The sequence below is a fragment of the Moschus berezovskii genome, chromosome 6, assembly GCF_049115385.1.
Source record: "Moschus berezovskii isolate FMDL1 chromosome 6, NW_MosBer_1.0, whole genome shotgun sequence".
Classification (NCBI taxonomy): Eukaryota; Metazoa; Chordata; class Mammalia; order Artiodactyla; family Moschidae; genus Moschus; species Moschus berezovskii.
This window is the reverse complement of record NC_142465.1, coordinates 92410501-92482589: the sequence shown is the minus strand read 5'-3', so window position 1 is coordinate 92482589 and position 72089 is coordinate 92410501. Positions and strand designations below refer to the sequence as shown.

At 36.5% G+C, this 72089-nt stretch overlaps 1 protein-coding gene across 1 annotated transcript; it reads left to right on the top strand.

Annotated features, from left to right (window-relative positions):
* The first annotated feature begins 16217 nt into the window (after window positions 1–16217).
* Window positions 16218–70700, top strand: ETNK1 (ethanolamine kinase 1). The gene is made up of 8 exons (XM_055394352.2): window positions 16218–16751; window positions 30193–30452; window positions 42052–42192; window positions 46825–46967; window positions 55751–55834; window positions 57968–58128; window positions 64613–64686; window positions 64998–70700. Exons 1-8 carry the CDS (start codon window positions 16596–16598, stop codon window positions 65068–65070), a joined length of 1092 nt encoding a protein of 363 aa, XP_055250327.1. The 5' UTR covers window positions 16218–16595; the 3' UTR covers window positions 65071–70700.
* The last annotated feature ends 1389 nt before the right edge of the window (window positions 70701–72089 follow it).

Here is a 72089-nt window from a genome sequence, read left to right as displayed (position 1 = left end):
AAACTCTAAGGGTTTAAAGATTTTCAAGGTCTTTTTATCCAAAAAACATGCATAACTACTTTTCAGCAGTCTCCCTTCAACATAGCATAAACATAAAGCTCAGAGTTTTCTAAATGACTTCAACTCTTCTATCAAATTCCCCTGACTCATCTCTTAAGAACAACCCAGTCAGACCCCAGAGCTTTCCAATCATATTTGGTTATTTAAAATCCAGCCTTGTTTGACCAATTTCTGTTCACCTAAGTGCCCCTCTTCCCCTACATTGTCTAGTCTGTCACCTGAGGGATTGAAATAGAAAGTAAAGCTCAATTCTTTTATTCTTTTATCAGACATCTTGCTAGACAAGTATGGGAGGATCTTTAGCACAACACTAATGAAATATAGACTGTGGACTTGACTGTTTGTTTACAGGAAGGCAATAAACCCATTAACATTTTTATTATCTACCATCATATAATATATGAACATTTCACAGTTTGAAGCATGTGGTTGCCTTTTTATAGCTTTACAACCCTGTTCTTTCAGGAAATATTTATTGATTACCCTCTTTGGGTCAAACACTATTCTACAGGTCAGACCATACCACAGACAGAGGAGCCTGGCAGGCTACAGTGCCTGGGGTCACAAGAGTCAGACATGATTTAGTGACTAAACCTATAGTTGGTTTACAATGTTGTGTTAGTTTCTACTGTAGGGATATACTATATATATTTTAAGATGTCTTCCTAGGTAGTCCAAATAGATATTTTCCTTTTTATTGATGCAAATTCTAAGTTGTTTCTAAATATTTCAAGGTCCCCATCGTGATTGATAGTTCAGGTTGGTTTAAAGTGACCAACACACACTACAACAGCACACATATATTGAGTATGTTGAGTAGGTATTATGTGCCACTGTCTTAAGTGATTCGCATGTTTTATTTAATCTAGGTACTAATCAGGTATATGACTAGTCAGTCATATTACTCTCATTCTACAATGAGAAAACTGAGTGCGAGTGGTTATTGAACTAGCCTGATTTTACTGCTAAGTAAGCCTTGCACTCTGATTGAAAAACCAGCTCAGCTTGTCCAGCTGTCTGACTGGAGCCATGATATGAATTTAGGCTCCAACCCTTGTAAGTTATTTCACCTTTCCGGGTCTGTTTTCTCATCTGTAAAATGGAAATAACCACTATATCTTTATCATAAGTTTTGTAAGATAAATTAAGATAAAGCACTTAGTATAATCTGCACAAAGTGGTGTTGTTTATCATTTAGCCACTAAGTTGTGTCTGACTCTTTTGCCACCCCATGGACTTTTGCCTGCCAAGCTCCCCTGTCCATGGGATTTCCCAGGCAAGAATACTGGAGTGGGTTGCCATTCCCTTCTCCAGGGGATCTTTCCCACCCAGGGATTGAAATTTCCTTTCCTACATTGGCAGGCAGGTTATTTACCACTGAGCCACAAAGCATACTTAAAAAAAAAAATCCTATTACAAGTCTGTAATACTTTACCAGAAATTCATGAGGTTTGATACACTTTATAATTCAGAATCATTCAGATTTTAGAAAAGTAAATGAGACCCTTTACCAAAATTTGTATAACATTTTCAGCAGAGTCTGGATACCTCCCCATAAGCAAGAAATAAATATATCTGATTTAAATTTATTACTTCACATGGAGTGGAACAAATGAGGACTTTAAGTAGGTTGATTTCATTTCAAGTCTGAATTTGTTACCCAATTAGTTTAGGGCAAATGTAAAACAATAGTTTTGGTTTTTAGAACCTTTGCGATTTGAGAATTTTGGTAAAGGGCCTATTATTAACAACGAAGTTATACTGCCTACCCCATAATAATCAGAATCATTTTTACTTCAGGCTCTAGAATTTCAAATGGGATTCAAAGGAATATTTTTCATGTAAATCCTCCCTTCCAGTTACTTGGCAGAATGTAACACTCAGTGATATTGTTTGACATAACTGATTTCATTTCATCTGCTTCACAAAAAGTCTCTTGAGTTTCCATTTCAGAATTCCCAAAAGACATTTGAAATCTTTATAAAATTTCTGCTAGCTCTCCAACACAAAGCTTCTGATTCACATTTAGATTTTATCTTATGCCATAAAGTTTCAAAACCATATAAAAGCCTCCCAAACTTTAATCATTTTGATGCTGTAATCAGAAAACTTTGTAAATCATAGCAATATTTAGGATACACTGGGTTTTATTGCAGTTAACATACAGTCTAGGTTTCCCTGGAGGCAAAATGGTAAATAATCTGCCTGCCAAAGCAGAAGACACAGGTTCTATCCCTAGGTTGGGACGATCCCCTGGAGTAGGAAATGGCAATGTACTCCCGTATTTCTGCCTGGGAAATCCCATGGAGTGAGGACCCTGGCAGGTCACAGTCCATGGGGTTGCAAAAGAACTGGACATGACTTGGTGACTAAACAACAACATACAGTTCTTCAGATCTCCATGGCTTAAACAATATAGGCAGATGAGCATGTATTTAGAAATGTAGTTTGAAAAAGACTTCTGGGAAAGCAATATGGCATCATTAATCAAATCTTAAATGTAGTTACAGACTTTGACACAGTCATCTTTATTTTTTTAATCTATAATAAAAAGTAATCAGAAATTAAAGAAAAGATACATCCCAAAAGATGTTACTCAAAATGTTCATTACAACAAAGCATCTGGAAAAAAAAAACTACTGAAATAGAATGAATCAATAAATTATGACACAATACTGAAAGAAGTTAGACATAAATAAACCAAAATATATCCTGCCTTCATGAGTTGGAAGAATGAATAGGGTTAAAATGTCCATACTACCCAAAGCAAGCTACAGATTCAGTGCAGTCCCTAAAAAACGTCAATGGCTATATCAAATCATCATGTTGTACCCTTATAAACAGCTTATACTCTTATTTTTAATTTATATTTCGATAGGAATTAATTAAAAAACTTTGCTACAGGTTTACTGGTCTGAGAAAATGACACAAAATAGCATATGCTGTAATTATATTTTGTTTCTGCCATTTCACGAAGTCGCTTCAGTCGTGTCCGACTCTGTGTGACCCCACAGACGGCAGCCCACCAGGCTCCCCCTTCCCTGGGATTCTCCAGGCAAGAACACTGGAGTGGGTTGCCATTTCCTTCTCCAATGCGTGAAAGTGAAAAGTGAAAGGGAGGTTGCTCAGTCGTCTCTGACTGAGTGAACCCATGGATTGCAGCCTACCAGGCTCCTCCATCCATGGGATTTTCTAGGCAAGAGTACTGGAGTGGCTTGCCATTGCCTTCTCCTTCTGTCATTTAGGGTGACCTAAAAAGTCCTTCCTTTCAGACTCAACAAATTCAATTTATTTAGTAAAATTGAAAAAAATCTTGAAATTCACATGGAACCATAAAGGACTCTAAATTGCCAAAAACAATCTTGATAAAGAAGAACAAAGCTGGGGACCCCACATTTCATTTCAAAACATATTATAAAGCTATTAATATTAATACAATAATCGAAATAGCATGGTATTGGCATAAACACAGGCATATAGACCAGTTGAATAGAGAACCCAGAAATAAACTCATGTATTTACATTGAAATCAACTCTGACAGAGGTGCCAAGACATGTTGTACATATTGGGGAAAAGATAGTCTATTCAAAAAATGATGAGAAAACTGGATATGGACATGTAAAAAATTGAAACTGGACCTTTACCTTACACCCACAAAGATCAATACAAAATGGGTTAAAGACTTAAACATAAGACTTGAAACTAAATAAAATTACTGGAAGAAAACTTAGGGGGGAAACTTTCTAACACTGATCTTGGCAATGATTTCTTGGATATGTTGTTAAAAGCACAGAAAACAAAAGCAAAAACAGACAAATGGGAGCACATCAAAATAGAAAGCTTTTGTGCCGCAAACAATCAACAGAGTGATAAGCAACCTGTGGACTGAGAGAAAATATTTGCAAACCACATATCTGAAACGGAAATGATATCCAAAATATAAGAAAAACTCCTCAAATAATCCAACTTAAAAATGGGTTAGTTCAGTTCAGTTCAGTCCTTCAGTCGTGTCCGACTCTTTGAGACCCCGTGGACTGTTGCCTACCAGGCTTCTCCGTCCATGGGATTCTCCAGGCAAGAATACTGGAGTGGGTTACCGTTTCCTTCTCCAGGGGATCTTCCCGACCCAGGGATCGAACTCGGGTCTCCCGCATTAGAGGTAGACGCTTTAACCTCTGAGCTTTTGTCTGACTTGCCAATACAATTTTTTTCCCTCTCAAACTAGTTATTGGATGTATCTAAGAATCCCATTTATATTTGCATATTCTATTGCAGCTAAGATAGCCTTGGCTGAGCTGAAAGAGAGGTTGATTTTATGGGGTGTGTGCCCACCCCTAACCTTCCCCTCCTTGGGGTATTTTTTAAATGAAAACTACAGTGCTTATTTTCTCTTTTTTAATTTTGATGATAAAACACAAAATCATAAGTTAACTTACAAGTCTGAGTTCTGATTTAGTGGAGGTCTGTCTTGCAACATTGTTTTCATATCAATTATTCCCCAAATATTGTTACTGTATTTTTAAGTTCCTTTTTGAATTAGTTTTCATTTGGAAGAATATTCATTTGCCTCTTAATGTTGGGCCCTTCTTTTTAATCTCAGGCTAATAATTCTGATTTTGTATGATTTGGCATGCATCCTGTTTTAACATTTATTATTTTGTAAACAACTCGAGATATAATTAATATTGAAAAATAATTTGGGACTTTCCTGGTGGTACAGTGGATAGGAATCCGCCTGCCAGTGCTAGGGACTGGGGTTCGATTCCTCGTCCCAGAAGATACACATGCCTCAGAGCAACTAAGCCCATGCACTGCAACTACTGAGACCACACTCTGCAACAAGAGAAGCCACTACAACTAGGGTGTAGCCCCCACTCGCTGCAAATAGAGAAAGCCTGAACACAACAGTGAGGACCCAGTGCAGCCAAACAATAAATTATTACATATTTTTTAAAGCTTTTTTTTTAATTTGTACCTAAATGAAAACATATTTCATATTCTCGTTATGTCCAATTAGAACACTTTACATTATTTAGACATTTTTTTAATACATTCTGCTCTTTCCTCATTTCTACCTAACCCAAATTTTTATTTCTTCGGTATGAATGTCTGTGCATTGCTGCTGCTGCTGCTAAGTCACTTCAGTCGTGTCCGACTCTGTGTGACCCCATAGACGGAAGCCCACCAGGCTCCCCTGTCCCTGGGATTCTCCAGGCAAGAACACTGGAGTGGGTTGCCATTTCCTTCTCCAATGTGTGAAAGTGAAAAGTGAAAGTGAAGTCGCTCAGTCGTGTCCGACCCTTAGCGACCCCACGGACTGCAGCCTACCAGGCTCCTCCATCCATGGGATTTTCTAGGCAATAGTACTGGAGTGGCTTGCCATTGCCTTCTCCGGTCTGTCCATTAGCCACCTCTAATATATTTGTACTTTATTGTAGTTGTTTCAGTTGTTAATTTGCTACCTCATGGACAGTAGCCCTGCAAGTCTCCTTTGCCCATGGGATTTCTCATACTGGAGTGGATTTCCATTTCCTTCTCCAGGTGATCTTCCCGACCCAGGGATTGACCTTGCATCTTCTGCATTGACAGACACATTCTTTACCACTGAGCCAGCAGGGAAGCCACATTTGTACCTTGGTTTGGCTATTATTATCACTGAGCACTAACTCAAGGGTATGGGAATGGATAGAAATTCCTACTGGATTTCTACAATACTTGTCATATGTAAGTGTATTTAAGAAAAACAAAACTCTAGAGATGATCCTCAAGTAGCCCATCTGGCACATTTCGGCATCTGTGATAGTTTTAACCACTTGGATAAGATTTTCAGTCAAATTTCTTTCTAATTTATAATACTGAATTCTAATTTAAAAGACTGGGTCTATATAATCCTAACGTGTTGATAAGAAGAAAGAACCACATCTTTCCAAAGTCCAGATACGTGAAATTCAGTGTTTCCTCATTATGGCCTGACACCATCATGAAAGTTAATTCATTAGTACAGTAAGCTATGTTCTCTTTGAGCCATCAGAATTTTGCCTTTCCTATTAAGGCTCTTCCAGATGTCTATTTTTGGATGGCTTAATAATCTGTTATTTAGTAGTTACCTAGGAATCCTGGTTTATCGCACCAGTTTACCATTAATAGGGTGACATTCTGCCCACCTTCCTTAAAAAGTCTCCTATTTCACTTAACTCTTAAGCAGTTTTCAGAATTTTCGTTACCCATCAGTTCAGTTCAGTTCAATCCCTCAGTCGTGTCCGACTCCCTGCGACCCCGTGAACCACAGCATACCAGGCCTCCCTGTCCATCACCAACTCCTGGAGTTTACCCACACTCATGTTCATCGAGTCGGTGATGCCATCTAACCATCTCATCGTCGGTCGTTACCCTTCAGTCCTGCAAAATAATGGCCCCATTGCTCCGCTCAGGTCTTAGGAGCGTGGCAGACATTATCAGTGAGCCGCCAGTCACTGCATCACGCCTCATTCCCGGCTATTGTGCTCCCTTTCCGGGTCCTGTTACTCAGAGCAGCTTTAAAATATACAAAGGGAAGAAAAGGCGAGTAACCTGAGCAGACCTAGTGGATTACAAAGGGCCGGAGAAAGTAGGTCCTTGATACTCTCCTTACCCTTCCCCCAGAATATTCTCCTCTAGTGCTTGATACACCTCTCCCAAGGAAAAAAAAGATTTCCTTAGTTTAGGCAGACCTCCAAACCATAACTTAGTTTCAGATTTTGAAATCCCTTTACTGAACTAAGGTTTAAGCATTGTGACAATGTTCCTGGACTAAGTTAAGAAGGTCATTTACCTTTCATAGTCAAATAATAATAGCACCGTCTCATGTAATAATAGCTAATTATTATGTTGTTGTATAGTCGCTAAGTCGTGTGTAACTCTGCACTCCCATGGACTGCAGCATACCAGGTTTCCCTCCGAGTTTGCTCCATCTCGTGTCCATTGAGTCTTCATTTAATCCAGATAAAAAACTTAAATAAGGGCTCAACACATATTTGAGCCCTTAATGGGACCAGGCATTATCCTGAAGATTGGATAATCACCTATTTTCACCTTTCTGGCATCTCTGTTATTGTCACTGTTTGCAGATGGGAAAACTGAGGTTAAAGGAGATTAAATACATTGGTCAAATTCTGCAGTAGGATCATCTAGCTGCAAAGCTCAAATCCTTTCAGCCCCTTCGGTATGTCTCCAGTATCTGCATAATATGCTTTAAGGGCTAGAAAGCAAAGTTTCATCCTTTGGAACAAGATAGAGTAGAATCTGAACTTGGAGAGACTGGTTCTTACTTGCTGTATTTTTCAAATGCTGTAGGCCCACAGGTAGTAGACATTAGACCTTTGTAGGGTGTTCATTGGAAGGACTGATGTTGAAGCTGAAACTCCAATACTCTGGTCACCTGATGCGAAGAGCTGACTCATTTGAAAAGACCCTGATGCTGGGAAAAATTGAGGGCACGACAGAGGATGAGATGGTTGGATGGCATCACTGACTCAATGGACATGAGTTTGAGTAAACTCTGGGAGTTGGTGATGGACAGGGAGGCCTGGTGTGCTGTGATTCATGGGGTTGCAAAGAGTTGGACACGACTGAGCGACTGAACTGAACTGAGTATGTGTGCATTCATGATTGCTCTGAAATCCTGGTTTCCAACTATTAAAATACAGTTTCAAACACTTCTTATAAGGACTGAATAAGCATGAAAATAGAGATATTAAATGTTTAATTTGGGAATTGGTATTTAAACTCTTGGGTGCATTTGGGAGAAACTTGGAATGGTACTAAAACAATATAGAATGATTCAGTGTACCAAAGGGGTCTGAAAAAATTGTTTTAAACTATAATACAGAACATATGTAGCCTGTCACCTATTTTATTATTCAAGAAATAATTAAGTGACTGTTAAATGCAATCATCAGCAAAGTCCTGGAAAAATGGATTAAGAAAAACACAGGATTTAATTAAGCTAAATATGTTTCTCCTTTTTTTTGGGTCTTATCACATGGCTTATGGGATCTTATAGTTTCCTGACTGGTCCAACAGCAGTGAAACTCTGGCCCCCCCAGGGAATTCCCTGTTTCTTCATTTCTAAAATGATGTTCTTGGCTGTGATTTATATAGAATTAAAGATGAAAGGGAAGCCTGGTGCGCTGCAGTCCATGGGGGTCACAAAGAGTTGGACATTACTTGGTGACAGAACAGCAACAACAAAAGATGAAATATTGATCAGTACTTATGAACTTTTAATTAGTATCACTTAAATAACAATAATATTGGATTCCCTGGCTGACCAGTGGTTAGGGCTCGATGTTTTCACTGTCAAGGGCCCAGGTTCAAGGCCTGGTGGGGCAGCTAAAATCCTGCCAAGTCACACTGCGTGGCTGAAAAAACCCAAAAGGAAATAACTAAATAAAAATAATAAACACTGCTAAACCAATTTTAACAAATTCTGTGAAAATATGATCTCAACATTATTTTTTAATTAATCTGCCCTCTCCCACTGATTTAAACTATTAAAGTTTATTACACCTACATACCCATTTACACATGGATTTTTCTTTTTGGGATCTGTTTATTCCAGTGCCAGCCTCACAACTTACAGCTTTATAATATGATTCAATATTTGGTAAGGTGTATTCCCTCTCATTACCCATATATCTTTAACAACATTTTCCCCCCTTACATATTTTAGATTCTTATAATTTGGAATCATTTGAAATATTTCTCTGTTCTACTAAGTCCACAATTGTAATTTACAGTATGCAAGACACTCTTGACACCATCGAGGCTATCAGAAGGAAAATGATAGAATTCTTGCTATTAAGGAATTAACCTATTATATGAAATAGTTATAATCTGATTCTAGGAACAGGAGAAAGAAGCAAGCTAGAACAAGCACCAATAGACATGTTTTATAGAGTTAAATATTTATTAGCTCTTAAAACTGAGCACACACGTGATTGTTGCAGTGGTTTTATAGATGGTCAGCTGCCTTAGGCTATCTTAAAGTTGTAAAGTGAAGAACACGGCAGCTTCATTTTTATGAAACATCTGAAAATCTAAACACCTAGAGGGTCTTGTTTTTCTTTTCTTTTTTTAGAGAGGGAGCAGGTGTGTGGAGCATGCATGTCCTTGAACATGAAGGAGGGATCACAGATGTTTTGGATCTCTGAATTTTCAGTTCAGTCTATGACAGCATTAATGAATCCTGATTCTCTGGTAGGTGTACAAGAGTGATTTCTTCTTAAACACGTGTTGAATCTGGTGGATGATCTAGCTATTAGATATGCCCACATAATCTTGTTTCACAGAATATTTTCTTCTGTGAATTCTTTGTGTTATTACTCTGGTAATTAAGGTTAACTCCACTGTAATTAAAAATTTATGACTAGAGACTCTGGATGAATAATCAGTGGTCCTTTTATTCCCTCATACAAAATGCTTATTATGTAGCAAGTCATAAATATTTTACTAGCCTTTTATGTGTGGCATAATCTTTATGACTTAAATCTACAATATGGGTGGCACAAGGCAGAATTTTTTAACTGTTCTAATAGATGCATAAAAGGGATAAAAGTAAAATTTAGATTGGGAAAATCTAGCTAAACTCTGTGAAGATGGTTGCTGGAGGCTAAGCTCTGAAGAATGAATCCGATTTCAAGAAGCAGAGATAGAAGACAGATCTTCCCAAGTATTGGAGGGCCACAACGTAATGCTAAATACTAGAAGGGGACTAAAGTTTGTTGGAATGTTATATTGCTATTATACCTTCATTTCTATTTTACAAGCAAGATGCTGAACAATTTTAATGATGCCCTGAAGCTAAGGAGCTTTTTCAAAGCCAAAGATAATTTATGGGCTGGCCTATGACCTAGGAAGAGGTCAGAGACATGATAGTTCAGCGTGATCAGTTCAGTTCGGTTCAGTTGCTCAGTTGTGTCTGACTCTTGGCGACCCCATGGATTGCAGCACACCAGACCTCCCTGTCCATCACCAACTCCTGAAGTTTAACCAAACTCATGTCCATTGAGTCAGTGATGCCATCCAATCATATCATCCTCTGTTGTCCCCTTCTCCTCTCACCTTCAATCTTTCCCAGCATCAGGATCTTTTCCAAAGCGTCAGTTCTTTGCATCAGGTGGCCAAAGTGTTGGAGTTTCAGCTTCAGCATCAGTCCTTCCAATGAATATTCAGGACCGATTTCCTTTAGGATGGACTGGTTTGATCTCCTTGCAGTCCAAGGGACTCTCAAGAGTCTTCTCCAACACCACAGTTCAAAAAAATCAGTTCTTTGGTGCTCAGCTTTCTTTATTATCCAACTCTCACATCCATACATGACTACTGGAAAAACCATAGCTCCATAGCTCAGCATGATCAGCGTACTCTGAATTCAGTTCAGTTGTTCAGTCGTGTCTGATTCTTTGCAACCCCATGAAATGCAGCACAGCCAGGCTTCCGTGTCCATCACCAGCTCCAGCTAATTCAGTCTCTGTCTAATGCTATTCTTATCTGTGACTGGCAGTTTCAGAAGCTAATGAGGTGAAGTTAAGCATTTGTTTATTAAGTACCTTTTATTTTCTAAGCACTATTCTAGGTAGTGGAAGGGGCAGTAGACAAGATAGACTGTGGCTTTGCTCTTTTAGGGCTAACACTGTGCTACAAAGGTAGCTACTAAAAAAGTTAATACATTGATTTTGAGATAACTTACATAGTGACAAGTTATATATAAAAAAATCAAACAGGTTATTGTAATAAAGGAAGCGATGGAAAGACCTTTTTGGGAACAACTTTTGAGTAAACTCTGAGTGATAGGGAACCCATGGAAAGAAACCAGTAGGGAGAAATCACAAGAAAGCAAAAACAGGCAGTTAGAAGCAGACTAGAGATAAAAACAGGGGAAGAGAGGAGACAGAGAAGTCAGCTATTTGCAAACTATCCAGAGGCACTCTTGCTGTTGGGTCCTCAAAGCTACAGCTTGACCTCTGACTTCTATGGACATTGTTGTCTCCTAATGTATGTATAAGTAGATGGATGTATTCCACTTGCTGTCATTATTCTGCTGTAGGATATTTCTACTTGTCTATTTATCCATCTATCTATCATTTATCCAATTATTTGTTGACTGAGGGACAGCTTGGTTGTTATCAGTTATAAGCTATTATGATTAATACTGCAGTGCACATTCTTTGGGTTTCAAAGGTGGCACTAGTGGTAAAGAACTGCCAGTGCAGGAGATGTGGGTTTGAGCCTTGGGTCAGAAAGCTCCCCTGGAGGAGGGGATGGCAACCCACTCCAGTATTCCTGCCTGGAGAATCTCATGGACAGAGGAGCCTGGCAGGCTACAGCCCATAGAGTCACAGAGTCAGACACAACGAAAGCAACTTAGCATACTTGCATGTACGTTCTTTACACACTTTCTCATGTACATATGTGAGATTTTTGTATATATCTGGAATTTAAGTTGGTAGATGGCAAAGAATGTTTATATTCATCTTAACTAAAAACTGCAAAATTGCTCTTCATAGGTTTTTATTTTATTTTTTAAATATTTCTCCTTCCTACCAGGAAAGTACACTTGGCACTGTAAGAATTCAAAATTCTTCCCAGTCTAATGGATAGAAATAAAATGATGTCTCGTTGTTTTAACTTTCATTGCTTATTAGTTATTATTAGAATTATTATTATTAGAATTAGTTATTATTATTATTAGAAGTATATTTTGATGTTTATTTCCTGTTTGGATTTTCTCTTCTGAAAATTAATATCCTTCATTCATTTTCTCTTGGGTGACTTGACTTTCTTATTGATTAGTGGTGTTCAGAATATTAGTCCTTTTTTGAGGATATACGTCACAACTATCTTTTATCTTTCCTATGTTTTGTCAATTAATATGTCTTTTTTATGACTAGCCAATTAATTTCATAAAGTTTTACATTTTAATATTTTCAAAATTTTCAATCCTTTTCCTTTATGGTGTGTGCTTTATGAAACTTCTTTAAGAAATCTTTCCTTAACTTGCAAAATTGATCCTATGTTTTTTTCTACAATTTTTCCATTCATTCATTTACATTGTTAAAATAACTACTGCCTTGCCAAAGACATAAATATGAACTAAAGTCCCTAGTTTACATTAGGGTTCAGTCTTTGTGTTGTACAGTTCCATGGGTTTTGAAAAGTTCAAGTCATGTAGCCACATTACAGTATCATACATACAGAATAGTTTCACTGCTTTAAAATTTCCTGTGAGCCATCTATTCATCCTTCCTTTCCTCTGGCTGAACGCTTGGTCACCATTGATCCTTTTACTGTCTCTATTGTTTTGCTTTTTCCAGAATGGCATACAGTTGGAATCATTTTATAGCCTTTTCAAATCAGCAGATTTGACTTAGCAATATGCATTAAAGTTTCTTCCATTTTTTTTTGGTGGATTTATCCCTCATTTCTTATTATTGCTGAATAATATTCCATTGGATACATGTCCTGGTGGTTTTTGTTGTTGTTGCTGTGGTTGTTTTTACATCTATTCAGTTCAGTTCAGCCGCTCAGTCGTGTCCGACTCTTTGCGACCCCATGGACTGCAGCACACCAGGCTTCCCTGTCCATTGCCAACTCCCAGAGTTTACTCAAACTCATGTCCATTGAGTCAGTGATGCCATCCAGCCATTTCATCCTCTGTCATCCCCTTCTCTTCTTGCCTTCAATCTTTCCCAGCATCAGGGTTTTTCAAATGAGTCAGCTCTTCACATCAGGTGGCCAAAGTGTTGGAGTTTCAGCTTCATCAGTCCTTCCAATGAATATTCAGGACCGATTTCCTTTAGAATGGACTGGTTGGAGCTCCTTGCAGTCCAATGAACTCTCAAGAGTCTTCTCCTACACCACAGTTCAAAAGCATCAATTCTTTGGTGCTCAACTTTCTTTATAGTCCGACTCTCAAGCCACTCCAGTACTCTTGCCTAGAAAATCCCATGGATGGAGGAGCCTGGTAGGCTGCAGTCCGTTGGGTCGCTAAGGGTCGGACAAGACTGAGCGACTTCACTTTCACTTTTCACTTTCACACATTGGAGAAGGAAATGGCAACCCGCTCCAGTGTTCTTGCCTGGAGAATCCCAGGGACGGGGGAGCCTGGTGGGCTTCCGTCTATGGGGTCACACAGAGTCGGACACGACTGAAGTGACTTAGCAGCAGCAGCAGCAGCACATCCATACATGACTACTGGAAAAACTATAGCCTTGGCGGGATGGACCTTTGTTGTCAAAGTAGCATCTCTGCTTTTTAATATGCTGTCTAGGTTGGTCATAACTTTCCTTCCAAGGAGTAAGTGCCTTTTAATTTCATAGCTGCAGTCACCATCTGCAGTGATTTTGGAGCCCCCCAAAATAAAGTCAGCCACTATTTCCATTGTTTCCCCATCTATTTGCGATGAAGTGATGGGTCCGGATGTCATCTATTCACCTATTCACTGATATCTTGGTTGTTTCCAAGTTTTGGCAATTATGAATGAAAATGCTATAAATGAATAAAAATTCTATAAATATTCATATGCAGGTTTTTTTGTGTGGATGTAAGTTTTCAGTTCATTTGGGTAAAGATCAAGGAGCATGATTACTGATTTTATGGTAAGACAATGCTTACCTTTGTAAGAACCTCCCAAACTCTCTTCCAAAGTGACTATACCATTATCACTCTGTCAGTAGTAAGAGTTACTGTTTCTGGCGTGCTGTGATTCATGGGGTCGCAAAGAGTCGGACATGACTGAGCAACTGAACTGAACTGAAACCGTTACATAATAAATCTTGGTAGGATTGCTGTAGCCACGTATTCCAGGAAACAAACTCACTCAGAAGGACAATGCAAATAGTGAAGTGCAGTTTATAACACCGGTGGGCCCAAGGCAGAGTCTCCTCTTAGCAAAGGACCCCGACCAGCATTTGTGAAAATCTTTTATACCCCATGTGTACGTGTCTGAACCCACCACTCCAAATTCCTTGAGACTTACATAAAGCAAGGAAAATACAACCCCAGTAACCCCATCATTCACATGCTATGTGCTCATGTGCTCAAACAGTCAAATAATTAGCCAATAATCAATAAACCCGAGGTTACACTCCGATACAGAAAAACTTACGGCCTGTCTGGAGGAAGGGGTGATTAGTGTATGTTTTCTCTTAGGTGATGAGTAACCTAGATACGATCTTCAAGGTTCCCCTGTCTGGAGGGGGTCTTATCCTTCTGTTGTTGTTTTCATAGGCACTAAACACAGAGTTCAGAGTTCATTAGAAAGGTGGCCGGGCATGATCAGAAGAACAGGCCTAAGATGGAGTCCAGGCCCTATGAATTCCTTTTTCAGGATGTGTTCTCCCAACTTATTCTCCAATCTCCCTCTCCACAAAAAAAAGTAGCTTTTGTTTGACATTAAGTTTTGGTGTGAATTTTAACGTCACTTTATTTCATGAAAAATTCAGTTGAGATTTTAATTGTAATTGCACTATACTTATTGATTAGTTCAGTGAAAACCGAGATCTTTATAATAAATATGTTTTCTTATTCATGGATGTGGTTCATTTCTCCATTAATATAATTTCACCCATAAAGTATTACACATATTTTGTTAGTTTCATTCTTAGACACCTAATAGTTTTTTTTGGGGGGGTGGGGTGGGGAGGTCTAATTATTAACAGATGTTTCTTTAAAATTACAAACTTGTGTAATTCCAGAAATAATTTTTAAAATCATTTCACAATTCAGAACAGTTTCAAAATTCTTAAAATTCCAACTGTTTAATAAAAGTACAAATTATACAAAAATGAAATAGATTCTACCTGAAATGTAAAATTAGTATATTATTTTCATCCAAACAGGAAGAACATGTAATTCAGCGTTTCCTGCAATATACGATTTAAAAAAGACTAATTTTGGAATATGCTGAATCAACTTCCTTGCTGTCCGTATAACTCTCTTTTCCTTGTTTTTAGCTTATGAAGTTTGGTGCGTGCATGCGCGCGCACACCCCCACACCCACACCCCCTTATTGCTGGTGCTGCTAAGTCACTTCAGTCGTGTCCAACTCTGTGTGACCCCATAGACGGCAGCCCACCAGGCTCCCCGGTCCCTGGGATTCTCCAGGCAAGAACACTGTGGTGGGTTGCCATTTCCTTCTCCAATATGTGAAAGTGAAAAGTGAAAGTGAAGTCGCTCAGTCACGTCCAACTCATAGCGACCCCACGGACTGCAGCCTACCAGGCTCCTCCATCCATGGGATTTTCTAGGCAAGAGTACTGGAGTGGCTTGCCATTGCCTTCTCTGACCCCCTTACTGACAGTAAGCTCTTTCGTGATTTACAAAGGTATGTAGGTTCTGAACAATCAGAATGTAAACTGATGTTAATCAGATAATTAAACATTTGACTGTTAAGCTGAGTTGTTAGTGATGTAATTCACCACTAACAAGTATATTCACCATTTACCAAGTGCTGCAGAGAAGACAGATTAAGAGGTCAAATCTAAACCCAATTTCCTCACATTATAAGGAAAATTAGGAAGTCCCAGTAAAGTTTCCAGTATTCTCTTAGCAGTGGTATTAGCTGATATAACACCATCAGACTAAAAGGCCCACCCAGCACCTCTATCGCTGAGCCTCAGAATTACTTCCCTTCCATCTTCATCCTAGACTATAACCTGTTCCTCCTGACTCTAAATAATTCTCAGTACGGTCAAATAACCGACCTTTAAAAATACATCTTGAAGTGCATTCTCTGTTTTATCCAATTATCTTAACTGTCCCAGTATACCACGAGCTCAGTATACTGCTGATGGTAATTTAGTCGTCAACCCAACTACGTGGACCTCAGTACACAGCAGCTCCGAGATCAAGGCGACCCAGCTACTTCAGCTTGCCCAGACTCAGGCCAAACTCAGGCTGACCCTGGTGTTATTTCAGGACGCGTCCCTGGCATTCCAGAAAAAGTCAGCCCTACCTCAAACCCAGATCCCAAGACCCACCCCTTCCCCCACAAAGGAGAGCTAAAGCTTCAGTGCCTTTCGTTCGGGTCTTGGCAGGGCTCAGCCTCATTCCAGAAGGCGAGCCGCGCTGTTTCCGACCAACAGCACGCAAGGAAGAGTCTGATAAAGGGCGAGAAACCGAGCTCTGGAATCAGGCCCATTGTGCCCCAGAGCTAGACACGCGGCCTTGAGCCTGACGCAGCCGAGGCCCCGCCCCGCGCGTGACGCCAGCGTCAGGCCAGTCCCGGCATGCTCCGCGCCCGCCGGCGGCCGAGCGCAGACGAGAGGAATTTTTTTCCCGTGAGCGTTCCCCGCTCAGTTCAGCCGCTGTCCAGACCCGGGTCGGCGAGAGTGCCGCCTCCACCCGTTCTCCTACCGCTCGACCGTCAGTCTGAACGCCCCCAGCCCTCCCGCGAGGGCGCCCCGGGACGGAAGGATCCAGCAGCCTGTCGGCGCCCGCCGTTCTCGTGGTCGCCGTCGCCGTCGTCGTTGTGGTAGTCTCTGCCGTCGCCTGGGCCATGGCCAATTACATCCACGTCCCGCCCGGCTCCCCGGAGGTCCCCAAGCTGGACGTCACGGTGCAAGATCAGGAGGAGCAGCGCTGCCGGGAGGGGGCCCTGAGCCTCCTGCAACACCTGCGGCCGCACTGGGACCCTCAGGAGGTGACCCTGCAGGTAACGCCCACACCTTAGCCCCGGGTCTCTCCCGACCTTGACGCGGCCCAGGGGGGAAGGGAGTGGGGGGTTTTCACCTCACCATCCTTTGTAGTCCCCGGGGACCCAGGAGGATCTCCGGGAACATCTCCTCGCTCCGTTCTTTGGGAAGTGACCCTGTGTTTCCTCTGTCATACCTAGGAAGGTCACTCCCCCTTCTTTCATCATTGCTTTCTGAGGCTGTCCTGAGGGCAGATTTCCTTTTTCCCCGAAAAGGCTACGTTAGTGACGCACCCCTTCCACCTCAGGAAGGTTCCTGTTGTTACTTGCCCCTCCTCCCCCTCCCCTATCCCTTCTAACTGCGGAATGAACCCTTTCCACTCCCCTTGCGAGGGGTCCTCGCCCGTCGGCCTAAGCCACCGTCGCCTCTTCTTTCACAAATAATGCAGTAGTTAATTTTCTCTGATCTTTTCCTTTCCCTTCCCAACCCTCCCCCCGTCGGTGTAACCCACTGATGCTCACCCTGCGTTTTATCTTCTCAAATCCTGGGGTTGGCGACCGCCCTGTATCCCACAGTAATGACCATGGTCATCATGCATTATCAGATTGGGTTCTTAGGTAGGCGTTATTTTATTTGTATCAGTATTTCTGTAAAGGTTTTAATCATGTGAGTGAAACTAACAATATCTGATGTTACAACGATAGGTGTCTTGTGAATATTTCTTTTTCCAGAGCCACTGTATTCATAGACAGAAATTGGGAGAAAAAGTCCTGGAGAACCTATGCGTTTTTGAATAGCTTATTTTTAAGAAGTTACGATGCAGCATACAGGAAATGTATTTTGAGTACTTATTTCTTTTTAACTTTTGCAGTTTTAGGTACTATATAAGAAAATGAACCTCCTTTTCCCTTGCAAACGCAAAATAATTTTGAAGGCTGGCATATCCGAGGTTTGTTTCAAATCTGAGCAATAACGTAAGAGTATTCAGTTGAAGTAGCCAGATCACCTGCCTTATTTTGTTGACTGTTTCATCAAAGTTAACTGACTTAACAGTATCTCAGGTGCTTTGCTAAAGTAGTCACCTATACAATAATGAATAAAACATGATAGTGCCCTAGGGCCCAGAACAGTTCTTGACACTTCAGTTTCATAAATGTTGGTTTCAGTTCTTACTGTCTGGAAGAGTTTTGAGCAGATTAAAAGGACCCATATGTTTTGGAAAAAAGTTATCAGGCAAAAATTTTGAAAATTTAAGGGAGTGTTTATTAGCCATATATGTAGGACATAGTGAATCAAAAGTGATTTTCATGTGTAATTAAAAAAAATAGAGTTGAACCATAAAGAAGGATGAGCACCGGAGAATTGATGCTTTTGAATTGTGGTGTTGGAGAAGGCTCCTGAGAGTCCCTTGGACTGAAAGAAGATCAAACCGGTCAATCCTGAAGGAAATCAGTCCTGAATATTCATTGGAAGGACTTATGCTGAAGTTCTGATACTTAGGCCACCTGATTTGAAAAACTGACTCATTGGAAAGACCTTGATGATGGGAAAGATTGATGGCAAAAGGAGAAGGAGGGAGTGGTGCGTGGAGGATGAGATGGTCAGAAAGCATTATCGACTCAAGAGACATGAATTTAAGCAAACTAGGAGATAGTGAAGAACAGGGAAGCCTGGCGTGCTGCAGTCCATGGGGTTGCAGAGTCCGACACGGTTTAGTGACTGAACAATAACAGCATATTTTCTTTAAGGAAAATTAGTTTAATTGAAACTTCCAAGTTGAAACTCTACACTTTTTTAGTTTATTATCTATTAACTTATTCTAGTTTTTTACATTTATTAAAGTAAGTTATGTTCTGGCCGTCAATTATTAATTAAACAGATATTAATTAAAGACATTACCGTTTTCTGGTAAACTCTGGTTCTGACAAGCTGTATTACTTTTTAAGCAGAGACTTAAGAGTTTGAAGCTTTAATGACTGGAATTTCAGAGGTACATTAGGTGTTTTTTTCAATCATTTAATCCCTCAGACAACCATTTTAGATGGGTACTATCATTTTTTTAGGTATAGCTCAGTGAAGTAAAGCCAGGATACAGGTTGAAAAAAAGGTTAAAAATGTGTTAACATTCAGACTGTTTCTGGTTGTTGAAAAGTACTTGAGGTTGAGTTTTACCTGAAACTTGTGTATCATCTTTTGACTTTAAGACCTTTGTACTCATTATCCAAACTTCCAATATGCTTATTTGTAAATGAAGGTAAATACTACCATTTGTTTTGCTCTTATGATGATTGTTATTTAGAAATCTAATCCCTCCATGTGCAAGCAAAGCTTTTGATCCAGAAGCTAGGACAACTGCTAAGCTGAGTTGATGGTTATTCATCTCTCAATTTAGTAGATCTGACTCCCACATTCTAGGTCATTATAGACTCTGCTTTTATGATGCTTAAGGATTTCTTTAGTAAATATGGACAGGAATATTTTCTTTTTTTGAGATTTGCTTTTATTTTCTTTGAGATATACAGATAAAAGTCTAAAACAAGTATTAGTAATAATAGCACATAGTTTTAAAAGATTTTTTTTCTCGAATTCTTATGTGATATAAAATATTATGTAAACATACCTTAGAAGCTTACTCTAATAATACTTATTTACCTGGCACTTACTCTTGCCAGCTGAACTTTGAGAGCACATTACAAAATCCAGAAGCAAGCAAAAAAAGACGTTAGTGCATTCAAAATGATAGAGGGGCCGGTCTTTGCTCACAACTTATGGACATAGGGGATAATATATCTCATTTTAGATGGAGCTTTAAAAAATTGAATGATTTTTTCCCCTATCTCTGCCAAATTAAAAGAATACAATACAAAAGTAGTGGTGAGCTTTGTGGAGTGTAGTATGTTAGAATAGGCAGAGTAGATCTAAAACAATACATCAGAGTGTTTTTTATTTAATAATATTTTACTGTTTATAAAGAAAGCACTTTGGCATACACTTTCCCAATAATCTTGTGAGATAGATGTAGACTGTTAATAGTATTTTATAGTTAAATGATACTGAGCTTGAAGTTAGTAATGGCAGATCTGGGATGAGAACTCATAAATTATTGCCCTTTGACTGATAAAACTTTATGTTGTTCAATTCAGTCGCTCAGTTGTATTCGACTCCTTGCGACCCCATAGACTGCAGTTTGTATATTATGATTAAGACAGGGAAGCCATTTCTCTGCAAAATTAGTGATTTGTTAAAAAATTAAATCTTTGGTTCATAGATTTTGCGTTGAGTTCCTTACAAATATAATTTCATTACTTTTTCCACATATGACATTATTTTGGAAAAGGGATTCACTTCTGCTTTCTTTTAAAATCATTACTATCTAACAGGAAAGTATTTGAGTGGGTGATAACACCTAAGAGCATTTTGACTATGACTAAGAGAGATGGGGTGTTTAATAGGCTCCTGTGACGGATGTGTATGTTTGATAGGCTCCCATGTATTTTGATAATATGTGAACTCAAAGTCAGGGGTCTAATGTGCTATTTCGCTTTCAGGTATTAATAGCTATGTGTCTTGGACTGAGCAATCATCTCACCACTCTTTGAGGCCTCAGCATAGTGTAGTGGGAAGAGGATGGTTTCAAATCCTGATGCCAGCCATTTGCCACCTTTGGCAAGTTTAAAAATCTCTATAAAAAGAAATTATTATCTACCTTGGAAAATAGTAGCATAGTACAGAACAGTAGAGTTTAACTACTATCAGTTCAGTCGCTTAGTTGTGTTGCACCCCATGGACTGAAGCTCGCCAGGCCTCCCTGTCCATCACCAACTCCCAGAGTTTACTCAAACTTATGTCTGTTGAGTTGGTGATACCTCCAACCATCTCATCCTCTGTCGTCCCCTCCTCCTCCCGCCTTCAGTCTTTCCCAACTTCAGGGTCTTTTCAAATGAGTCAGTTCTTTGCATCAGGTGGCTAAAGTATTGGGATTTCAGCTTCAGCATCTGTCCTTCCAATGAATATTCAGGACTGATTTCCTTTAGGATGGACTTGTTGGATCTCCTTGCAGTCCAAGAGACTCTCAAGAGTCTTCTCCAACACCACAGTTCAAAAGCATCAGTCTTTGGCACTCAGCTTTCTTTATAGTTCAGCTCTCTCACATCCGTAGATGACTACTGGAAAAACCATAGCTTTGACTAGACAGACCCTTGTTGGCAAAGTAATGTGTCTGCTTTTTAATATGCTGTCTAGGTTGGTCATAACTTTTCTTTCAAGGAGCAAGCGTCTTTTAATTTCATGGCTGCAGTCACCATCTGCAGTGATTTTGAAGCCCCCCCAAAATAGTCTGCCACTGTTTCCATTGTTTCCCCATCTATTTGCCATGAAGTGATGGGACCAGATTCCTTGATCTTAGTTTTTCTGAATGTTGAATTTTAAGCCAACTTTTTCACTCTCCTCTTTCACTTTAACTACTACACTACTACAAATAGTAATTTTAATACTATTCTTTTACTACTTTACTACTAAGAGTAGAGTATCAGGAGAATTAAATGAAATAGGTAAAAAAATTATGCACAGTATGTTTTATTACTTCACCCTGCCCCCCACTTCCAGCTCGCCCCCCAGCCTTTGTAAGTAGAAAGTTGTTCTAAAAGAATTGTAAGCTCCTAAAATTCAGTAATTTTGACATGTATTTTTTTGTACTGGTATAATGCTAATTTTTAGCAGCACTTCTTTTAGCAGAAGGTAGGCATGGGAGAATGGAGAAGGAAAGGCTTCACAAAAGGGCTTCAAGGGGTACCTTGAATTGAGCTTGGAAGGAAAGATAGGAATTGGAATGGGGAAGTATTTCTGGGCAAAGAAAAACCACTTTTGTAAACTATGAGTGTTTCGTAGACTATGAGTGTCTTGGGTAGAATGGTGTACAAAGTGATTTCCAAATAAGGGAGAGGTTAAATTTATGCCTCATTAGGAGGTGGTATTTTATTATCTGGGATGTAATGGAAAGCTGGTGAATGTTTTTAAGCATGTATGTTACATATTTTTTAGAGAAGTGGCAGATTACTATTTAGGCAGCATCCATTGAAGAAAATGTTTTGAATTGGGAAATGAGTGATCACTTAGAATGGAGAAGGCAATGGCACCCCACTCCAGTACTCTTGCCTGGAAAATCCCATGGACGGAGAAGCCTGGTAGGCTGCAGTCCATGGGGTCGCTAGAGTTGGACATGACTGAGCGCCTTCACTTTCACTTTTCACTTTCATGCATTGGAGAAGGAAATGGCAACCCACTCCAGTATTCTTGCTTGGGGAATCCCAGGGATGGGGGATCCTGGTGGGCAGCCATCTATGGGGTCACACAGAGTCGGACACGACTGAAGCGACTTAGCAGCAGCAGCAAATCACTTAGAAAAGACATTATTTTTGAAACTCTTGGTTGCTGCTTACTAAGAGGATGCTAAATTAGTATACTGAATTGAAACCACTACAGTTTAAGAAGATGAGTTAAGATGTGATAGGATAGATCAGAGCATTGCAAGTAATACCGTTAAATATTTCTTGTGAAACTTGTTTTAGTTTTACGTAAAAGTATATATGTGTTGAGTTAAACTATAAATACTTTTTCTTTTCTGTGTATTGCGTTAAAAAACGTTTGTGAAAGACAGCTGAGGAGAGACTGTTACGTTAGTATAGAAAAGCGATGCTGGGATCTAAATTAGGACAGTGGCCTTGAAGCTGAAAATAAGGGATAGATTTGACATTTCAGAAAATAAATGTGCAGGACTTGTTAATTGCTTGCAGGTCAGGGAGGAAGTGGGAAGCTTAAGGGCTTTGTTTTGTTTCGTGTCTCTTTTTGTGGCTGACAAAGATAGGGCAGTAATGAAAGGCCTTTATGTAAGGAATCAAGTTGTATTTTTCAGGATTCTGTCATTGTTTTTTATCTTTTGGCCTTGCCACGTGACAGGTGGGATCTTAGTTTTTGACCAGGGATTGAACCTGAACCTTTTGCAGAGGAAGCACAGAATCTTACAATCGACCACCAGGGAAGTCCCCAGAATTTTTTCTTAGCAGAAGTTCTTTTACTCTGATAGATCTTATGGGCTATAGATAAATTTTGTCACCCTTTTAAAAATTGTGAGATACAACAAACCTACAGAAAAAGATGAAACATAAATTGTTGTAGAACAAATACCTTTGTAGCCCAATGGGAAAAGAGAAAATATTAACCAGTAACCCAGAATATCTCCCACTTCCCTTTCTGCTCCTAACTTTTCCCTCCCTCTAGTGGTAATCAAAATAACAGTTTAAAAAAAGTTAACAGAACAATATTTTTGAATTAGTAATTTTTTGTAGTACTCTGAGAAAATATACTGTGCGTGTAAATTTTTTAAATAAAGAACTATAGGATCATGAAGTAAGTTCAGTTCAGTCGCTCAGTCGTGTCCGACTCTGCGACCCCATGAATCACAGCATGCCAGGCCTCCCTGTCCATGACCAACTCCTGGAGTTCACTCAAACTCATGTCCATCGAGTCGGTGATGCCATCCAGCCATCTCATTCTCTGTCGTCCCCGTCTCCTCCCACCCCCAATCCTTCCCAAGTTTTAATTAAAAGATGTAACACAATATTAAAACTTTCAGTAGCAAAAAACCCAACTTCCTATTCATATTTTATTAAATAATCAACTGTTCTATTTTGTTTATTACCATCTACTTCTCCCTTAAATAGTTTACATAGTTGTTTTATTGAATCTTATGTACGCTTTTGTATTCTTGTTCTTCACATCAGTTCAGTTCAGTTGCTTGGTCGTGTTCAACTTTTTGTGACCCCATGGACTGTAGGCTTCCCTGTCCATCACCAACTTCTGAAGCTTGCTCAAACTCATGTCTGTTGTAAATATTTTCATGTTCTTATGGTATTGGCCACAATTTTTGATAGCTAGAAACATAATATTTGATCATGTTAAAGATCATGTGACTTAATTACTTTTTAAAGTGAGGTTTTAAAAAGAATTCTAAAGAGTATAAAGAGGAAAATTAGAAAGGCTCAGCAGAGAAAGAATCTGCCTGCATTGCAGGAGACGCAGGAGACGGCTTGATCTCTTGGTTGGGAAGATCCCCTGGAGAAGGAAATGACAACCCACTACAGTATTCTTGCCTGGAGAATTCCATGGACAGAGGAGCCTGGCGAACCACAGTCCATAGGGTTGCAAAAGAGTTGGATGTGACTGAGCAACTACACATGCACATAGGCAGTCATCACCTTCATAAAGGAATACTATCTAACCCTGTTGATTTTGTTTAATAAATACAAATGGTTCATGCTCTTAATAAAATATTTAAAACATAAATAAGGCTATAAAATGGAAAGTAAAAAGCCTAAATCCCTCAACACCAAGTCCTTCCCCTCAAAGGTAATTTTGTGAACAGTTTCTTTTGACTTATAAAAAATTGTCAGATTATTTACCAGCATAAATAATTTATGTATGGATTTACCAGTATACATTATCTACCTGCATTTATAAATATAGTAAATATAATTAAATTATTCCATATCATGCTTTTAAAATAATGTATCTTCGATATCTCCATGTCAGTGTATGTAATCTCTTTTTAAAATTAAAAAAAATTTTTTTAGATATTAAAATCAGTATTGCAGTGAACTACTCTTATGCATATATTTTGGGTAACTTCTGTAAGTATATCCATAGTGTAAATTTTTAGTGAAATTAAATTTAAAGAAAAAAAATACACACATATGTATGTATACATATATATGTATGATCTACTTCAAGGAACTGGCTCACACAGTTGTAGAGGTTGGTAAATATGATATTTGTATGGCATTGTCTGGTAAGCTGGAAACTCTTAAAACAGGAATAGATGCTATAGCTTTAAGGCAGGAAAACCTAAGTTTTGCTTTAACAGCTCTTCACCTGATCGAATGAGGCTCACTCATGGGGATTAATCTTTTACTTGAAGTTATCTGGTTAATAAGTCTGCGAAATATCTACAGAGCTACATCTAAATTAATGTTTGATTGAATAACTGGGCATTCTAGCCAATCCAAGTTAACATAAAACTGTCATGCTATTTCTCACTTTATGTAATTTTTTATTCCTCAAAACAGTATTGTAAAGTATCTTTTTCTCTATACCTTCTTCAATCTCTGATATTAAATTAAAAAAATTTTTGCCACTTAGATACATGAAAATGGTATTTTTCTTTTTACATTGCTTTAAATTCTGTCATTTTGGAAGATGGTGGAATCACAATAGTTTCTTCCACAAAACAGTTAACTGACACAAATTAATTCCATCTTTCTAAATTTCTGGTCTTGTCTAGTAGTCATTGTCTAAAAGAATAATTGAAACTTGTTTTTCCCATTATCTTGGCCTGTGGAAGCTTATTCATTTGAATTTAGTAGTTAATTGGTCATTTTAAACCATAAATAAATAGCAAAACTCTGCTTGGTTTCTTAATTATCTTAGGGACTAAAGAAATTTCGTGGTAGCTAAGATAGAGTTTAATTCTTTGATCATCTTAGAGTTTGTCATTGCAAGATAGTGTCACGTACTGAAAGGAGGCATTTGATTATGTTTTGGGGGTCTCAAGAAGGTCTTCAGGTTCAGTGATAGTCATTTTAACGTCTAAGGTCTCATTAAACTGTAATTTCTTTTCCCCAACCAGGTTTTCTGTGTTACTTCAAATGACAACCTGTACAGGTTTGGGCAGTGCAGCAGCATAGAATTTAGGGCTAATCTGTAACATAGATGTCATAATTATTAACTTTTATTGTCTCATCATGAATCATTTTGCTGTCTTGTGTTGAAATTTAAATATGTAGTTATCTGCATACTTGATAAGAGCTTAGTTTGTGTCAGAAACTATTGTATGTGCTTTTGTATATGTTAAGTCATTAATTCTCATGAGTGAAAGTCGTTCAGTCGTGTCTGACTCTTTGCGACCCCATGGACTATACAGTCCATGGAATTCTCCAGAATACTGGAGTGGGTAGCCTTTTCCTTCTTCAGGGGATCTTCCCAACCCAAGGATTGAACCCAGGTCTCCTGCATTGCAGGCGGATTTTTTATCAGCTGAGCCACAAGGGACGCTGTTAATTCTCATAAAAACCTATTAAGTAAAAAACCAAAAACTAAAACTATAAAGTAGATTCTAATTGCTTATATTAAACATGAGATGAATAAAGCACATACAAGTTAAGTGACTTGCCTAAGGTTACTCAACTTCTAGGCTAACACAGCTAGAATTTGCAGTCAGGTAGAGCAGTCACTGCAGACGCTGATTGCAGCCATGAAATTAAAAGACGCTTACTCCTTGGAAGGAAAGTTATGACCAACCTTGATAGTATATTAAAAAGCAGAGACATTACTTTGCCAACCAAGGTCCGTCTAGTCAAGGCAATGGTTTTTCCCGTGGTCATGTATGGATGTGAGAGTTGGACTGTGAAGAAAGCTGATCGCCGAAGAATCGATGCTTTTGAACTGTGGTGTTGGAGAAGACTCTTGAGAGTCCCTTATACTGCAAGGAGATCCAACCAGTCCATTCTAAAGGAGATCAATCCTGGATGTTCATTAGAGGGACGGATGCTAAAGCTGAAACTGCAATACTTTGGCCACCTCATGCGACGAGTTGACTCACTGGAAAAGACTCTGATGCTGGGAAAGGTTGGGGGTGGGAGGAGAAGGGGACGACGGAGAATGAGATGGCCGGATGGCATCACCGACTCTGTGGACATGAGTTTGAGTGTACTCCGGGAGTTGGTGATGGACAGGGAGGCCTGGCGTGCTGTGATTCATGGGGTCGCGGAGAGTCGGACATGACTGAGCGACTGAACTGAACTGAACTGAACTGAGAGCAGTCTTGCTCTGAGCTCATTCTCTGAACTAGTACCATCTTAAATACTTGACACAGTGTAGGATAAACCCTGTGAAAAGGAGCTCCATGAGATTTCTGTTGGTTTTGTACCCCCTCCAATGAGGTGGAATTTTATATTTCTAGTATATATCTGATATAGTACTCGTACCTAGCATATACCTAGTATATTTTTGTCTGTTTTGGAAAGCTGAAGTACCTTGAATTAATTGTTGATTTATGCATGAGGTAGGAACCATGGAAAAGTGAAAAAGCATTATCCATACATCTTTAAAGTCAGAAATCTCCATCAAGAGGTCATTTGAATAGCTGAACAAATTGGATTCATTACTCCTTGCAGTTGAGGAAGACTTATTCCATGATTAATGGTGGGGCTTTTGGTATGTGGATATTAGAAAGGACTTAGTATAAAAATTTAGGAGAGGGTTCGAGGAAGCTTCTCTGATAGCTCAGTTGGTAAAGAATCCACCTGCAATGCAGGAGACTCTTGTTTGATTCCTGGGTCGGGAAGATCCCCTGGAGAAGGGATAGGCTACCCACTCCAGTGTTCTTGGGCTTTCCTTGTGGCTTAGCTGGTAAAGAATCCACCTGCAACCTAGGAGACCTGGGTTCAATCCCTGGGTTGGGAAGATCCCCTGGAGAAGGGAAAGGCTATCCACTCCAGTATTCTGGCCTGGAGAATTCCATGGACTGTATGGTCCATGTGGTCGCAAAGAGTTGGACATGCCTGAGTGACTTTCACTTTCATGGAAGCAAGGCTTTCCTGTGGATTGGGTGTTGTCAGAAGAAAGGAAGTGGGGCAAGTCTGTGGCTGTGGGTAACTCACCTTACCTAGAGGACTGGAGGAGTGAAGCAGACCCAGAGCTGTGACTAGGAAAGGAACAGCAATTCCTCATATTAGCCAGAGTAGGGGGATGTTTGGTCATTTTTGTGGTTTGGAAAAATTTCATAGTTTTGTCTGTGTTCACACGTGATGACAGAGTGGCTTTGTTTTTGTCTTGATGCATTATGGTCACAGAGTCCCTCATCTGATCCTGATGTTGTGTGAAATTACTTACGTTCGACTGAATCTCCGGGCCTTGTTGTGTGTGCTGGGTCTGTTCCTAGCTATTGAGCTCCTTTTTTTTTTCTCACTAACTTAATGTTTTCACATTTAAACTGGATTGATTGCCGAAGGGAAAAAAAAAAGAAAACATGCATAAACCAAAAGAAAAAAGTTTAAAACAGGGAAACAGGAGACAGGATTTAAACTACCTAATATTTGTGTTGGATATTTTTGTAGACACTTCTATCCTTATTTATACATAAATATAAATTAAGTGATACTTTACATAAAATACTCCTATGAAGAGAAGTAAAAGTCGCTTAGTTGTGTCTGACACTTTGCGACTCCATGGACTATACAGTTCATGGAATTCTCCAGGCCAGAATATTGGAGTGGGTAGCCATTCCCTTCTCTTGGGAATCTTCCCAGCCCAGGGATTGAACCCAGGTCTCCCGCATTGCTGGTGGATTCTTTACCAGCTGAGCCATCAGGGAAGCAAAATACTCTTATAAATGAAGTAATATTTTTTTGCCCCAGGAATTTATTGTGACTGTCATTTTATTGTAAATTTGTAGTTGTTTTGTATAGTAGAGTATATTAGGGTTAGTGTCATTGGAGTTGTGATTCAGTGTCATCCTTATAAATGTGTGTATATTGTTTACTAATCTTATCCAGTAATGTTATCCATTTCTAGCCCTTTTAAGTGCATACATCTTAAATGTTTCTGTGTGTACACATAAATGTACAATATAGCATGCACAATTAAAGAAATTTATTATAGGAAAGAGTGAAAGAATAAATTTGTTATAAGTTAGATCAAGAAGACAAGCTAGTATTTAAGTCCTTACTAAATATTTGTTGGGAGGATGTAGAAAACATAGATTTTACTCCTGGCTTTTGAGAGTGTGGAGTGTCATTCATCATAAACATTTCAGAATGTTAGTTTCTCAAACTTTATTTCAATAATTGAAATATTTTATTTCTACATGACATTTGGAGGAGTTACAGAGTAATATGTGTGAGTTGATATTTTAATAAGAACAAGCTTGCAACATAGGTTTTGAGAAAATGATGATTAGAATTTAGTATAAGGGCATATGCTTCTTGTCATTGTCTCCCTATCTACCAGCTTTTTGAAATCCAGGTGGAAAGCAGAGTTTGTATGTCTCTGCATAACCCCAAAACATAGATATTCAAAATAAATCTTTTCACATTAGCTCATTCAATTTACCTACATTAGGTGAATAAGAATAAGTAAATACTTTCAAATTTCACCTGAAGATCTAAAGCCTTTTCAGGTATCATTTATCATTACAACAGTCTTTATCAAAATAAAAATGATTACCCTCTTTCTCAGGCATTAATTAAATGTGTATACATTTAAAACTTACCCTTTGTTCATTCTTGTTCTTTCCCAGTTGTCTTGGGAAAAATATCCTTAACACTTGCTTTCACTTTTATCCCTTTATTCCACCTGAGAGAGCCTCCAAAAGCTCTGAGTTATAATTGGGTAAATAGAAAGTTTTAGTGTCAATTTTAGGAGAAGGGGATGACAGAGGATGAGATAGTTGGATGGCATCACTTACTGGATGGACATGAGTTGGAGCAAGCTGCAGGAGTTGGTGATGGACAGGGAAGCCTGGCATGCTATAGTCCATGGGGTTGCAAAGAGTCAGACACGACCGAGCAACTCAACTGAACTGAGTGTCAAATTAATGTAGAGGAAGACAAAAGTTGCAGTTTTTGAATATACTTAGAGAACTAATATTCCTAATCATCTGTTTGATTTTTAATATAATATTCTACTCAAATCAAAAAAAGGACTTTAAAACTCCTGAGGGGACTTCCCTCATGGTCTATTGGTTAAGACTCTGCCCTTCCACTGCAGGAGGTATAGGCTCAGTCCCTGGTTGGGGAACTGAGATCTCACGGTGCAGCAAAAAAAAAATCTTGAAAAGTCCCCAAACTCCCTTTTAGAAAATATCTGTGAAATCTCTAGTTACTTCTCTATCTTCAACTAATTAAGATTGTGCTGCTGCTTCTTATTTAGCTGTAGCATTCAAGTTTAAATTATTATAACCTGAATACTTAAAAGAATTTCTAGTGCATGTTATGTTAAGTAATCTTTGAAAATAACATTTAAAATTAAGTTTTATATAAATTGGAGATTTACCATAATATAATTTATGGTACATTATATTTGTAAATTTAAACTTGTGAACATTATTAAAGACTTTTTTATATCATATATTATGCTAGCAAGAAAGCCTCTTTCCCTATCTTCAGAGATTTTCCAATCTGTTAGACATAGGAGAGAGAAAGAATGTGTGTTGTACCACTTAACATATTAAACGGCAGCATTCCGTTTTGTTTCTGTCTAGACTTAAACTTATAGACATGTTAGGCAAAATTATATTCAAAAATTAAGTATTTTCTTTCAATTAGTATTTAATGTTTTTCAAGTTATCTCCTAATCCTTCCTTAAAAGTGAATAATTGTTTTTCCTTTTTTTCCTTTTTATTTTGGGCAGCTTTTCACTGATGGAATCACAAATAAACTTATTGGCTGTTATGTGGGTAATACAATGGAGGATGTCGTCCTGGTGCGAATTTATGGCAATAAGACTGAATTGTTAGTCGATCGTGATGAAGAAGTGAAGAGTTTCCGAGTGTTGCAGGCTCATGGCTGCGCACCACAGCTCTACTGTACCTTCAATAATGGACTGTGCTATGAATTTATACAGGGAGAAGCGTTGGATCCAAAGCATGTCTGCAACCCTGCCATTTTCAGGTACATTTCTTTTCCTAAGTAGTTTATCCTTTTGAAAAGTTAAGTGCACTAAGGAAATGTTTTTTGAAACTGCTTTTTCTTTCTTTAAGCAACTGTTTGGTTAATTTAGCAACTTGTTCGGGTTTTGTTTTGTTTTTGCTAAAGAAAAAGCATTCCTTTTCATCTGAAATCTCATAGTTAACTCTGCAAAAGAAATAAAAGTGAGAGGTTTTAGATTAGCTTGCTATAGAAGGTCAAGGTTTCTTCTTAAGTTTTTAAAATAGTGCTTGAATCAAAGCATTACACGTTTCTTATTATTAAGTTTTGTTACTCAGTTGCTCATAGTTTCAGAGTTATTGCTCTCTAAGATCCTTTTAATACTGTTAACACTTTTTTGTTACTCTTTAAACTTCTATTATTTAATTCAGTGTATTGTTTTTATAAGGAAATGCTCTAAAAATTTTCTAAAATTGATAAAATTTTCTTTTCTGCTCTTGAAAACTGTAATAAATGGGCTTGATTAGAAAACCACAAGTTCGTTTATGGTTTAAATCTAAACTTCTCAAACAGTTTGGTCCCAAGATTCTTTTACAACTTTTAAAGTTTACTGAGGACCTAAAGAGCTTTTGTTATTGTGAATTATATTTATCAATATTTACTATGTTAGACCATTCAGGTATGACCTGAATCAAATCCCTTATGACTATACAGTTGAAGTGAGAAACAGATTTAAGGGACTAGATCTGATAGAGTGCCTGATGAACTACGGATGGAGGTTCGTGACAGTGTACAGGAGACACGGATCAAGACCGTCCTCAAGAAAAAGAAATGCAAAAAAGCAACATGGCTGTCTGAGGAGGCCTTACAAATAGCTGTGAAAAGAAGAGAAGTGAAAAGCAAAGGAGAAATGGAAAAATATAGCCATTTGAATGCAGAGTTCCAAAGAATAGCAAGGAGAGATAAGAAAGCCTTCCTAAGCAATCAGTGCAAAGAAATAGAGGAAAACAATAGAATGGGAAAGACTAGAGATCTCTTCAAGAAAATTAGAGATACTGGGAACATTTCATGCAAAGATGGACTCAATAAAGGACAGATGGTATGGACCTAACAGAAGCAGAAGATGTTAAGAAGAGGTGGAAAGAATACACAGAAGATCTATACAAAAAAAATCTTCATGACCCAGATAATCATGATGGTGTGATCACTTACACTCACCTAGGGCCGGACATCCTGGAATGTGAAGTCAAGTGGGTCTTAGGAAGCATCACTACGAACAAAGCTAGTGGAGGTGATGGAATTCCAGTTGAGCTGTTTCAAATCCTGAAAGATGATGCTGTGAAAGTGCTGCACTCAATATGCCAGCAAATTTGGAAAACTCAGCAATAGCCACAGGACTGGAAAAGGTCAGTCTTCATCCCAATCCCAAAGAAAGGCAATGGCAAAGAATGCTCAAACTACCGCACAATTGCACTCATCTCACACACTAGTAAAGCCATGCTCAAAATTCTCCAAGCCAGGCTTCAGCAATACGTGAACTGTGAACTTCCAGATGTTCAAGCAGGTTTTAGAAAAGGCAGAGGCACCAGAGATCAAATTGCCAACATCCGCTGGATCAGGGAGATAGCAAGAGAGTTCCAGAAAAACATCTATTTTTGCTTCATTGACTATGCCAAAGCCTTTGACTGTGTGGATCACAATAAACTGTGGAACATTCTGAAAGAGATGGGAATCCCAGACCACCTGACCTGCCTCTTGAGAAACCTGTATGCAGGTCAGGAAGCAACAGTTAGAACTGGACATGGAGCAACAGACTGGTTCCAAATAGGAAAAGGAGTACGTCAAGGCTGTACATTGTCACCTTGCTTATTTAACTTATATGCAGAGTACATCATGAGGAACGCTGTGCAGGAAGAAGCACAAGCTGGAATCACGATTGCTGGGAGAAATATCAATAACCTCAGATATGCAGATGATACCACCCTTATGGCAGAAAGTGAAGAGGAACTAAAGAGCCTCTTGATGAAAGTGAAAGAGGAGAGTGAAAAAGTTGACTTGAAGCTCAACATTCAGAAAACAAAGATCATGGCATCTGGTCCCATCATTTCATGGGAAATAGAGGGGGAAATAGTGGAAACAGTGTCAGACTTTATTTTTTTGGGCTCTAAAATCACTGCGGATGCTGATTGCAGCCATGAAATTAAAAGATGCTTACTCCTTGGAAGGAAAGTTATGACCAACCTGGATAGCATATTAAAAAGCAGAGACATTACTTTGCCAATGAAGGTCCATCTAGTCAAGGCTATGGTTTTTCCCGTGGTCATGTGTGGAAGTGAGAGTTGGACTGTGAAGAAAGCTGATTGCTGAAGAATTGACGCTTTTGAAGTGTGGTGCTGGAGAAGACTCTTGAGAGTCCCTTGGACTGCAAGGAGATCCAACCAGTCCATTCTAAAGGAGATCAGTCCTGGGTGTTCATTGGAAGGACTGATGCTAAAGCTGAAACTCCCAATACTTTGGCCACTCATGCGAAGAGTTGACTCACTGGAAAAGACTCTGATTCTGGGAGGGATTGGGGGCAGGAGGAGAATGGGACGACAGAAAATGAGATGGCTGGATGGCATCACCGACTCGATGAACATGAGTTTGAGTGAACTCTGGGAGTTGATGATAGACAGGGAGGCCTGGCGTGCTGTGATTCATTGGGTCGCAAAGTGTCGGACACGACTGAGCGACTGAACTGAACTGAATACTTAACTAGTAATTCAGCCTATGCAAGTTTATCATGAACTTTTTTATTTGAATTTCTCTACAGCAGTCAAGTATTGCAGAAACCTTTAATTAGTATTATTATTTTTTTAATTCTAAGGTTTCTAGGAATTTTCTTACCTGATATTTCTCTAAAATTTGCCTCTTGCTGGGAATACTGGCTGAAGTGTAATTAAAACCACTCAGCAACAGACATACAGGGAGAAGTGCAGTTTAAAATGAGTTATTGCACATTTATCAATAAACATAACTAAAAAATACCAATTTCCAGTGCTGAGCATATTGTAGTGGAACTGGTAAACTATGGGTTGCAAATAGAATTGGTAGTGTTCTCTTTTGGAAATCCGTAGGGCAATATACAGTAAAAAAGAAAATCATGTGGCTTGGTTGTGTGATAATAACTCATATTTGAATATAACAAATGTACATTAGCACAAAAATGTTATGTTACTATTGAATGTTGTCTAAAACACACAAAATGTCGATGCAGGACTAAGAAAAAATCAGCTTACTAGTTGAACTGTGGCTACAATCAGGCAGTAATTTGTTCATGTAAAAAACTGAAAGGAGTTTTTAAGAAATAAATTCTGTTGGGGAGGTAGGATTGGGGATCTTTTTTTTAAATTTCAAAAAATGCCTGTTATTGTTACAGTTTTTAAAAAGCTTCCAAGAAAGGAGCAACTAGTGAGTATTAGTGGGTATTTGAAGAAATTCTCTGCAGCCTTGAGATTTTCAAACATTTGGGTTTATTGAGTATGGAATTTAAAGTAGCATTTGCCTTGATGTTAATGCAGTAAAACCTTATCTTATTGAGACTAGATAGAAGGACCATCTGTTATAGTGAAAATAAGACATCTTAATTTTTTATTACCTAGTTGTTTTGCCTCTTGTATGTAAAATTTGCTAATAGAAAATAATTGAATTGGTCTAATCAGGTCTTTTTAAGAACTGTATTCTTTTTTATGACCATTTATATTATTTAACATTTTTATTTTTAATTTAATAAAATACATGTAACATAATTTGCCATCTTAATTTTTAAGTATGCAGTTGCATAGTGTTAAGTACATTCACATTGTTTTGCAAACAATCTCCACAATTCTTTTCTTGCAAAACTAAAATTTTATATACAAAAGCAACAACTTCCCATTCTCCCCTACCCCCAGCCTTGGCAGCTGTACTACATTTTGTCTGTATGAATTTGACTGCTCTGGATACCTTATATTAGTGTTACTTCTGAGTTTTGTGACTGGCTTATTTCACTTAGCTTAATGTCTTCATCCACATTGTAGCATGTATCAGAGTTTCCTTCCTTTTTTAAAGGCTGAATAATGTTCCGTTGTATGTGTAGGCTATGTTTTGTTTACTCACTAATTCATGGATGAACATTTGGGTTATTACTACTTTTTTGCTGTTATGTATAATGTTCTTACGAATGTGGGTGAGCAAATGCTTTTTTAGACCCTGTTTTCAGTTCTTTAGGATATATAATCAGAAGTAGAATTGCTTGATCATGCAGTCAATTTTTAATGTTTTTTGAAACTGCCATACTGTTTTCTATAGCACCTATACCGATTTACATTCTCATCAGCAGTGCACAGGGTCCAGCTTTTCCAAGTCCTTCTGACACATTATTATTATTATTTTTTTATATTAGCCATCCTAATTATAAGGAGATGGTATCTCATTGTGATTTTGATCTCTATTTCCCTAATAGTCACATTTAGTATCTTTTTTTATGCCTGTTGGCCATTTGTGTATCTTCTTGGGGGAAATGTCAATTCAGGTCCTCTTCCAGTTTTCTAATTGGATTATTTTTTGTTGTCAAGATGTAAGAGTACTTATATATTCTGAATATTAACCCCATATCATATATATGACTTCAGTTCAGTTCAGTTCAGTCGCTCAGTCGTGTCCGACTCTCCGTGACCCCATGAGTCACAGCATGCCAGGCCTCCCTGTCCATCACCAACTCCCGGAGTTCACTATTTAATTCTGTGGGTTTCCTTTTCACTCTGTTGATTTTGCCCTTTAATGCACAGTTTTAAATTTTGATGTACGTGGATTATTTTGTTGATCACTAACAACCTCTGCAATTGTTGGAAGAGGTCATCAAGGGGATGTGAACACCAGTTAACCCCCTGGGCTGTACTCACCCAAAAGAAGGTTCCTCACCCCCTCCCCTGCCCTTGGAATGTGTACTCTACTCATTGTTCCCCCAGTGGAAGCTATTTTCGAGGATGGAGCCTTGAGAGAATGGGGTATTGTTGAGACTATCTGGATGGCATACATTACTGAACCCTGTTAAGACTTCTATATAAACTTCTAAGATTCTGGCAAGCAGGTAGATCTATTTCTCCTGCAACTACCCAGGACAAGCCTTATATGTAAGTTCTCTTGCTTATTTAACCTGCCACCTACCTGTCTGGGGGGGAAAAATTGATGTATGTAATCCAGTTGGTTTGTTTTTACTTTTGTCATCTGTGCTATTGGTGTAATATCCAGGAAATTGTTAGCAAGTCCAGTGTCATGAAGCTTTTCCTCTATATTTTCTTCTAAAAGTTTTATAGTTTTAGTCTTGCATTTAGATTTTTGATCCACTTTAGGTTAATTTTTATGTATGATTTAAGAAAAGGATTAAGGAATTTCTGTCTTTAACATGTGGATATTCTGTTTTTCTAGCACCGGCTGTTGAGAAAACTGTCCTTTGCCATTGAATAGTCTTGGCATCCTTATTGAAAATCATTTGCTCATAAACTGGGGGTTTATTTTTGGGCTCTGTTCCATTGGTCTGTATGTCTGGTGATATGCCAGTACCACTCTGTTTTGATATTTGTAGCTTTGTAATAAGTTTTGAAATGAGGAAATGTGAGACCTCTAACTTTTTTCTTTTTTCTTTAACTAGTTTTTATCTGTCTGGGATTCCTTAAAATTACATTTGAATTTTAGGGTGGTTTTTTTCTTTTTTTCTGTTTAATATAAAAAATGCTATTAGGATTTTGATACGGATAGTATTGAATTTATAGATCATGTTGGGTAGTATTGACATTTTAGCAATTTAAGTCTTCCAGTCCACAAACAGGGGATATCTTTCCATTTAATTCTGTATTTAATTTTTTTCAGCAATGTTTTGTATAGAAATCTTTTCACCTTGGATAAATTTATTTTTAAGCATTTTATTCTTTTCAATACTATTGTAAATGGCGTTGTTTTGCTTAATCTCCTTTTTGAGGAGAATGTTGTTCATTGATAATGTAGAATTGCAACATATTTTATGTGTTGATTTTGTGTTCTGCAACTGTGTTGAATTCAGCTACAAGTGAAAAACCATAAATTTTCCTAACAAAGCCATCCTTCATAAATTGGATGTTTTTTTTAAAGACCAATTTATCAAAAATTTCAGCTGAATATGGAACTTGTAAATAGGACTTATTTAATTTTAAAACGGAGAAGGCAATGGCACCCTACTCCAGTACTCTTGCCTGGAAAATCCCATGGATGGAGGAGCCTGGTGGGCTGCAGTCCATGGGGTCGCTAAGAGTTGGACATGACTGAGTGACTTCACTTTTACTTTTCACTTTTCATGCATTGGAGAAGGAAATGGCAACCCATTCCAGTGTTCTTGCCTGGAGAATCCCAGGGACGGGGGAGCCTGGTGGGCTGCCATCTGTGGGGTCGCACAGAGTCGGACACGACTGAAGTGACTTAGCAGCAGCAGCAATTTTAAAAATCTCTTAGCAAAGCCTGGTTTTTAAGTATGTAGTTGCTGTGCTTGCAGTTTATTTGTTATTTCCATGAGGATATTTGTATAATAGATTTTCTTCCTTTTCTTGTTAATTTTGTTACAGATAAGATAGACCAGTAGTTCTAAGACCTGTAGAAATTGGCTTGAATTCTAAATACTGAGGAAAAAAAAGACTTATTATACAGGTTATGTCTTGTCAAAGAACAGGCAGTGTTTCAAATGGATGGTCTACTTTGTCTTTCTGTAGCTCTGCATTAATTTTGGCACAACTGGTATTATATGAGATTTAAAAAAAATCCAGGATAGATTTTAATCCACCTGAGAATAACTCTAATAGTGGTAGAATCCTGTGGTAAGTTTCTAAATGTTCCTTGATTCTGTTACCAAGATGGTGATTGTTATTCATCAAGTATCTATTAAGTACCTCCTCTTAGTGCTGAATGCTAAGAGAGAAGAATAAGGCATGGTGTTTGCCTCTTGTAGGATAGCCTAGTGATAGTATTGATCGCTAGTATTAATAAAGCAATCTCAACTATACTATTATTATTTGCTGCTATTTTTTAAAAATTACATAGGAAAATGCTGTAAAACATTTAAATAATATTCTGAATATATTTTTACCTGTTACATAAGCATGATGTTATCATTTAATATTAACATTGTCCCTTATATAATCAAATACTATTTTGACAGTGCACCTTTAGAAAGGACAAATATATCTATAATCTACTTTAGAAGATACTAATCGTTAGCTCTTAAGTTTTGATATAGCTTTGTTTGAAAATACTAATTTTGCTCTTGTGTGTTGGTAATTAGTAGTTTGTTTTCCGTTTGAATAGATATGTATCTAATTATGCAACAATATTTTTAAAATTTCATATAAAATTTTTAATTTTCACTTGTAATTTCAGAAATTTACTCAAAGGCGAAAACAGTTGCTGATTTTTGATAAAAATCAGTATCATTTGGAAAACTTTGCCTCTTTTACTCCATAGATCATGTATATTTAATATTTCTCTTATGACTAGTAGGAAATTAATATGAAGTTAGTGTACAGGAGCCTTGTATATGAATATGAATGTGAAATTCCTATTGTCATTATTGAACTTAAATCTCTAAACAGAGTGTATGTTTATGTAAATTTTTTTCTTTTATTCACAGACATCCCTTCTTAGATTTGAAGGAGAGATTTTAAGATTACACGAGTAATTTGGCTTTCCTTGTAAGAACACAGAGACTCAGAGAAATTGAGTGATTTGCTAATTCTGTACAGTGTTACTGCAGTATACTGTGGTGGAAAGACCTTGGCCTTTGCATCACATAATCAGTTCAAGTCCTGGCCCAGCTCCAGTTAGCCATCTTTCTGCCCCAAAAGTCAAGAATCTCACAATTAGTAGATGCTTTTTCTTGTAGCAGCTATTCATGTTCAACAGATTCTATTAACATGTAAGAGCCCCTTGGAGTTGTGGCCATTCTGTTTACCATAGAATTGTCATTTCAGTCACTCGTAGCTGAATAACTTACATTTGGAGAACTTCTGAAACTACATTTTGTGGTTTTCAAATCAAAGTCTCATATAAACTCTGGGGTAAAGCAATGAAAAATGACATTATTATTTTTAAAACAGCAAATAAAAATTTGTTGGTATTAAGTATCTATTCTAATATGTGACCCTTCTCTGGTATCATTGGTCTCATTTGATGGGTAAACAGTTTCAGGTCAAAATGTTCTGTTGATGTAGATTTCTCCTTAAGTTTTGTGTAACATGGATTACCTTTCTTCAGATCTCTTATCCCAACTCCCTCACTTAAAGTTTAAAACCAGTTTACGTATACATATATGTGTGTGCATGTGTATATAAATATATATGTGTTTATTTGCACTTTGTTTTAATTATCACTTGGTTTTTTTAATGAAGTTTCTTAGTGCTTAAAGTGCTTTATGTTTGTTTATAGCACTTTTATGGGCCTAGCTTTTTAATACAAATACTGTATGAGAGATTGATAATAAAAATAGATTTTTTTATTCTGTATTCTCATAGAATATGTGGTCTTAAGGTCATTCAAGCAATAATTATTTATAAAAAATGATTATTTGGTAATTTGAGAGGTATGAACCAAAACACACATACCTAAAAAGATAACGGATTTTAATATTTTGGTAATGCATTAGGATTCTTTTTTTTATTTTCATCAAAATACGATTTATTCTTCACATGGTTGCATACTTAGTTTTATTCTCAAATCAGCAAAGTTTTCCATTTTAGACAAGAATGCAGTGCCTTGAAGGCAAAAGATTTTCTCAGATAAGATACCTTTTGTCTCTTAAATAACTTGAGCATCCCTAGAGAGAATCGTAACTTAATCATCAAAATAGAGGCCAAAAGCAAATATTACTCAGTTACAGTGAAACCTCATTGTACTTATTTTTCAGAATAGAAAACAGTAGAAGGAGAAAAATATTGAATGTCTCACACACAAGAAGAAAAATATTGAATGTCTCACACACAAGAAGAAAAATATTGAATGTGTCAGACCACTTGCAGCGTCTTTAGGCTGAGGATCTGGCTGGATATGATCTACATGTAATCTTTAAGCTTCAGAGTAACAATATTAGGAGGTTTCTCTTTAAAAATTTGGGAAAGGTTGGGGGCAGGAGGAGAAGGGGACGACAGAGAATGAGATGTCTGGATGGCATCACCGACTCTATGGACATGAGTTTGAGTGAACTCCGGGAGTTGGTGATGGACAGGAAGGCCTGGCGTGCTGTGATTCATGGGGTCGCAGAGAGTTGGACACGACTGAGCGACTGGACTGAACTGAAAGAACAGCGTTACAAACACTTTGTTACTCATTTTTAATTCAATAGTAAAATCCAGTAGTGCTCTGAAGACAAGAGAAACTGACCAATTTCTGTATCTGGGTACAGGGGAGAATCAATAGGGAAACAGTTACAGCATTGTGCATCAAAGACAGATCTGTGACGGCTATGTCCCATAGACCTCATTTTGTTGCATCAAGTACTGTCAGACCAGTAACAATTTTCTGCTTCTTAGAAGCATTGAGTATTACCCCCACTGTGAAATATTTTTCAGATCATTGAACGTTGAAATAGATGTGGTCAGCTGAATTATAATCATCTAAATGGAAAGATGAAGAATATTAGTCAATCGGTTGGTTCTTTAACACTTTGTTCTTTCAAACAAAGCATTTAATATTTCTTGTAGTAAAACTGGATCTCACTTGCAGTAAAGTCTAAACACATCTGAGCTGCATCAGTACTCTTATTGAGGATAATAATTTGAAAATTCAGCCTGGCTCAAAGAAGAAGGAATTTGTTGGTGTCTATTTCTGAGAATACTAAGTTCAAGCATGGGTGGATCCAGGGGCTCTAATAGTGTCTGTCATTAGGAGTGTTGCTGTCTATTTTATTGTATGTTAGCTTTTTTTTTCTGGCAAATTTTTCTGAAGGGTGGCAATTATAATTACTAGCAGTTGCAGACTTATCTAATCAGTTTGCACAGTGTACATGTGTGTGTGTTCCTCTTTTTCTGATGGCTTCACCAAAGTCAGTAGCTTCAGTAGAAGTCTTGGGATCAAACCCTTTTAGCCTGGGCTTGGGTAATATGCTCTGAACCAATCACTGTGGCATGCAGGATGGAGTGCTCTGGGCAAGTCTTTGTCATCTCTTCACTCCTGAAGTTAGTGGTGCAGCTGGGATAGAGGGTTAGGATGGAGATCAGCTCTGAAGGAACCACATGAACTAAAAGTGAGAGGGATGGAAGTTTTTCCAAAGGAAAATCAGGAATCTTATTAAAAACTAAGTAGATAAGAATATTCACTGTAGTATGAAAGCATAATAAAACTGTTATTTTATCACAGATTGGTGAGCGATAACTACAATTCTAGATTCCCTGTGTGCTTAAAGTGATTTTTGCGTATTCAAGTCACCTGAGAAGCTTTTAAAATACCTTGATGCCGTGGCTGCACACCAAACCATTTAATTCCTGGGGTAATACCCAGGCTTTTTCTTCCTTTGTTTTTTTAAGTTTCCAAAGGTCGATTTTAGTACATAGGCCAACTAATGTTTATTAACATAAGATACAGAAATTAAGTCATAGAACCTGTTTATCTGCCCACTTACCTTTTTACCTTAGTCTCTTTTGCCCATTAACCTCAGTGACTTCAAAAGTAGAAATTGGAATGTTAAGTCAGTACTTCTCAAATTACACAGTGAATTGGAATCACCTGGAAATCTTGTTTAAAATGCAGAGTATTAGGGCCTACCCTAGAGTTTGTGATTCAGTAGATGCAGGGTAGAACTTCAGAAATTCCTTGGTGGTGATGTAAGTCCTAGGAATTTACTTTGAGGGATGTTACATTAGACTGTAATGTTGAAGATTTGCCAGTTTTAAGTTCTTTTTTTGTAGATTATTAAGTCACTTTTCTACCTACTATTCTATGGACTGAATGTTAATTTAGTTCTTATTTCTATGTGGTATGCTTATTCCTCCATTAGCATTTGCTGTACTAGTTTCTACAGATAAAAAGATAGTGTGGACACAAATACACACAGGTTCAAATTATTTGTCATTATATCAAGATTGATTGACATCATAAAATCCTAACATTTGTTGAGAGAATTTGTTAACACCCCCTTCAGAAATTAACTCATAGAACCTTTTTATCTGCCCATTTACCTTTTAGTCCTTTTTGCCCTTTAACTTCAGTGACTTCAAAGGCTCAAAATTAAAATGATTCAGTGTAATTTAAATGTATTGGTAATTAATGTCTAATATGTGCCTTGAAATAATTTATAGTTGTGTATTCTTCTGCTGGTTGCCGACATTGTATAATCAAAATAGGCTGCCACTCAATCCCTTTTGGACTATAATTGCTATATTAATTTTAGGTATTTCTTCCTACTTATGTTTTAAATGTTTAACTTTTCTAGTGAGAGTTGACTTGCCATATTATTTTGAATCTTATGTAAGGTAAAAAGAAATCATGTTGTATGATAAAAGCACCCTAATTATTTTAGATTACCTTTGAGTAAATATGAACTGTATGGTGCATAACACTTTCCTTTTTATGCTGTTTTGTTTTTAAACAGGCTAATAGCTCGTCAGCTTGCTAAAATCCATGCTATTCATGCACACAATGGCTGGATTCCCAAATCTAACCTGTGGCTAAAGATGGGAAAATATTTCTCTCTCATTCCCACAGGATTTGCAGATGAAGACATTAATAAAAGGTAGAATTACTTTTTTTGTTTGAAATTATGTTTTACATTGTTTTGCTATATATATAGGGGTTCAAAGATAACTGTAAGGTGTGTAAAATCTGATTTTGTTTATCTCTTTGCATTTAAGTAAAATAAGCATTAATTCATTTGACTCTCAGAAGGCACTACAGAAATCTGCATTCTTCCCCAGTCGGCTCAAAAAAAAAAATCAGTCCCTATAAAAATGGGGAAGTGGGGAGCCAAGAAACAAATATAGAACATTTATTTGGCAGTAAACATAATATAAAGGTTACTGTTATTGGGTATATTTTTCATAGTGTGACTTGACCATGGAGACCTTTTTAAAGCAATTCTTTCTGTCCAAAGGAAGGCTGCTTTGAATGGGCCTAGAGAGCTACACTGGGACAGTGTAGTCTTATTGAAGTATGAAAAGGTTTGGGTTGTCTTAGTTTATTGTGACTTTTAAAGTCTCATATAATGAGATTGAAAGTTCTTTTACTGTAGTCTCAGATTTTGTAGGACTTCAGGTTCAGAGTAACTAAGATATTTCATTTCCTATAAAGATAAATGTGTAAATCAGAATTTAGAATCTGAATTATATAAACAAGTTTTTTTTTCTTCCAGTTTTATTGAGATATAATTGACACACAGCACTGAATAAGTTTAAGATAACACAGCATGGTGATTTGACTTATATATGTTATGAAATTATTACTGCAATAAGTTTAGTGAACATCTGTCATCTCATAATAAACAAAGACATAGAAAAATTTTTTTTTCCTTGTGATGAGAACTCTTAGGTTTTACTCTCTTAACAACTTTTGTGTATAATGTTCAGCAGTATTAAGCGGGCCAGGCTGGCTGTCTGGTGGCCAGAACTGGGTCTGGGGTCGGTGGTTGTGGGGCTACAGATCATCAGTCTAGTGTGGGCCTCTCGTGGACAGGGCCCAGGTCCTGGAGCTTCCTGGGCCTAAAGTTGGTCTGCTGTTGGGTGGAGCCAGGTCCCAGGGTCTCTGGCTGCAGGGCCCTGAGGTTCCTCAGAGTAGGTATTAGACATCCAGTGGCTGGGTTTGGGGTCCAGGGTGTCCTGGAAACTGGTTATCAGCTTGCTGGTGGGTGGGGCAAGATCCCTGGATGGCTGCCATAGGGGCCCAAGGTGTCCTAAAACTTTATCAGCTAGAGTGGGGCTGGGTCCTGGTGCCAGTGAGCTAGAGGGAGGATTCCACAGTGGTGCTTTTGTCAGGACCAGTGTCCTCCTGGTAGAATGAGCTCCTAGAATGGCTGCTGCCAGTGCCTGTGAGTCCAGGGGGAGCTTCATTTGCCTCTTGCCTCTCCAGGAGGCTCTTGAGGATCAGCAGGTGGGTGTGACCCAGGCTCCTTTCAGATTACTGCTTCTGCCCTGGATCGCAGAGTATGTGGGATATTGTATGTGCCCTTTAAGAGTGGAGTCTCTGTTTCCCACAGCCCTCTGGTTCCCCTGAAAGTGTGCCCTTAAAAAGCCAAATGTTCTAGGAGCCAGCCTTCCCAGTGTAGGATTCCTGGGCTATGGAGCCAGATAATGGGGTTTGTCTTCTCTTTATGTGGAGAGCCTCTGCAATTGTAATTATCCTCCCATTTGTGGGTTGCCCACCCAGGGGTGTGGGTCTTCATTGTACTGCATCTCTGCCCCTTCTACTTGTCTTACTGTGGCTTCTCCATTCTACCTTTAAAACATCTTTTGTGCTAGGCTTCTGGTCTTTCTCATCATTAGTACCACTGTTGGTAGTTGTAGTTTTGAAATGCCCACTGAAGCAAGTGAGCTCAGTCTTCCTACTCACCATCTTGACTGCTCCTAACAAGGAGAGCACAGTTCTGCTGGGACCTTCTGAAATACTCTGTGACACATGCCTCAGGAACTACACCGAGCATGTTTTTACATGGTGTTATTAATACTAGGACAGAAATTGCAAATCTTACTTTGTCTTTATATCTAAAATGTACATGAAGACTTCCACTTTTGTATTCAGGAAGTCTTTAAGAACGACAGAGGTAAGCAGGACCTGTGGCTTTTTTTTTCTTGTTTCATTTTATTTTTTATAATTTATTAGGAAGAAATTAAAGTTGATCATTTAGAAAGATTAGTTTGACTCACTCTGTGTGTGCTTTGTTTGCTACAGTTTGTCAAACTCTGAATGGACAGGGATATTATACCCTGTAAACTGGGATAGACAGACATCTGAAAGTGTGTCCATGGTGCTGGATATTCAGAAAGTGATCACATAAAAACAAAATTTGAAATGACAATTTTATTGAAAGATTTCAGGAAAAAAATCACTTTAAAATAATGAAGATGGCAGTGGTGCAGTGTTGAGAGGCAGTATGATATTGTATGGATTAAGAGTACAAGACTCTGGAGCCAGACTATCTGGGATCAAATCTCAGTTCTGCTGTGTAACCCTGGACAAGTTACCTGTTTCCTTTTCTGTAAAATGGAAATAACAAGGGTAGGATGTTTACATTTTAGGGGTTTTGTGAGGATTGAGTCAGTATATACACATATCTTAGAACAGTGCTTGTGCATTTAAGTGCTAAATAAACGTTAGCTGCTATTTTAAAAATTATTTTTCAGAGGTTACTTTAAATTCTTGAGGTTAGTGATAAATCTGGAGATGCCCTATGGTAGATAATGAAAGATCCTTGCCCCAATAGAAAATACACAACTAAAGTATTAAAAATATTTTTCATATTTCCTTTCATTCCTTTTTGTCTGTACATGATTGTGATTATGTTAATAATCCTTTGAGTCCTATTATTTCCATTCAACTTGGTACTTTTAAAATAAATTCTTGAATAATTACACCATTTTAGAAAGTGCTTATACGGATCTCTGTTGGAAGCTATGTGTAGAAGAGAATGCAGCAGTTGGGAGAACAGTGAATAGGCAGATTCAGTAAAGTAAACTCTGATACAGACTGTTTATTGTATTGTAAAATGAAAAGGGTAATCTGAGAGACTGTATAGAGAAAGAATGAAGAGAACTTGTCTTGAAGTTTTAGGGAAGAAGAGGAGGAACAGCAATTTTGTAAGCCTGACGGTGCTATTGAGGAATTAATAGCAGCACACTATTTTTGTTCCATTGTATTTTTATTATTACAAATATGGCACAATAAATAGTACAGAAAAGAGTACAGGATAAAAAGCCATAATCGCCAATCCTTCTTGCCTAACTTACTCTCATCCTTCCCAGTCTAACTACTGAGGCAGTTCTCTATAAAGATGAATATTCTGATACGGTTATCATATGATAGTATCATAATGTTTATATGATTGATGATTATCATATAATAATGAGTTGATTTGTCAGCAGTAGATAATATCTGCATGCATGCGTGCAAAGTCACTTCAGTCGTGTCTCTCTTTGAGACCCTGTAGACTGTAGCCCGCCAGGCTCCTCTATCCATGGGATTCTCCAGGCAAAAATACTGGAGTGGGTTGCCATTTCTTCCTCCAGAAGATCTTCCCAAGTCTCCTGCAGCTCTTGCACTGCAGGTGGATTCTTTACTGCTGAGCCACCTGGAAGACCAGACATATCTGTTGACTATCAGATGTGACTTTAACTAATTTATATGCATTCACCCTTCCAAGCTTGAGATAGATGTTTTAGTTCTTTAATAGGCTATCTTTGTGACTTTAAATACTTCTTTTTATTAAACTGTCTTGGTTTCCCCCATCTGTAAAATGGAGATAAATATAAAGCATTGAGAAGAATAGTGTTAGTAAATGTCAGCTGTTAGACATGTATATTCTTCCCTTGCCCTTAGTACTGATACACTTTTAACTTTTATGCCCTGCATTTTAGGTGTCTGGTTCAGTTTCTTTTTATTCATACTAAAGTTGTTTATAATGGATTTTCTTTATTCTAATCTTAGAATAATTGTTCTGTTTTACTTCAGAAGTCTGCATTTAAATGGAAAGAACTTATTAAAAATAGATTTTTTGGTATGTATTGAAATACCGAATTACTGTGTCATACACCAGAAAGTAACAGTGTTGTAGGTCATTTATATTTCAAAAACAAACTAACTCAGACAAAAAGAGATCAGATCTGTGGTTACCAAAGGTGGGGTGTGGGGAAGGGGGAATTGGATGAAAGTAGGCAAAAGGTTCAACCTTCCATATATAAAATAAATAAGCACTAGGGGTTCATGGGGTCACAAAGAGTCGGACATGACTGAGCGACTGAACTCAACTCAGGGATGTAATATACAACATGGTAAAGTAACATTGGTATATTATATATGAAAGTTGTTATATTGTTATAACTTTTGTTTTATTGTTACATTGTTATATATGAAAGTTATTAAGAACATGAGTTCTCATTACAAGAGAAAAATATTTCTTTTTATTTTGTATCTGTATGAGATGATGGATACTTAACTAATCTTATTGTAGTAATCATTTCATTATGTATGTAAGTCAAATTTTATTTTGTATACCTTGTATAATGCTGTGTGTGTCAATTATATCTTAAAACTGAAAGGAAAATTCAAGTTGTATATGACCAAAAAGAAAAAGTTTTATTCCTTAGGGAAACTTAAAAAAAACATGTTGTCATTAATATAAACAAGTGTACACTTATTATTTTTTTTTTTTAACTGAAAGGTTCTTAAGTGATATCCCAAGCTCTCAGATTCTTCAGGAAGAAATGACTTGGATGAAGAAGATTCTTTCCAACCTGGGGTCACCTGTTGTGCTTTGTCATAATGACCTGTTGTGTAAGAATATAATCTACAATGAGAAACAAGGTAGGTATCTGACTTTAGCAGTAAGTAAAGTTTTTTTTTTCTTTGTGTTTATAACAGTCCTTTGCTCTTTGTGTCAATCAATAAATTTAATTCAAATGTAAGGGTTAAAAACATTCGTATGAAGACTGAAGTGTTTTCTTTTGGTTACAAAGTCATGGTAACTGTGCTATATTAGGAATATATATTTTCTGCATAGTTGTATAAAACATGTTTCTTAGAGTTGGTTTATTAGAAATAGTTTTTGGTTGCTGTTAGAGTTTTAAGTGAAAAATGATGACATGACTGTTTATAAATTTAATTGTAAATATTTGGTAATTCATGGTTTGAAAATGCACCTGCTTGTAATGAGGGTTATTGAAAAACCAACTGACATTGCACTGTTTTATAAATATAGAAATGTTCTGAGTGTTGGGGGGGGACAGAGTATTAAAAACAAATGTGTCCAGGTTTCCTATTACCTGTTTATTTTACTGACTTGTTAGATATTTTGATGCTAAGGAAATAAGCCACTGATGCAGGAAATTTTATTTGTAGTTGCTGAAATTTTATCTACTGAAGTAATAATCAAGACACTTTAATAAATTGTCTTAACATTTTTTGAGGACAGTGATACTTTTTTGGTGAAATGTTTTTGGGGATTGTTTTTATCTTGCTGTATTCAAATTCTCTTATGTTTTCATATTTAAGAAACACATGATTGTATAATATTATTGGATAAAGTGGTTTGAGGTTTGGTTGCTAAAATGGTAGATGCCCTTCAGTATACTACACTGAAATTTAAAAGACACAATTTTGGTTGAAAGATTAGTGTTAATTCAAAAAGTCTGTCTGAAACTTTGAAGCTATTGCATTTTGTAGGAAACCAGTTTTGAAGATAAATATTACAGTTGGAAGATTATTTTGAATTACAAGTGTGCTTTTTGAAGATACCGAAGCCACAGAATTCTGATTAAGTGGTCATATTATGTCAAATTACTATTTATCACCATTCTTATCAAATTTTAAGTTGAGACTGTTCTAATGCAAAAGCTTGTAATATTTATAACTGACTTCAACTTGAAGAAAAACAAAGAACACTGTCAAGGATGGTAGCCTGAGCACATATTTTCAAAAACATGCTTAAGTCCCTTTTATATTTGATATTTTAATCTGGATTAGAGAGTCTATTTAAAAAAAATTTTGAGCTAGCATCTCTATTTTGAATGTCTTGAAGTCTGTGGAATAAATTTTTAAAAAACTTCCAATGTACCCTAAAACATTAAGTACTTGACAGTGTTCTTTAATTTACTGTTATCCATTTATTACCTATAATTGTTACAGTATATATGTACTACATTGTATAATAGTAACCAAATCTCAATGCCATTTGTGAAACAATATTAGTTATTCATTAAAGTGATGTATTATCTTTTAAGTTCAGTGCAAGACCTAATAACACAGTATATTATATAATGGAATTTCAAGTAAGGGCCTTCATCTTACATTTGAAGTGGACACTCAGCTTTATTTTTAACTGCAAGTTAATTAAGAGAATCTGTTATTTCCTTTGGAATATACTTTTAACTTTTCACATTTTTATTTTATAAGTTTCTTTTGCATATTCATTTCACCAAACTTAATTTATATCTAAAATAAAAGGGACCAAAAAAATCAGATTACTATGTTTTAGGTATAAAACATGAATTTTTGCTTTTTTATTTAACTAGTTGTCTATCTAACTGCTGATTAGTGATATGAACATTTCTCCTGTTTTTAAATAAAATATTTGTTTCATCCTGGCTTTAAAAGTTCAACCTTGTCATTTTTTGTTTTACCAGGAGTTACCTAAATCATACTTTTGTGTCTATTTTTTCTTCCCTACATTGAATAATAAAACTCACTGTTTAACAAGTGTAAATTATTGTTGATACAGTTTTTAGAGTTTGCCCTTTGTCACAGGAGTCTGTAATGTACCATTTGTTTTTCTTGTCTTTGTGGTTATGTTTGTGTGTTAGTTATGAAAATATTCTGTTATATTTTCTTACAATGTTTTTTTTTTCTTCTTACCAATGGTTTTATACTGTTCATTAGGAAGGCTACTTTGGACTTTGCGGCATCCATTAAAAAAATCAATTTCTATGTGATTAGTTGATACATAAGCATTAAGAAAACATGTTTGGAATGTTGTTCAGGTAAAATCTGAAACTCCTGAAAATGTCGCAAGAAGCTTGTTTTTATTTTTTATTATCTTATTCTGTTATTATCTTACTTGTTTCAAATTAGGAGCTAATGGTTTTGAAGTAATGTGATTATGACATATTGTCTTTAGTTATAAGGAGAAGTAACTTGCCTCATATTTTAAAAGAAGATAAATTATATAAATTTAGTGAATTTAATAAGCAAAGAATATATGTATTTGAGCTGTAGCATAGCGTTAGTACTTATAGTTGTACTATCAGGAGGCTCATTGAAATTAGAAACATGGACTGCAGAGTTCTTTAACTTATTGCCTTGTAGCATCTGAAATCCCAAATTTTAAGTCTTTCAGAATTAAAATGGTTTCTACATAGAATAAATGGTTAAGCTACATATTATGTTCACAAATGTGTTTGATTTGTTATTACTTGTTGAGTCATTCATGTGATTTGAGCTCAGGGCTTCACCATTTTGTACCCACCTATTGATGTATATAAATAGGTGGGTACTAATAAGATATAGTGTATTTCAGACCCTTAATTTCTTGAAAGTACAAATTTTAAATTTCATGAATGTATATTGGATCATCTTGGTCTCTGCATGTACTTTCAGCTATAATAACTTAGATTTTTATATAGTATAACTAGATTAAAAATCTCTTAAGTAACTCTTATCAGCAGATACATTACTCTTAAAAGAGTAATCAAACTCTTAAGTAACTTTAAAGAGAAGTCAAAAGGAATATAGATTTTGGAACCAAGTACTCTTGTGTGCAGATCCCTGCTCAATCACATATGGAAGTAGGTGATATTAAAGAAGTCATTTTTATCTCTTCATTAAGTGTTTATATTTAATCCTTTACTATCTGCACCATAATCACCTAGGATACTTGGGGAAAATGTAGGTATCTGGGCTCCGTCCAAGACCATCTGAACAAAAATTCTTATGGATGGGCTTAAGACTCTAGGAAATGCTGCTTATACTGTTGATAGTCTAGAACTTTTTATTTGCTCTGTTTGAGATTAGATTAGAGGTAATAGCTACTCCAGATGGTTCCTGACAAGATTTTAGATGAGGCATATAACACATATTGCACCAGACTAGGTACTTAGCAGCTCTCAGTTGCAACTATTATACTGTGGTAAGAGTTGGCAAACTGTAAGGAGCTGTGTAGTACATACTTCAGACTTTTCATCCCATATTATAGTCTGTTTCCACTATTAAGCTCTGTGTTGTGGCACAAACACAGCCATATATTGTTAGGCACTGGGTTGAATTTGGCTTGAGAACACACAACCCCTGTATTATGTTCATAGGAGATGTACTATACACAGTGTATCTGATTCTGAAAAAGTAAAAATGATAACTGTAAGCCAGAAGGATTTATGGCTTAGTAGTATGAGATGACAATTCAGATTGTCTTTAAATGCAATTTACAGATTTTATCTTAACTATAATTCGATTAAAGTTAAAAATGTATATGTGTGTGTTGTACTTATTCATACGCACACAAACACAGACAGACTATGAGCACTTTGCGGTTTGTAGGCATTTTCACCTGCGAATGTTACAGGGACTGGTAGGCATCACAGAAGAAATCCTGCTTCTACTTGTTTTCATCATGTCAGTTGACAGGACTCAGGAATATGGGAGAAGAGTAAGCTTCCTTTCTGAAGTTGATGGTAGCTGTCAAGATTTTTGAAATGTTAGTCAGTGCCAGGAATTAGGTGGTTGGTAAGTCAGCGTCCCATTCCTTGGCTTCAGTGAAATGACATCTTAAAAAGGTAAGAAAAGTATACTTAATGATATGATGATAGAATTTGTTGTATAATGATAAAACCAAAAGCAGTGACTCTTGCTCCAGAACTGTATAAATAAGACTTATCAGTCTTCTTTTAAGTTAATCAGCAATTAATTAAAAAGAATTTATACTAAGTGGAACAAATTTCAATATTGCTTATTAACTGACTTCAAATCTTGTATTTTAATTTCAACTAATCCTTTAGCTGCTGACAGAAGCAATCACTAAAGCTTTTGAGTTTGTCGTCTCATGTCTTGATCCTCTGTCAGAATGTTTACTGGTGGCTGTTTTGTTTCTTCTTTTCCCTGATTCATAAAGTGAAATTCGCTCAGTTGTGTCCGACTCTTTACGACCCCATGGACTGTTAGAGCCCATGCAATTCTTCAGGCAAAAATACTGGAGTGGGTAGCCTTTCCTTTATCCAGGGGATCTTCCCAACCCAGGGATCAAACCCAGGTCTCCTGCATTGCAGGTGGATATTTTACTAGCTGAGCCACCAGGGAAGCCCCCCATTCATAAAAACTTCATAAAAAACTTAAGACCTAATATGTAACTTTAAATGGCTGCCATTGATTATTTTTTTCTGTCAGCAAATGCAGGAAGCTAATGTATATCTATTTAAGGAAACAAAGCTTTTTTGGTCAATTACAGAGTAAGTTAGGTTTTTCTTCAGAGTTTTAAACGATATAATTAGAAAATGAGTGAGTCACCATTCGTAGTCATTTGATTGACTCTAAATCTTACTCACTTTATTATTATTCCTGAAAAAGCATTGTTGTGGTTATTTTATTGATTTTTAACAAGAGTTTTTTTTGTTAGTTTTATTTTTAAATTAAAATTTGTTATCGTATTTGTTAGTGTATATTTTCTAGGGTAGAATTATTATGAAGGATAGTCTTAACCTTGTTTTACCTTGTAGTCTAAATCACTATTTAGCATAAAATAAAATATCCCTAAATCACATAATAAAAACTTAAATGGACTGTAAAAACTTGAACTATTAAGGAAGAGCTACCTAAAATAGTTACTACTTTAGAATTTTTCCTTTACTCATACATTCACTTCCGTTGTATGTTCAACCATATACTTGAATAAGAATGTCAGAAATGCCATACTTTGTTCCTTAATGTTTCATACTTATCTGCCCGTTCCCATTTAAACATGTGCTATCACTGTGTCTGAGCATTCTCTGCAAAACTTCCATTTATTAATATTTCACTAGCATTTGACTACTTCCTGTGTGCTAGGGTTTGCTCTGTGGATTGCATGAAGAAAGGTGGAAGGGACCTGCTGCCCCTCCTACTGCCCCTCCAGGAAACGATGGAGGAGTCAGATAAGAAAACGGATGTTTACATTCAGAACGATGAGTGCTGTGGTGAAGGTGTACATGTCCAGGGTAAAGTTACTGGACTCCAGAGAAAGAGATGAAAGGAAACTTTCCCAGAATAGAATACTTCCTTTTTCTGCCTAAGAGAGAAAACATTCTGCCAACTTGAGTGTAATCGTGGTTACTTTTTGTCTCTTCTCTTCCTGCCTTAACATAACTCTGTAGAGCAGGTAGGGTGAATTGGAAACATTTTCAGGTTCTCATATTGGTTATTTTGCTTTTAATCCTTTTTTCCTTAACAACAACAAGTAAAGGAGTTCAAATGAATGCATCATGTGAATTATATAGCCTTAGTTAATTAACTTTTTTTGGTTTTAAAGTACTTTAAATATTGTTTAAACCGTACTGAGATTTGAACAATTTATTTAACTCAGAGTGGATTTCATTACTGTGAAGATAAAGGAACATAGTAATAAGAGAAAAAGTAGCTTTTGAAAAAACAAGATAGTCGTGCCATATGAGCTGTTAGTTTTTAATAGTGATGTGGAAGTTTCTCTATATAAATTGGAAATTTTAGAATTCAGAAGTGAAATTTGTAGAGGAAAAAAGTTCAGGGTATTTTTTTTTTCTTGTAGGAAAGCATTTTCCAGTAATTTGATTTTTCTGGCACCCAAAATAAGGAAAGCAGGCCTCTTTAATTCTACTTTGTTGCAGAAGATTAAATTTAAGGTTGAGTTCCACTTTGTTTGCAGTAGTTTGAAAAGAATAGTTAATGCAGATTAAAAAAAAATTTTTTTTTCCTTTTAAGCTTTGTGTCTTGTAAAATGTGAGTTTGCCAAATTTTCTTCATCTGCTACAGATTAGGTATGCCATTGTTGCTGCCATGTGGCGGCGCACCCGTGCTTCTTAAACGCACTGACTGGAGGTTTATCGCATCACTTGTTCACATGCACGGAGCCTGGTAACAGCCTCATCTGTATCTTGTTAGCTTCATTTTCTTATTTTTAAAATTTCATTATTTATAAACTCAACATAGCATTTAAAAATAAAGGCTAGTTTTAATGAATTAATGCTACTACAAAAAGTCATTGCTAAAATTTTCATACTGAAACAGATTTTAACTTTTGTTAAAATGATCTATGCTTTATTTAAATTGTATATATCTCTATAAGCAGGCATGTTTTACCTGCTGTTTTATTTATATTTGCCAAATTCTAAATATGATTTTGAAAATTGAAATTGAAGCTTTTGTTTATGTGGCTAAAGTAAGCTTCAGGACTGGGCTGTGTATTTTTATTGGCATGTAACAGTTTGTATGAGCTCTACAAGAATTTGTATTTAAAGAGCTAAAACAATCAACAGCTGTAATTTGAAAAATGGTTTATTAAAATTGTTTGGTTGACTCAGTAAGACAACTTGGTAAATCCTCTGGAATCCTCATATTTTGAAGTCTGGGTGGGTAGATAGGTATTTCCCAAATCATTATATTTAGTCTCTTTCATCCTAATCTTTTTAAACTATCATTTTTTTTTCTCCTTAAAGTAATGTTTATTGTAAAGAATAAAGGAAAAAAGGTCACTTGTCTACCATCTGAAATGAAACCAATAAAAATATTTTGTTTTGGTTTATTTCCACCATCTTTTCCCCCCTGTGTATTATGTTTCTTTTTTTTTTTTCCTTCTCTCTTCAGGCATATTTTAATAATTTGGATCACTGTGTTTACTCTTTTGTATCTTTTGTCATATAACATTTGTAATTCTCCTGGCCATTAAATAATTTTTGAAAATGAAATTTTTATCATGGCTGCAAAATATTTTGTCATAATGGTGGTCTTTACCCTGTCATTCCCAAGAGTACCTAGAAGAAAAATTTTTAAATATATTCTAACTTTTCATTTTGCAACTTATTGGTGAAGTGATTTGGTTAAAGCTTGTTCTGTCCTCCCATTCTGCAGGTTAGTGAAGTGACTTGGTTAACTTTAAGACTTTCTGCGGGATAGTTTTTGTTTCTTCAGGAATATAAATTGGTTGAGTTGCAATGGCTTATGTAGTCACCAGCTCTTAGAAACCTTATTTTGTTAATATGCATATAGATTTTGGTAACTGGACTTTTATACCTTGATGATCTCACTTATTTACTCTAGACTTGACTATTAGGAAAGTTTAGAATTATATATTAAATGCAATTATATTAATTTTTTTTTTTTTGCTTTTGTGTAAAATACTCCACTTGCTATTACATTTTTTTGGTCATATAATACTCTTTTTCTGAGTTGGAATATGATCAACATACAGTTCAAGATTAAACATATAAATTTATAGCAACACATGATAGTTAAAAGGCTCTTTGACCTGGGAAAAGCCAGTGTGTTTAAACCAGAAGTTTATTACCTCAGCTTGATGTTTTAAAAGATAGTGTAACTAGACGTGTGCTCTGTATTTTCTCAATATCAGCAGCTTAGAAACTATTCTTACAGCTTTACATCTGTGTTCATGTATCCATTTTAACTGTTGAGCCTTTTGAGTTTGTGATCCCCTGGTGTAGACAGTGACCCATTTTGATTTTTTTTCCTTAATGTTTCTCTCTCTCTCTCCCTCCCTGCCTCCCTCCCTCTCTTTTCCTCATCTGTCTTTTAAAAAATAGGACCTATATCTGTGTTGAGCCAAATCTTCTAACTAATACTCAGTATTCAAAGATGAAGCTTCCTAAGCAGGAGTTTGTCCCTTGGGTGAATGGAACAGGATAGTCTGAAGAGTTATAATAAAATTTTGCATATATATCTATATAAAGCACTAATTTAGAATAGGATTTTTTTTAGTTTATGCAAAAATTTCTCAAAAAGAAAAAATAGCTTACCTTTGTTCCTTTTAAATGATAAAATGACCACCTTAATGCTGCTCAAGTAAGCTATTGGAAACCTTAATTATGTAGCATTTTAAGAATATTTAAGAATTTGATAGCAACTATCTTAACTTAGGGAGGTTCTGTTAATCAGCAAGTGTTATAGCTTAAGTGCAGGACTAACAGAATTCAAACCTTTGAAAGTTTATGTATTTTTTCCATCTGTATACTCACTGTTGGAATATATATTAATTTTTGAGAAAATTGCATAAATTATTGTTTCCAAAGGTAGTTTTCATTTCTAACTAAACTTGAATTTTTAAGTAACTGATGCCCCCATGTGGTTAAATACATATTTGCTTTTGTTTGAATGTGGAGAATGACTGTACTTTTTGACTTTTATTTAGTATAGTGGACATTGATGTCCGCAAAGAAGCTGTTGACCTATGTATGTAATTTGAATTTTGTAAAGCTCATTGCCATAAAATTCACAGCCTTACCCTGTATTGTCTCAGAAGTGCATGTAACCAAGCACGTACAATGAGACAAAATATTGGAAGCTATTTAATTATAAATAGCATAGGGATTTTCTTATCCTATATGTGATTTCTTATGTCTTTGTTTTTGTGTCTCACATAGGTGATGTACAGTTCATTGATTATGAATATTCTGGATACAACTACCTGGCATATGATATTGGAAATCATTTCAATGAATTTGCAGGTAAAACCCAGCAGAGAACATGTTACTCTAGTGGGGTAGCATATATAACTTTGAAAGGATGCTTTTAGAATTTTTTTTTTTTTCTTTACAGAAGATCAAGTTGTGGGTAGGAGCAACAATTTTTATTTTTGACCATTTTGGTTTTTCTTTATTATTCGAGGAAACAGATGATGACCTCTTTCTTAATTTCTTAAGGAAAATAAGAGAAAAATAATGATTGTGGCTTTTGTTAAGAATTGACATAGTTGCTTCATAAATCTCATCTAATTTTTTTCTACGCACAATCCATGTTCTCAATTTACAAATGAGTAAAGTAATTCACCAAGGTCACGGTAAAATGCAGAGAACTAAGATTTGAAACCAACTTTTTTTTTAATCATTTAAAGGCCTTTGCTATTTCCATTGTGTGTGAGTGAAAGTCGCTCAGTCGTGTCCAGCTCTTTGCAACTCCGTGGATTATACAGTCCATGGAATTCTCCAGGCCAGAATACTGGAGTGGGTAGCCTTTCCCTTTTCCAGGGAATCTTCCCAACCCAGGGATCAAACCTAGGTCTCCCGCATTGCAAGTGGATTCTTTACCAACTGAACCACCAGGGAAGCCCTGGTGGAGAATTCCATGGTCAGAGGAGCCTGGCAGGCTACAGTCCATGGGGTCCTAACAGTTGGACACAGCTGAGTGACTTTGACTTTCCATTGTCTACCTGGGCTTTTTGAATGTCATCTAACTAAGAAGCTCAAGAATTCATTTCTTTATCTATAGGAAGGGAGAGTAGTTGTGCATAAAAAGAGTTATCACCATGAATATGCTTCACTCTTGAGGATACAAAAGAGGAAGCTTCAGTGATCTTAATATGATTTTGTGTAGAAAAAACTTGAAAAAGGTAGAATTTGGATATGCAAATAGAAAGGAGGGCACTGCAGGAAGAAGGAAGAAATCTTCAAGGTGAATATACCTATTCCTGTAGGATATAAAATCCGTGAAGGAGAATAGTGTCATAAGACCAGAGAAGTAAGTTTGGATCAACTTAGGATCAACTTGAATGCTAGGCAAAATACTCGGAACTAGATTAATATTTTTCAAACTGCACATCATGAGATCTGATGTGTAGGGGAATTAATTAAAGCAAAGACTGCAAAAGAAATAGAAAATATCAGAGTTGGAAGGTGTAGTTAGGGTAAATATTGTTTCATGGAATGTAGTATCAGGTACGTGTGTAAAGCTTCAATATAAAAATGTATTTATGGTTTTCACTAGTGGTCCAGTAGTTAGGATTCCGTGCTTCCAATGTAGGGGGTGCAGGTTCAATGCCTGGTTGGGGAACTAAGAGCCCACATGCTGTGTGGCCAAAAAACAAAAAATATAAAGGTCTATCCACTTAAAAGAAATACGTTTGTTACGTTGGGAGTAATGGTTAAAGATGCTTTAGAGCCACAGTTCTGGAAAATGCTCTAGATGCTAGAGTGCATAAGAATCATAAGAATCTCCTGAGGTACTGAGGTGAATGAAGATTTGTGACACCTGATGGTAGGTGGTTCAGACTTCACATTTTGAGGAAAAATTGAGGCAGTGAAAATTGATTATGGTGATCAACTGTATTGTGTATTAGAATTTAATTAGGAATATTTACTGCAAGGAGATCCAACCAGTCCATTCTAAAGGAGATCAATCCTGGGTGTTCATTGGAAGGACTGATGCTAAAGCTGAAACTGCAATACTTTGGCCACCTCATGCGACGAGTTGACTTACTGGAAAAGACTCTGATGCTGGGAAAGGTTGGGAGCGGGAGGAGAAGGGGACGACAGAGAATGAGATGGCTGGATGGCATCACCGACTCTGTGGACATGAGTTTGAGTGAACTCCGGGAGTTGGTGATGGACAGGGGGGCCTGGCGTGCTGTGATTCATGGGGTTGCGGAGAGTCGGACACGACTGAGCCACTGAACTGAACTGATGTTATGATTGGTTTATTATTTTAATAAATTCTATTTACTTAATAGTATCTAGTGTTCCAGCAAAAAATGGAGACATTTAATAATTTTTTTCTGAAAAAATAGGTAGATGGTGCGCATTATTAAAGTAGACAGAAGATATGTCATGTGTTTTAAAAAGTCTCAGTGTACTTTTCTATTTTAGGTGTGAGTGATGTAGACTATAGCCTTTATCCAGATAGAGAACTACAGGGCCAGTGGCTGCGTTCTTACCTTGAAGCCTACAAAGAATATAAGGGTTTTGGAACTGAAGTTACTGAAAAGGAAGTAGAAATACTCTTCATTCAAGTCAATCAGTTTGCTTTGGTAAGTTTAAATTTAAGTAATTAATGAAAGATTCTTGATACAATGTTAATAGCTTAAAAAAAGTTTTCCATTATTTTTTAAGCAGTTCCCATTTTGAGTTTTTTGAACTTGTTAATTGTTTAAAATAATGACCAAACAAGAGTGTTTAAAATTCCCCATTGTAATGCTTTTAAGGACAAAGATATTATTTCATTCACTACTGTATCCCCAGCCCCTAGAACAGCAGTGCCAAACTATAGGTTAAGTGCTCAATAAAATTATTTGTTCAATGAATGTATTTGAGTTAGAGTTAGGATTAAAGTGTGAAGCACTTTTTAAAAATACCGATTCTCTTTCTTTTTGTTGTAAAAAACATAATCAAGGATAGATTTATGAGAAATGAGGTTATTTCCAGAATACATGTAATCATCACATGAACTTATGTTAACGTGATTAAAAGTAGATTGGAAGAACCAGTAGAATTGTGTTCATAACTGCACAGTATTTTGTCTTCATGACCTTTGATAAACAGTTATTTCCCACATCTTTGGTATTTTAATGCTCTGTGATTTTCAAGACCCACCTCTCTTTACTCTAGATGCATCTACTTTTTCAAAATTTAATTCATTTAAATTATTTTTGAGAATGACATGATGCCATTAGCTTAGCTTTCAGCTAAGGTGTTGAGACAAATTGAATATTGGGTTGCAGTTCTTTTAGCTACTATGTCTTTTTAGTTTTAATATAATTCTCTACAATTGACATGGGAATTATTTGCTATGTAGTCTTTACAAATAGACCCTAATGGTGGCTCATGGGTGTACTGTTTCCATAGTATTAAAAGTAGCATTTCTCCAGAGCCATTCAGAATACATCTTAAGAAGATGTGCTGAAATGTGACTTCTTTACCTACTGTTCTGATGACTTTAGAACATTAATGACATGCTCTCCATTTGGTCCTAGGATGCCTGTTGTTTCTATTTATTCTTTTTTAAGCATGATCTTAAAGTAGAGAATATAGGGTTTTCTTAACAATAATGGCGTAATTGCTAAATCCAGTTAAAACTCTCTAAGTCTTTATCTTACTTTATCTTTCCATAGTGTTTGACAGTATATTTTCCCATTGATTCCAGTTTTTTATTTGTTAATTTTTGTGGTACCATTTTCCCTTGGTTTTTCTCTTTTGTGCTCTCCTGCTTGTTTGCCTCTCTGGCTCTTCTTTCTTCTTACTCCTCCTCTCATTCTCTTGCATTCTAGTGTTTCCTAGTGTTCAGATTTTGGACTCTGCCCCATTGTCTTTCTCTCTTTTGTTTTTTCTGACAGTGCCACACAGCTTGCGGGATCTTAGCTTGCCGACCAGGGATTGAACCTGGGCCCTAAGCAGGGGGAGTGCCCAGTCCTGGTCACTGGGCTGTCCGGGGATTCCCTGCTTTACATACAGTTCCCTGGCTTTTACCGCCCTTTCTCTTAATGATCCCAAGTTGAGTTTCCTCCCACTGTCAAGCTCCAGGGGACTGTATCTCTCCAGGGTCCCATTAGCATTTGACCGCGGTGTGTCCAAACTTGAATTTTATTTTCGGCATCCTGTCCTGTTTCCCTTTATTTATTCTGTATGGTACTGTTTTGACTTAATTAAAATGATGTGCGTTCTGTTGCTGTATTCTGAAACCAGGAAAGAAGGAATTATCTTTCAAGTGTTCCTCTTCTCACACTTTTTCTATTTTCAGGTTCTTTTTTTTTTAGTTCTTGAAATTCTGTGAATTCCGCCCCGTCTCTCCTTAATTTCATGACCTATGATTAAAGGACTTAATCTCTCACCTATGTTAGTCTTTACTTGTCTCTTCACCTTTAGGTTTTTTCTGTTTGTAATTCATACTGTACGTTTTAAAAGTGATCTTTCTAATAACTAGAATCTAATTTATGAATCTGATTGTGTCACTTTTCTACTTTATGGCTCCCCATGATTTAGAGTGACATATAAATGATAGCATCTACAGATTTTCTTATTTCCCACTATATGTCTCACATCCTGCTTCCTCCTCTAGCAGAGTCATCATGTTTTCTAAACACTCCAAGGTGTTTTAAGCCTGTATGCTTTTGTATAGATTATTCCCCTCTATCTAGGATGCCCTTTTCCCTGTATTTTCTGGCAAGTTCCTCTTATTCCTTATGGATGTGTCTTAAAACTCTTTCCTCCTCCTTCCTTGATCACTTGTCATGAATAAGGCTGTTTTGATAAGGGAGGAAAAGAGGTTTGAGTAATAAGATCGAGGTGTAGATGTTGTAAATAAATGATTATGTGAAAGTCACTCAGTCATGTCTGATTCTTTGCAACCCTGTGGACTGTACAGTCCATGGAATTCTCCAGGCCAGAGTATTGGAGTGGGTAGCCTTTCCCTTCTCCAGGGGATCTTCCCAACCCAGGGATCAAACCCAGGTCTCCCGCATTGCAGGTAGATCCTTTACCATCTAAGCCACCAGGGAAGCCCCAAAATAAATGGCTGGTAAATGTTTATTCCTCAGGGCATGGTCAGACTTTTAAATATTAAAAGACTTCACTTGTTATTGATTGTTTACTATAATTAATTAATGTTGAGATGATGACAAACAAAAGTAGGTATTTGCATTATAAAACCAAATAGATCATGCATGGGTTTTTTAAGCTCTGGCGAATTTTTAGACACATTGTTGGCAGACTTCATATTCTAAGTAACGTTATATTGTATAATTATATATTTATAAACATAAAAATATGTATTATTTATATATATTAAAGTTATATGAGGTTTTCAGAAAAGAGTTTGCGAATTTATTTGTTCACTATATAAAACTTCTAATTTTTCTTGGCAACAGATATGCGTAGCCTAGGAATTAAAATGCTCTTTGATAGACTTACATATCTGTAACTTCCAAATCTGAGAGAAATAGTATTAGTAAATCATAGAATCACAGATGATTATATTAGTTGTACTTCAGTATTCTCACTTTTCCATTTTTGAGAATGCAAATAATAAATGGACTGTTCCCTCACTTTCCTTTTTATTTATATATAGGGGCCTAATATAAATATAATTTTTTCATTTTCAGCCTGTAAAAGGTGTTAACCTACCAAAATAAGTGAGGTTCTATGTATAATGCTTCTCTACTATAGAATCATTTAGTTATTTTACATTACAGTATGAATAAAAATTGAGAAATACGGTTGATAACAGTGCTTGAAACATTGGGGAGAGCTGTTTTGATGTTGTTTTTAGGTGTAGAATTTCCCCTGATTTTAGTTTTCCTACTACAGAACCAGACTAATAGAGATACTACTTGCAGATGATTTTTTATATTATTAGGGTTCTCAAACATTTTGCTCTCATTGCCCTCTTTTATACTTTAAAAAATTTTTTGAAGACCGCTATGAGATCTTGTTTATATGGTTTAGTTATCAGTATTTACCATCTTGAATATTAAAACAAATTTAAAATATTTACTAAATATATATTTTTTAAAAAAGCTCATATTAACATAAACAGCATTTTAAAAATTTAAAGTAACTACTTTCCATAGCAGAAAACACTTCAGTGAGAAGAATGACATAATTTTATACTTTTACAAATTTCTCTGATGTCTAGCCTAACAAAAGCTAGACTCTCATATTTGCTTCTGCATTTCATCTCATATAATGTGTTGTTTTCTCTGAAGTGTGTGAAGATAGTCCTGTTTCACACACATATGTTGTTGGGAAAGAGAAGTATTTTGCCTTTTCAGAGATCCGTGGATATTCTTTTTTTGATGCTTCACCAAAATTCAATAAGTATTAGTTTCTTAAAGGTTGGTAGTAATGTTTAATCTGAACATAGCAGTTAACTTTTGTAGTCTTTTACATTAAACTTTGTTAGTTTACCTTACACTTTGAATGCCTGTTATACCAGTGTGTGATTTTGTAATTTTAATGTCATTCATTAGTTATTTGGAAAATATGCATTTATTAAGTTGTATAATCTTCTTGAAGTTGATGCATCTCATTATACATTGAAAAATCACACTTATTTATGTCACTGCCAATATCAGAAAAATATTAAGCACTTTATTGAGAAGCTGATAATCTCACAGAGTTGAACACAGGTTTTCCAGTGTTCTAATTTAGGTTGAATAGTCTTAAGTCTATCATTGGCAACAAATACTGTCAGTTATTTTCATTGAAATGACAAGTTCTCTTTTTTTATATTTGAGAAATGTCTGCCAAATACCCAGGTCTAATAACTAGTTCATATGTCAGTTGTTCTTTCAAGTAAAAATGATATTCCATTAAAATTGTGCAAGTTTAGGTCACAACTCAATCATATGTGTGTTACCTTGAGACAGCCTTCATACTTTGGTAGGCATCAGCCGTGCTTTATGTGTACTTCCGGTATCATCTCACAGAATGTCAGAATATTGTGTATTCAAGGGTGGAGATGTAATAAGATTAATAGTTTTAATGGCTTCATAAAGTACATTCTTTAGTGAGACTGTATTTGTATTGTGAGTGTGTGGTGGTAAAGAATAAGACCATTATACTAGTACAGTTTGGTATACTGCTGCCTTGGCTTATGTTAAGGAACCAGGAGCTTCACCCATTATTGCTTTTCCATTACTGCAAATGTAAACAGAGTCATAAAGACAAGTTACATATTAGTATTATTATGAAAATGGTTTGGGGTCTCAGAATCTTCCATGGATTCATGGACCACTTTGAGAACCGCTGACTTAGACTTTCAAAAGAAGGAGGGCATTTCATAATTCACCTTTCAATACCTGAGACACATCCTTAGATAGAAGACCATTTTTTAAAGTCTTCCTCATTTTTGTCATTCTGGTTTTGTGTAATTATAATAATTAACATTTTATTGGATGTTTGTTGTATGCAAGTGTTAGTTGCTCTGAGGTGGTTCTCCCCTCCTCCTGCCCCCCAACACACACACACACACTCACACACACACACACACGTTCTCCAATTCTCAGCAGGCAGTGATTGGCTGTCTTAAATATTTTAGTCAAGTCTGATGCTGTCTACCTGGAGATAGTATCAGATTCTATAAGTTCAGGGTTTAGTCCCACAAGACTGTTCCCTCACCCCTTTAGATGCTACTTGAAAGTCTAGGGTGTTATTGGTGCTTCTTATCAACTGACTATAAATGGGAGGTTTCCACAACTCCCTCCTTGGGGCCTATTAATTTGCCAGAGTGGCTCACGGACCTTACAGAAATATTTGCATGTGTTCACCAGTTTATCATTAATGATATTACAAGGATACAGAAGAAAGCTCGATGAAGAAGTATGGTAGAGTGAGGTCTGGAAGTGTCCTGGGTTCAGGAACTTTTGTTCCGTGGAGTTTAGGGTAGAACACACCCCTCCCTTTCCCAGCATGTGCATAGGTTGTAGTTCGTTGAACCTGGAAACTCTCCAGACCCCTTCCTTTTAGGTTTTAATGGATGCTTCATTACAGAGGCAAGATTGATTAAGTCATTGGCCATTGATTTATCTCAGTCTTCAAGCTCCTCTTCCCTCCCCTGAGGTGTGGAGGTGATGGGGTTGAAAGTTCCAACCATCTAATCACCTGGTTGGTTCCCTCTGGCAACCAGCCCTCAAGTGTAGCATCTTTCCAAAAGATACCTCAGTAACATGTGGTTGAAAGGGACTTGTTAAAGAATAACTGGACATTCTTTTCACTTTTATGGCTCTGGAACTATTTAGGAACCAAGGACAAAAGACCAGATATTATATAAAAAATGCTTTCAGTTGCTTTATGCTTAGGAAAGTCCAAGGAGCCATGAGCCAGAAACAGTGAATGTAGACCAGATGTTTATTTCTTATTATAAATGATCACACCTGCATTTTACAGATGAGGAAACAAAGATGCAGAGGGGTTAATTAAATTGCTTACAGTCACACAGCTAGTAATTTTTTTCTAGTTACAGTATTTCTGGTTACAATAGAATATTTCTTGGGAAGTGAAGTCTTAGATTCACTAAGTGAATAGTGATAGATTTTAGTAAAGCATACATACAAAATTATTGTGCAGCTCCTAATTATACCAGAGAAGGCAATGTCACCCCACTCCAGTACTCTTGCCTGGAAAATCCCATGGATGAAGGAGCCTGGTAGGCTGCAGCCCATGGGGTAGTTAAGAGTCGGACATGACTGAGACTTCACTTTCACTTTTCACTTTCATGCCTTGGAGAAGGAAATGGCAACCCACTCCAGTATTCTTGCCTGGAGAATCCCAGGGACGGGGGAGCCTGGTGGGCTTCTGTCTATGGGGTCGCACAGAGTCGGACACGACTGAAGTGACTCAGAAGCAGCAGCAGCAGATAATTGTGCACTTCAGTATTACCTGTGTTGTAGATACTTTGTGTTAAAAAGGCATCAAGAAAATATGCATGGAGTTGATGAAAGAGGAAAAAGTTACAATTTGATATTTGTTTTAAAAAGAAATCCACTATCATAATTCTTGATTTTTCTTTACTTCTTTTAGGCGTCTCATTTCTTTTGGGGATTGTGGGCTTTGATTCAAGCCAAATACTCTACTATTGATTTTGATTTCCTTGGGTAAGTTTAATTTTATTGTATGCATTACATTTGTCTCTACTCTTTTTGGATTCATTTTAGAATCCATAAGGGACATGTAGTTATTATTTTTAGTCAGATGTTACAAAAGTTGCATGCATTTAATAGTTGGTTTGCGAGGAAATCTGGTATAATCTGTTAAATGATCTCAGTATTAGAAAAGTGTCCAGTAGGTGGTGCAATAAACTAAAAATATGTCCTTTTAAATTTTAAAACAACTTAGAAGGGTGAGTGAAAATAAAGGAAGGATTAAGGTTTTTAGCTCTAATTCTGTTACTCTCTTTTCTTGATAGGTATGCAGTTGTTCGTTTTAACCAGTACTTTAAAATGAAGCCTGAGGTTACTGCATTAAAAGTGCCTGAGTAAAGAAGACATTTAATTATTCTTAAGTAGCTGAACAGTGCTTGTGGATCTTTAAGAAATTCCAAAAAGTCAATATTTGTTAAAATTCTTTTAATTTGGTTTTCTTGCTTTACAAATTATGCCTCTTAACAACCAATTTATTTTTTAAATTGTCTGAATGATGTCAAGAAATATACCTACTGCTTTCAGTATGTGGTGGGTTAGAAGTTTGTTAAATTGGCAAAAAGATACAAAGATGTCAGTTTAATCCTTTTATAATTTAATCTATGTTATATGTGAATTATTTATTATAAATTTAACATGAATTTTGTGACTGCTTTCATCTGTTCATCTGTTTGTTGAGTGTAAGCAATGGAAAATTTCCAGAGAAAATATTTTTTTTGTTACATTTTACTTTAATAAGATTAATTTCAATAAACGTTTTTGGTGTTTAGTGTAACCTTTGACACACTGTAAGTAAAATGAATCATTTACTCTTGAAATGCCAGACACTGGTTTAGATAACTTAGAATGTTTATAGAAAAATATTTGTTTAGGAGAATGAAATACATTCACTGTCTATGCTAGTGGTACATCTTTCTGAAGTATTGGAAAGCATTTTGGAGGGGGGAACATCTTAGAATTTAAATTTCCCTCTTCTTACATAGTCTGGCGGAATGGATATTAATATTTACCATATAATCCTGAAATAGATATATATGGTGGTTTTGTTACCAAAATCTGCATTAAATAATGTTTTCATGTACTATGTATGGTCATTTAAGGTACAGTTTGTTTTTAAAATTTTACTGTATCAATTTGTTTCTAACCAAAAATTTTGTTTCACTTATTGGGATATTCTGTATTTTGTTTGTTATTAAATAGTAGCTAGTATAGCAGTTACTAATTTTTGAAACAAAGGTAGAATGCTTATAATATTTGGGAACAAGAAAATGTCATTTAGATTAATTCTTTTTTACTTCTCCAGATTCATTCCTTACACTGTGGTTTTATGTTTTAGTTTGGTTTCTGTGTCTTTAGAATGATAGCAAATGATTACTTGATAACATGTAGTTTCAGAGAAATAAGTTGAGGTGGTTAAAAGAATTAAATAAGGAACATTTAGAACATCAATCCTGTACACTTAAAATCTGATGTAACAGTGTGAAATACTCATGGTAGGAGGGCTTCTGTTTGTTTTGATTTCTTTTGATTTTGTTTGTTTTTGTCTGTGAGAGGATGACAGTTATTATTTGGAAGGAACTTGTGTCTTTGGGATAGATAAGCAAACTTCAAGTTTTGAAGACTGCTATGTGGAGAGGCAGTCATGGTTAACTTTGCTTAGAAAATTAGTCTGAGAAGTTTTGCACACTTTGGTCACATAAGTGCCCATGTACAAGGTTGGCTTAATGGATCTGCATATTCAGAATATGCAACTGCAAATTTATCCTCTGAGAAATCTTCTGGGGAGTCTGATGTATTATTCCAAATGACTTATACTCTCAGATAAGTGCTTTAAAATACTTGGATTAGCTCAAGATGTTTAAAACTAGTAAAGTAAGTAGAAACACAGGCATTTAAAATGGTAAATTCTAGTTACATGAGTAGAATCTTAAAATCTGTTTGAATCTGTAACAGTGTTAGCCACAATTTGTTTCCTACCTCCCCAATGTTGCAAATGTTCGTTTGTTTTTATAAACCGTATTACCCCTTGGATCAGTAGAATTTTACCTAATTAACTAAAGGAAAGGAACCAATTAAACAGTTAATAGCTTTTTATAGAATGTTAAGAGTAAACTTGAGAAATTGTTTTTGGTGGAATTTTCATCTGGCTGGAACATTTTCTTAGAACAATGAAGAATATGTAGGACTCGAGGGTTTTTTTTGCTTTCTGACTTCTTAAAAGTGAAACAGTATATATCTTGGAGAAAGGTGGGAGGAGAGGAGATCATTTTTCTATCTTCCTCCATATTCTTCAGACTATTTTGAATAGAGATTCACTGAGCCATTGCTGGTAGACTGCATAGCTGCTTGCTGTGACACCGTTGTAAGTGGTTCAGAGAGATTCAGGAAGTGAATGTAAAGGGGAATAAAGACTCTCACTTTAGCCCTAGGCAGTGGATCTTGGGAACAAAATAAGATACTTAAGATATTTCTCCCATTCTCTGGGGTGTCATGATGTTCTCACTTCTTTGCAGGTTTTGGGGATCATACTTCAGCCTAATAATAGAGCTAAAAATTGCTTCCCTTTGAATTGACCATTTAAGGGATTCTCAAGGGAAAACATCCCTCTAAAATTTGTCCTGTGGCTTGCTGAGATGTCTTTTGCCTTTTTATGTTAAGGAACTTGAATGCCTTACCTAATAACTGATAGTAAGCTCATTTTGTAAATATGAAAATGGTTGTTAGCGAAGTGGCATTCATGTATACTCATTGTTAGTCAGTAGACCATAGTGGCCTGGATGCTTAAACAAGCAGAATTCCACAATTCTTTTCCCCTTTGTTCCTTACCTACTTGTGTAATCTTACCTGACCAGTAATACTTGACTTTTTTCCCTCCAGACCCCATGCTACCACCACTTTCTGGGAATTAAAGAGATGTGGTAGTAAATCATACTGTTCACGTGATCATTTGAGATCAATATGAGCACAAAACTCATCAACTAGGTCTGCCTGGAATGTATATAAAACAGTGTAAATAAAAGTTTGTAAATTAGTGTGAATTGTATCTTGCTTATGAGATTGTGTATTGTTTTTGCATTCTCTTCCCTTTTGTAGACATTTTTCTGTAAGGAAATGATCCAGCTCTTTGGTTTTAGACTGGAAATAACCAACAGATGGGGCGGTACAGTGGGATAACAAGAGGAACTGGAAATAGGGTTATCCATTTTTGTTAACGTCAGTACTTACTTGTTTAGCCTCTCAGTGCCTAATATGACTTTTTTTCATTCTTTATTTGGCCATTAGTTTTTGGAGGTTAGATTCTTGCAAACATTAAATTAATACCCTGTAAGAATTCCATTCTTTTGAGTCATGATTCTAAACTAAAACAAATTAAAAATGCAGTTTTATGATTGCAAACTGAAGTATTACCCTTTTCTATTTTCAAAGCTGTTAACTTTTTTCTACCAAAAAACCACTTTCAATTTTTATATATCTCAATATGACTCTTAAGTCCCATATGTGCAAGGGAGATGATAAATAATAGTTTCTAGTTCAACTTAGGCATATCTCAGTTGGCTTCTCTAAGTATGAAATTGTTCATTAGGGGATTGTAAAATACAGAAAAAGATAGAACTGTTCTTTTAATGACAGCATTCCATTTTTGTGGAACTAGGAATGTTTAGTTTAACTTCATAAACATATTATGAAAGCTTCCAGATTTAAAGGAAAAATTCTCCCTAAACGCTCTGAATTAAAAGTTAAAAACCTCCACTTTTAAAGTTATATAGGTATTTCTTTCTTACATTTTCTGTACCATTTTCAAAATCCTTCATAATGTAAATGAGAAAACTATCATTTTGATTTTCTGCTTTACATTGCTTTTAATAAGCATTTTATATTGCGTTCCAAAGTGATATAGGCAAGCTTTTAATATTAGTCATTTGTTCAGTTAATAGAGTTAAGAATGCTTTATGCTAGAAGGAAAGTTTTGTTATTGATGGCAACTTGCATCACTCAACACAAAAGGCAAACGCTAGTAACTATTATGTACCAAGGAAAGTGAATTATAAGGATGTCCTAAAGTAACTTTAATTTTTATTTCAAAATTGATTTGCTCTGAATATTCTAATATAGTTCGTTAGATTTTAGAATGTGTTTGACTGGAAACTTGGTTACATATTAGGGCAATTTGTTTTTATTTCTTTTTTTAACAAAAGATATTAGTTATAGGAACCGCCTTTTTTTTCTGTTACATACCACTTGTGTGATTAGAGTGTTTTGTCTTGGGTTTGGTGTCTTCAGACAGAAAAGTGTAGCGATTATTTTAGATGAATTTTCCCCCATCTTTGAAGTTTAGTGTGTAAATGTATTGCTCTAAAAGAAAATGCTTGAGTTTGCATTACGTGAGTACTTGAAAAGCTGAAATTAATAAGATATATTACATGATGAATTGGATTTTTCTGAACAGGTTTTACACTAAAATTTTCCTTTCTGGATTGTAATTTGAAATGGACAGATTTCAACCATTTGAATAGAAAAAATAATGGTAGTGCTTGTAGAAAATACCTTTTTGAGTTTGAGGCATTCAGAAGTCAAGTTTTTAGTAGGGTTCTATCCTGGAATCTGCTTTCTCTTCTTTCCTATACTTAATGCACTTACTATGCTACTGATGTTATCAAACAGCCAGTTAAAATCTGTGCATTATGCATCCTATGACTTTTCTACTTATGAAAAAAGTTGCTCTGTAAAACACTCTTCATCCCTAAATGTAGACATATTTTTGTTTACATCTTGCCCATTAATGGTATTAATACCATTAATCATTTTGACAAAACACAAGTTGTTTATAAAAACTGAAAACATTGTGTGTTATATTTAAACTAGTTAGTGAAGAGTAAGAAAAAGCTGGCTGATTTGAATTGTTCCATTAGTTAAATTTCAAAACTCTTAAGGAAGGGACTTTAAGAGAGAGACCAAGATCTGATGATATCCATGAATACTAGATCCTATGAACTGGAAAAGGACCACCTCCCAAAGCAAAGCAGTGGTGGAAATAAGAGCACTTGCATGGTTGTGGTGTGCTGCTACCTAATTTATGTAGTGACACACTGACATTTTTATTGTTCAGTAATCTGAGGAAGTTTCCTGTTACTTCCATGTACTAAAGTAATTGTAAATTGGTGGAATTTGCAAAGAGAAGAGTTTTAAACTCTGTTCTGTTTAGGAGCCTTTGTATAGCTGGGTGAAGTTTCAATGATTCGAAGTATTTGGATTTTAAAATACACTATTATTTTAAGAAAGAAGACCTGGCATTATTCCATGTTCTTAAATGATAGTGTCCTTATTGGTTTCAGAAGAAAAAAGCTAAATAACTGTCATTAAATAACTGTCATTGCATTAGCTGTATGTTGAATTGGGAAATTGTGGCATAAAGGTTAAATTTGTGTTTATCAAATGTGAAACATAGTAGTGTAATGCTGCTCTGTAAATACTGTAAGTGCTACAAATAGTCTCAGCACTGAAAATGTATTGATACCTCTCAAATGAATGCAGCGTTTGAGGTAGGTGTATTTGATATGCCTCAGAAAGTATCTGAGTGTCTGAGAACTTGCAATCTGTTTGGTAATGAAGATACTTCCTGGTTTTTGTTGCTTATTTTCATGTTTCAAATTTAATTTTTACATTTTTACTGCTGTTAATTTAAGTAAAATTTGTTCTGTGGTTAAAATGGGGTTGCCAGTGCAAAAATTAAAAACAGCCTCATTCATGTAACTGCTTAAATAAAAATGCAGTTTTGCTATATGTTCACAAACTTTAATGAATCTTTATTTCTGTTTAAATATAAGTGATGTTTAGGCTTTATTTCTGTTTAATAAGGCCTTTTACCATTGATTAAATGAAGGAATGTATCTTTTTGAAGAGATTTATATTCTGTAAATAAAAATTGGTTGTAACAATAAAGTTGAGTTCTAACTGCTTGTATCCATAAATCTTGTGACTTCAACTTATTTTTGTTGTTTTCCTTTTGTAGAGAAAGCTTTTCAGTGTTCATGTGTAACTGTTTGTATATTTGAAGTTGTTCAGTTGCTCAGTTGTGTCTCTCTGTAACCCCATGGACTACAGCACTCCAGTCCCTGCTATCCTTCACTGTTTCCTGGAAGAGTTTACTCAAACTCAGGTCCATTGAATCAGTGATGCTCTCCAGCCATCTTATCCTCTGTTGCTGCCTTCTCCTGCCATCAGTCTTCCCCAGCATCAGAGTCTTTTCCAATGAGTCGGCTCTTCACATCAGATGGCCAAAATATTGGAGCTTCAACTTAGCATCAGTCCTTCCAATGAATATTCAGGGTTAATCTCCTTTAGGATTGAGTTCATACTGATACCTCCAATATCTAATTCAACTTTCTAGAGTTCTTCCTTGCCTCTCCAAACAAATATTTCATATTTGTTTTTCTTATTTCCTTACTGTAAAAATATAGATACATATTTTGTCAAGAATACCATAGTAATGTATCCTTTTCAGTGTATCTTATGAGATTGTTGTTATAGTCACTAAGTCATGTCTGACTCTTTTGCCACCCATGGACTGTAACCTGCCAAGCTTCTTTGGGATTTCCCAGGCAAGAATACTAGAGCGGGTTGCCATTTCCTTCTCCAGGGAATCTTCCCAATCCTGGGTTTGAACCTGGGTCTCTTGCTTTGGCAGACGAATTCTTTACCGCTAAGCCTCCTGGGAAGTTATGTGAGGTATAAATACATTAATATGTATATTCAGTTCAGTTCAGTCGCTCAGTCGTGTCCGACTCTCCGCGACCCCATGAATCACAGCACGCCAGGCCTCCCTGTCCATCACCAACTCCCGGAGTACACTCAAACTCATGTCCACAGAATCGGTGACGCCATCCAGCCATCTCATTCTCGGTCGTCCCCTTCTCCTCCCGCCCCCAACCTTTCCCAGCATTAGAGTCTTTTCCAGTGAGTCAACTCGTCGCATGAGGTGGCCAAAGTATTGCAGTTTAAGCTTTAGCATCAGTCCCTCCAATGAACATCCAGGATTGATCTCCTTTAGAATGGACTGGTTGGATCTCCTTGCAGTATAAGGGACTCTCAAGAGTCTTCTCCAACACCAGAGTTCAAAAGCATTGATTCTTCGGCGATCAGCCTTCTTCACAGTCCAACTCTCACATCCATACATGACCACGGGAAAAACCATTGCCTTGACTAGACGGACCTTGGTTGGCAAAGTAATGTCTCTGCTTTTTAATATACTATCAAGGTTGGTCATAACTTTCCTTCCAAGGAGCAAGCGTCTTTTAATTTCATGGCTGCAATCAGCATCTGCAGTGATTTTGGAGCCCAAAAAAACAAAGTCTGACACT

Excerpts from the sequence above, each read along its gene's own strand:
- ETNK1 (XM_055394352.2), top strand. The coding sequence starts at position 16,596 with ATGGCCAATTACATCCACGTCCCGCCCGGCTCCCCGGAGGTCCCCAAG. Across the intron at positions 46,968-55,750 it reads AATCTACAATGAGAAACAAG|GTGATGTACAGTTCATTGAT; the intron begins GTAGGTATCTGA and ends TGTCTCACATAG. Across the intron at positions 58,129-64,612 it reads AAGTCAATCAGTTTGCTTTG|GCGTCTCATTTCTTTTGGGG; the intron begins GTAAGTTTAAAT and ends TACTTCTTTTAG.